This window comes from Cydia fagiglandana, chromosome 24 (assembly GCF_963556715.1).
Source record: "Cydia fagiglandana chromosome 24, ilCydFagi1.1, whole genome shotgun sequence".
NCBI lineage: Eukaryota > Metazoa > Arthropoda > Insecta > Lepidoptera > Tortricidae > Cydia > Cydia fagiglandana.
The window spans coordinates 2873511-2930696 of NC_085955.1; the positions used below are offsets into that span (position 1 = coordinate 2873511).

The window sequence follows — 57186 nt, forward strand, 5'->3', positions numbered from 1 at the left end:
ATTTGCGAACTTCTATTTTCGCGGTTATAGCCCAGTACTTACAGGACCGCCGCCGTATGCTGCAAATTAAATTGGACTTCTGAAATATGTGACACGTCTTGAAATAAATCATTAAAGCTGTATTCATTAGAATCTTTATATGTATTTTTTGAGAAAAGGGGTCATCCATTAATTACGTCACACGAATTTCTAGGTTTTTTGACCCCTCCCCCCCCCCCCTTGTCACACTTGGTCACATTTGTCAAACACATTTTTTTTCTACGAATCGCCAAATCGAATTAAGGAAGTACCTAAGTATTATTAATATTTTATCGAAATATTTTTGACGATATAAATATTAGTAATTTTATAACCCAAAACTGCTTAGGAAAAAAAATTAAATGAATAAAAACGATAATCGTTTTAAAAACTTGTTATTTAAATGTACAGCGAATAAAATAATTTAATTAATTTTTCGGTTACTGATGAAGTTAAAGTGACGTCACAAAGTTAGTGTCTCCCCCCTCCCCCATGTCACAATATGTCACAATTTCTTGACTCCCACCCTCCCCCTAAACGTGTGACGTAATTAATGGATGACCCCAAATCTTGTAGATTGATGCGGTATGTTGTGAATATTAATAAAATATATCATTCAAATCGACACCTACCTGGTAAGTTGTAGCTGTAGCGTTGCTGGTTGTCTTGGTGTTATGAGTAGGTCAGGCCGCGTAGCCAAGATGCCAATCGCTCACGCTCCGTAGCGATCGAAACGCAACTGTCACTGTCGCACTAATACGGAAGAGTGATAGAGAGACATAAAGCTTTTCGTTGTCGAAGCGATAGCGATTGTAACCTTGGCTAGGCCGGCTGTTCTTTCACGTCTTTCCCCTGATAACAGCAAAATAATATCTTCTTAAGGTAAGTAGCTACTATTTTTTATTTGCACCAGAAGTTTAATACTGGTTTAAACCAAGGCATCAATTTACTGAGTGTTTTTTTTATTAATAGGTACCAATTCACTTTATTTTAGCTACTAACTAACCGAAAAATATGTCCACGAAGCAAAGTTGTTACTACTTTCTGCTTTTTTCCGACGGAGTTGTCATTGTCAGACTGGATCGAAAACTATACCTATAAAAAAATTTAGATTTTGATTGTATTTCATCTATCCCTATGTTGAAATTAAAAATGTAGAGATGAAACTAGCCCAGCATCGATTTTAAGATTATTATTTTTAAACTTGTATTGAAATAATTTAATATTATGTGCTGGCAACTATTACCCACAGGGATACCAACTTAGAATGTTAGATGCTAAATTTGTAACTTTTTGCATCCCCAAAATACCCAAAACTTTAATTTTAGCAAATTCTTATTTGTACACTTTAGAATTTTAACACAAAAGATTTTAAAACAGGCACTTTTTTAAATTCCGGGCTAGCAACACTGACATACTACGTTTTGTTATTGCTGTGAATAAAATCATTACTACTCAAATCTTGTATTATTTTGCAGTCCAGAAATAATTTTAATAACACATTAAAATAAATTCGTAAACCTTACAATATAAATACTTAATTAAATATACTTGTATGAATTTATAACAGAAGTATTAGAACAAATTTACGCAAACAAAATAAATAAATTTTATATTCTGATGATAACAAAACGTATCGAGAGAAAGGTCAATGAAATCGGCATTTCGCATCGCAAAAACAAAATGGCCGTCTCTGATGGAGAAAGGTGTGTCGCTGTCGCGTAATACATATTTTGCGACTTGCAGCGAGGAATATCATTGAACTTCAGTGAAAAGTTTTGGTGTTTTATTACTACTGGTTCGTAACTTTGTATTGTGATTAATTAAGGTGGATTTATTATGTTTGATGTTCAGCAGCTTGGCTACAAGGAAATCAAGGAAAGGAAGCATACCAAGGAATCTGGAGGTGATCCTGCATCGCGTACGGCCTATACCGTGAGGCCTCGTCGCGAGCGCCCGGAGGCTGCATGTTTGCCTCACGTGGGCTTTATCGGTCCGCGTAGTTGCCTTTTTTCGCGAGGCATTCGCGTTCGTAACATCGCGCGCCGCTTGATAAGTATGTCGGTTGTCTTGCAGCGCCGCCGGCTGCCGTGCGACCGCCGCGTGGCAGGGCTTCGCCCTTCGCGTCGCGCGCGTTTGGAGCCCTCGCTCCTTCCGACCCTCGGTCGGAATCCTCAAGGTAAGCTCTTGAATCATTTAGAAGACAGATCAATAACTGGGCGGCCATCTTGTGAAAGTATATTTAGATTTTCTTGTAATTAGGGCATCTTAAGTAAATGTTGTACGCTTAAATGTTAATAGAAAGTCGGCTAAATGCCTCAGGTGTAATATTTTATCTGGATCATCTGATAAAAACATTGATTATTGTTGGAAAGTGTTGTTTGGTATAATATTGTATCATCATTGCTTTGTCCTTGGCCTCTAGATCTGTTTGTGTGACAGCATAATCCTGTTTTCTTATAACTAACACATTCCTACACATTTTCAACTTTAGATATTGTATTATTTACATAAAAACATAAATTTAATCCTTTATTTAGACCCTCTCTTTTTATACAAACATCACAGAGCTTATTTTATTAATATTCATGCAAGAATTTCCACTTTAATGCACCATATAACTCATTTTGGGATAACTATAATTTAAAGTAAATTATTATTCTACCATTAGTACAAACTTAAAAAGAACAATCTAGTAAAAATAAGTTCACATAATCATAATTAAATGAGAATACTTATTCTGCAATATTTTGAACATTAGTATGCAATTTTCACAAAAACTTGCTTGTTAGTAGTTTTGATGCAATTGTATTACCTATTTTTACAACTGATGACATTTAGACCTGTTTGTGTTGTCTGGGATTATTAAGAACTAGCGACCCACCACGGCTTCGCACAGGCTATTGATAGGTGAAAACTGCATGAAAATTCGTTCAGTAGTTTTTGGTGAACATTTGACAGTTTCCAACCCCAATTATTGTACTTTTCTCAGCAATTGTGATGTCATTGTCTTATAGAAACACAACACACCAATATCTAACTAATAAGTTTATTTATATGTAACACTTGATGGTGCCTAGCGGTGAGAGCGTGCGACTTGCAATCTGGAGGTCGCGGGTTCAAACCCCGGCTCGTACCAATGAGTTTTTCGGAACTTATGTACGAAATATCATTTGATATTTGCCAGTCGCTTTTCAGTGAAGGAAAACATCGTGAGGAAACCGGACTAATCCCAATAAGGCCTAGTTTACCCTCTGGGTTGGAAGGTCAGATGGCAGTCGCTTTTGTAAAAACTAGTGCCTACGTCAAATCATGGGATTAGTTGTCAAGCGGACCCCAGGCTCTCATGAGCCGTGGCGAAATGCCGGGATAACGCGAGGAAGAAGACTTGATGAATATACACGGTGTAACATGAGGAAACCGAATAATTTTAACCACGCATTTCTGAGGTCAAAAGAAGTAAAAAATGTAATATGAATTTAGGTCAATTTTGCCAAAAAAAAGTTTCTTTTTGTTTTGTTTTTTTCAATTTTTTGAATGTATTTGTACATAAAAAATAAATGTTATTGGTAAACTTGTCGCTAAAAATTGATTTTTACATATTTTTTTCGTAGAACCTACTTTTTGCAAAGTGTTACTTGTCACTTTTTGACATCTATCAATAAGGATATTTAGACTACGTCCCATAGCAGCAACATCACCATCAAAAAGGCCTTTAACACTATGTAACAATAAAAACTTGTTATAATATAAATAATATCACTGAAACTAGGCGAATTTCAAAAAAGTTTATAGGACATTTTTGTCTCTAAATATGATTAGGTATGACGCTGTTAAAATTATTCGGTTTACTCATGTTACACCGTGTCTAACACTGAATTCCCGTTGACTACCAATCACATAATTAATATTTTAACACAATTTGTCCGTGTGTCAGGATGTCGAGCTCCAGGCGCAACGGGTCGGTGTCCCGCGCCGCGGAGGCCGCCTCCAAGAACCGGCTTCACATGGATCGGAACCCGCAGCACTCCAGGATAACCGGTGAGCTTTGAAATAAGATGCGGAAGGGTAGAAAGTAACACCACTATAGTCGGGTAAATAATGAACGCTTTATTAAATTATTAGTAAACTGCAGGGGCCCATTTCTCGAACGGTATTAGTCTAATATTATTAGTGCGTTGCCATGGTAACCAATACGATTTGACAGTTCGTAGACTAATAATATTAGTCTAATACCGTTCGAGAAATGGGCCCCTGGCCTTATACAGGGTGGAAAAATCGAGTGCCACATGGATGGCAACTACCTTAAATATTGTAAATAGCACATTTTGTGTAAATGAGACTTTCCTTTGTTTTTAAAAACAATAAATTCTGCATTTAAGGATTTATGAAAAATTGCTTGCCTCAGTTGGGACTCGAACCGGTCAAATGTGACAAAAAATCTAATTTAAAAATTAATTGTTAGTTTTCATGGCCTGCCCTTATTCTGATTGTATTTGTTATTTAGAGAAAAATGAACCTTATCAGTAAACCTTTCAATCTTCATCATAAAATACGGCACGTTATTTTTTGTCACATTTCACCGGTTCGAGTCCCGACTGAGGCAAGCGATTTTTCATAAATCCTTAAATGCAGAATTTATTGTTTTTAAATACAAAGGAAAGTATCCTTTACACAAAATGTGCTATTTACAATATTTAAGGTAGTTGCCATCCATGTGGCACTCGATTTTTCAACACTGTATACTAGTTACATCCTTTGTCTGAGTTCAATCATGTGGAAAATCGCAATGAATCATAATAATATTAATTGTATTAAATTGTGTCGTCTCGAGTTACATTGGAATGCCAATTATTATTGAAGCGTGAAAAAGAATTATAGCGCAATGTCAGTTAGCCATGTAATCTTGTGCTCAAATCTTGTGTTCATCCCCAAATAAACTAGTGGCTCTGTGATCTGTAGACCTTGCGTTACGTGTTTTTACGTTTTACGAAAAGATGTGTCCCACTGAGTTTCTTGCCTGTCCAATATTGAGATCATCATCATCATCTCAGCCATAAGACGTCCACTGCTGAACATAGGCCTCCCCCTTAAGGGGGGTGAATGCCATAATCACCACGCTTGGCAGGCGGGTTGGCGATCGCAGTCGAGTACACCGAATTTGAGGGACGCTGCTGCCTGTCCACCGGTGGTCTTGGATGTGGTTTAAGGACATACCCGGGACATACCTCCAATTTAGAAGGTATTTAAATCGTCTCGGTTCAGAGGTGTAGGGTTAGAGCCGGCGTAGCTTTATTTGGCGTTCATAAGCGCCAAGATAAGAAAGGTCCAGATGAAAAAACGAATAAAATACGGCTATTGGCACGCTGGTTCAACAATATAATAAAAGTAGCGGGGCCCTCGATCTCGATTTACCTACCTATTTTATTAGATTTGAAATCTTGAGTCTGGCGTGTAAAGGTTGTAATTGGCTGAGACGAATTTCTTCATGTTTCCTTTATTTCTAAGCATTGTATCTTTTGCAGATGTTTCTGCATAAAACATTAAATTACGATTATTTCTCATTAAAATATTTTATCCAGATCCATCGAATCCGGCCGGACGCCGCAAGGAGATAGACAACGTGATGAAGAGAGCGCGCCAGGCGTCACCTGGCAGCTGGGACCGGAAGCTTCTACAGGTTGAAGAAAAGGACCCTAACAGGTACCGTGTCCATTAATATTTCGCTGGCCCAATATTACAGGGTTTTATACAGTGGCGGATTTGCCCTATGGCCAAGTAGGCCCGGGCCTAGGGCGGCAAGATATTAGGGGCGGCAAATTATGATTAAAAATTCGCTAATGATAACAAGAAATAACTCAATTTTTTTTTTACTCACAATGTAGTCAATATGCTGGGTGCTGAAAAAGGGGTCGCTATAGGGTCTAGGGTTATATATTTCATTATTATCAAACTGAAATTTAAACATTGTTACATTAAATCGATTTTCAACTATCCTAAAAATGTAACAGAACTTTGTAATATTGAGCCAGCGATTTGCATTAGGAAAATCATTAACTAATTTCATTGTTATGGCAATTTCGCGAGACTTGTATATCACGTCATTTTAAGTTTGACACTCTGAGCCTTACCAAGAGTTTGACACTGACATATTCGCTAGTGAGCGTAACTTACTTTCCATGCATCTCGCTTGTGCTGGCATCGCGCCGACCGATTCAAAATTCAAAAATTCAAAATTTTTTAATTATTTAACATGCACAGGGTATACAGGTGTGTCGAATCCTCCATTTAAGTTAATAACTTGTATTAGGAGGAATTCGCTCTTCCATACAAGGTTCCGACTTATAATTAGGTACTAAGTTATAATATATCATGCTTTACTTCAACTAATAAAACTAATAAAAGGGGGCCGATGTCAATAATGTTATTGTCGATTAGTTAATTATTAACTAACTTACAACTAAACAAACTGTACAGGTAATAGGGTTAAGACATGAGTAATTCTGTTTCCTCGTATGTTTTGCCTTTAAGCCAGTTAGTAATGATTCTTTTACAATCTCCTAAATTTTTTGTGTAGATATTTGTCTGCCTATTTACTTTATTATACAGATTAATAGATAGAACATAAAATTGTCTTCTAGCAAATGCAGTCCTACTGATTCTACTTTGTTTGATTACTACATTTTGATTACGCTTTTTTAATAAACTACTATCTACCTTAAGAGTTTTGTGGATTTTAAGAATACAATTTAGGATGAAGAGCTGTCTCACTGTTAATACATCTGAATCGCGGTACACATCAATAGTTTTATACCGCCTTGGTTTACCTAAAAGTACTTTGAGAACATATCTCTGCGGATTCCAAGCGGCACGATCAAAATGTATAGACTTGAATGAAACTGTTTTGGACGCTCGCTGCCCCAGTCCCCTCGCCTGGCGTCCAGTCCGCGGCTTTAAGGGGCCCACTGATTACCAGTTCGCCAGTTGTTCGGAACTGCCACCTTATGCGATTATAGTGCGTAGGTTTCTAATAGAGCCCGCTCGTGCCACGTGCCACAACCACCTGCATAAAAAATACATACTTCGGTTACTGAGTGCCGGCGAGTCGAACACTACAGAACCAGTCTAAAATGTGTCATCGAAATGCGTAACAAAGGCGCGTTATCGGAGAGCGCACCTACACTGGTTTATTGAGCGTTGGACTAGCCCGCGCTCCGGTGCCAAATAGAATAATTATGACCCTTTTTTGCAGGTAAGTAGCACGTGCGGTATTACTTAACAATAGACAATAGGATTAGCTGCCGGGCTCTATCACAAAGCTACGAACTATAACTGACAGGCTGATATCGTCCGCGAACTGGTAATCTGTGGACCCCTTACTGTCTTGTTTTATTGTGCTTTGCTTTTTTCACATTGCATCGTATTTTTACTTTTGCCATCAAATTCGGTTATTAATTTAATTACATATTTTAAGTTCAAAACATAATCAGACATTGACTTCCGTATGAATGTTTTTAATTAAGTAATTTCTTATATTAATCCCTTTGGTTTTTAAATACATTTGTAAGTATAAGAGTCAGACAAAAAAAAGAATGCAAAACTTTATTTCAGGAGACTAATGACCCATAGATATAATCCTTAAAACTAGCTTAAATGCTTTATGATAAAATAACACAAAGATAACTTATAGCTTAGGAAACTAACATCACACATTATTTACATTATAGTTCGTTCTTTTTTGCATTAGAAAGAACTTGCAAGAAGGTAAGCGATCTTGACATGTCTTTTAATTGAAAAACGCTTTTAAAAAATCAAAAACTATTACTTATGAAAGCAGAAGAATATAAAAGATCGTATTAGATTCATAATTGTTACATATTTGCCGTAACTTATTTTTAAAATGTGTTTTTTAATTTAAAGTGTTTACCTTATTTCTAATGCTAAAAAAAAACGAAGTATAGCTCGAGACATTATTTTATGACCTTAGTACGATATAGAACATAATTATTATTTGTATCTCCGTTACAAACTCTCGGGTTTATAAGCCCGGACATTTACAAAGCGTTATTATTATATTTAAGCTGTCCTGTCAGTCTAATATATAGGGAGAGTAAAAATACGGTGTGATGTGTAGCGAACACATTGATTTATAAATTAATCTTTCAACGCCGCGCCTATCGTGCGCGACCCGACATCACAGGCAAAACATCCTCCAGACTGAGCATAGTCGCGCTACCCCCTCTGCCACGCATACGGCAATTTTACTCCATGTTCGAGTCGAAAGTGTCTTTGTGTGACGTCCGTGTCTTTGAACGGACCAATCACGGCACGGGACTTCATTCACCTCGTCCCGCGCACCCCCGCATTTTTGGCATCATCGGTTGCATGAAATAATTGCTCTAAACTCGGCCTAGAGGATTCCTAGTCTATGTCCGACATCGTGACCCTTGATAAAGAACGAAAGTTGATATTGGGCTGTAGCGCGCGTTAGTCGACGTCTTCGGCGGTCAAAAGGTTAAATCTGTGAGGGGAAACTATGGGTTCCATAGGGTCATACATAGGGGGTATTACTGCAATGTTCGGCCGTCAGAGGGCACTGGCACTTAAATAGAGCAACTTATACAAACTTTGCCTTGAACTGTTGAGAATTTTTCACAGATAATAAAATATGGAGATCCTATCTCATCGCATAATAATTGATTGTCATAATGTAATGTTACGCATAAATATCTTTTCGCATATTTTTTCTCCAGCTGAAACAGAAAGTATTATCGAAAATATTTTGCATAGGTTGTGTAGAATAGGGTAGGTTAGGTTTGTGTTATAATTTTTTTAGAAATGTTAATATTTCCAGCACAATAACAATTATGCGAAATGAGTTTTATGCGTAACATTACATTAGGACAATCAATTATTATGCGACCCAATATGGACCCTAAAATATGACATTGATGCATCAAAGGCGGTTTGTTAACAAAGGGCCTACCGTGAAAATCGAAATTTAGCTATCCGCCTCTTTATCGCTCGAATATGCAAGAGTGATAGAGAGGTTTAGCTTTACCTAGACTGAGGGCTAAGTTGCGCGGAATATTCTGCAGATGGCGCCACACTGGCTACAAGCAGTTGTACTTGGACGGCTCGCGGTCGCCCTCCCCGCGCCGCTCCCGTTCCCCCGCCAGGCGCTCCAGGTACTGACACAGAATAAATAATAGTACTACCGTTTACAAGCGAAATATACCGAAGTTTGACAGCGGTTCAGGGTCGAATTATGCTGTCCATTTCTAATATATGGCACTATCCCTCTCGGCTATTTAGGGTTGTCAAAATTTTTCATTATCTTATCTGTGGTCGTGCACGCAAAGGGACGTCAAGTTGTGTCAACCATAAGAAATCAAGAAACATGTATTGTGATCTCAACACATGCGTGTTTAAGAATTAGTCATTTAGAAAATATGTAATTATCGTCTAAGGTCATAAAATAATAGACAGATGCAGAATTGTTGTACATATACAACTATATAGTTCGCCATTGCGAGTTAAACCACAATAAATAATAGTAATAGGTACAGAAAATTCTCTCTCTAACAAAACGCGTTCATTACGACAGATGTGACCGCCAGGTGACGTAAGCGCGAGAAGGCGTCCGTTCCGTAGCGGTGCGTGACAGCTACTATAGCTAGCAGTGGCGACGCGTCCATAAAAGCCGATTCCCACCGGCTTGCCTGTTTTTGGACGTTTGAGCGGAGTTGTAAAGGAAACATGTAAGCCAAATTAGCCCCGGCTTGCCTATGAATATGTTTGACGCGCCGCCACTGATAGCTAGACACCAAAATTGGTGTGGGCTGCATGTACTTGTAGCGACGCGACGAAATCGCGGAGTGAGCCACGCCTGGACCGCCTGGTTAAACAGACTCCGTACGGAGCCCGTTTCCCTCGCTGTGGTAGACGGGTACAAAGATTTGTGACGCCTCACGTTATTATTGCGCAGGTCGCCGCCGCCGCTGTCCCGGCGCTCGCGCAGCCCGCTGCGGCGCTCGCGCTCGCCGCCGCCGCGCCGCGCCGAACACGCGCGCTCGCCGCGCCGGAGCCCGAGGCGATCACCCAGGTTTGAAACATGTTATAAGCGTACCTGGCCCCGCCCTGGGGCTTCGGGTGCGAGAAAGCTCTACACTAGCCTAATAGTATTTTATGCAACCGTTGTTTAAGAGGGGTCAAAAAAGGCGAGTGGCATGAGTAACAATTTGAGGCGAAGCCGAAAATTGTTAATAAAGACGCCACGAGTATTGATGACTCAGTTAAACAACGTTGCATACAATACTTTTTCTACGATCAAGCACTTACTTTGAAATAAAATTGAAAATTTAACAAATATTTTTAATTCAAGAAGTAGCAAAAATGGAGGGTACGGGCCTTTCCTGCCTGAATGATTGAATGAAATTTAAAAAAAAACATGTCTATGGTTCACTTATTTGTCAGAGATGACATTTAAAATAAGGTTGGCAACACTGTATTTCATTCAATATTTTTTAAGTGGTCATTACACGAAGTATCGTAAAATCCCCAAAAAGATACTGCGTGTATGCACAAATTTTTTTTTGGGGAATTGACTAAAGACTTGTCTTGACAACTATAAGGTAGGGTTTTAAAGGTGTGTGTACGACCCTTTAAATGACAAAAATAAAAGTACGGGAGTAGAAAAAAATACGTAAAAACTGAAAATACATAAAACTAAATGAACATTTCAGACGCAGCCCGCTCCCGCTCGGCGGTCGCCGCCGCTCGCCGCGCCCGCGCTCCCCGCCGCCCCGCCCGCGTGACGCTCGCGACACCCGTGACGCACGCGACACCCGTGACGCACGTGACGCACGTGACACACGTGACGCGCGCGACAGACGCGACGCGGCGGACGTGCGGCGCGCGCGGCCGAGACCCGCGCCGCCGCCGGCTGCGAGGCCGCCGTCGCCGCCGGACCCTAGAAAGGTGGGCTTCAAATATCAAAAATCGACATTTATTCAGCAAATAGGCCGCAAGGGCAATAGGGACTTTTACACGTCAATATTGAATTTACATACAAGCAAAAATAATAACGATACATTCCATTGTATTGTATATATATACATACATACATCACTGGCTCAGTGACCCAAAGAGGATCTTGGCCTCTGAGAGCGCCACACAAGAGAGCGCCATTCTGCCCTATTCTGCGCCACTTCACGCCAGTTGGGTATTCCGAGGGCGGACAGGTCAGGACAGGTCCGTTGTATTGTAACCGCTTTTAAGTATAGCAAGCATAGCAAATGATTTAATTATCTTCAAATTCAACCATACAATCCCCAAGACCTCATTAACAGAGAAACCACACTGACCTAATTTTGTAAACTTTCCATCATTTTTTTAATTATACATACGTTTTTAAGTTCCAGAGAGGGAACTCGGAAACTTAACTAAAACCACCCTGGCACATATACTAAACATTATATTTTATTTAACAGTCGTCTGGCTCCGGATCATCCGGGAGCAGCTGTTCGGATGAGTCCTGCTCGGTGTGCTCGGCCAAGAACAAGAAACCGACCGGACCGCCGCCCGGACCTAAAGGGGCCAAGCCACCGTGAGTTTACTGTTTTTTCAACATTCTGGCTCCTGTTCGTCTGTGAGCAGCTGTTCGGACGAGTCCTGCTCAGTGTGCTCGGCCAAGAACAAGAAACCGGCCGGACCGCCGCCCGGACCTAAAGGTGCTAAGCCACCGTGAGTTTACTGTTTATTCAACATTCTGGCTCCTGTTCGTCTGTGAGCAGCTGTTCGGACGTGTCATGCTCGGTGTGCTTGGCCAAGAACAAGAAACCGGCCGGACCGCCGCCCGGACCTAAAGGTGCTAAGCCACCGTGAGTGTTTTACAAGTTTTCATTTAACTCGTAATGTTAATGTGTATGTATTTTCGAGTTAAATCCTGTAATCTAAATTAGACCCACTTCTCATTATTCAGACGGCTGTAGGAACTCTGTGATAAAACAACGCAACTTAATTGTGTTTGGGGTTTGAAAATTGTCTCGATGACAGGTGCCTCTTCAAAGGTACAGAAAGCGAGTTCGAGTAGAGACAACGAGGGGAAGCCTTTGCTCAGCAGTGGATCTGGGACACTGGCTAATAATAAAAATATATATATATTTTTTATAAAAATAACTGTACTTATTGTACTCAGGCCGGGTGCGCCTCCTGCCAAGCGTCCGCCGGCCTCGTCGGCGCGCGCCGTGCAGCCCACGCGGGAGCTGCTCAAGGCCCGCGAGGCCAGCAAACGCACCCGCGAGGAGAAGGTAATATGCACCGGATATTCGGTTACTAGTTCGTTTTTTTTAGCATTAGAAATAAGGTAAACAATCTTGATGTGTCTTTTAATTGAAAAACACATTTTAAAAATAAGTTACGGCAAATATGTAACAATTATGAATCTAATACGATCATTTATATTCTTCTGCTTTCATAAGTGATAGTTACTGATTTTTAAAAAGCGTTTTTCAATTAAAAGGCATGTCAAGATCGCTTACCTTCTTGCAAGTTCTTTCTAATGCTAAAAAAAACGAACTATAGCAGTGGCGACGCGTCTAGATTGTTCGTAGCTGAGTTGCCCTTCTTTTTCTTCATAAGTTTAAAGGGCCTTTCGGCCAAACTCGGCTCCGCTCGACTCAACATTGCTCCGAGCAATTATTAGGGTTGACACAACTTGACATCCCTTTGCGTACACGACCACAGATAAGTTAATGGCTTGAATTTTGACAACCCTAAATAGTTTAAAGAAAATAGCCCAAGAGCCTGAATATCAGACAAGCCGATGGGAGTCGTTCTATGGACGCTCTGCCACTGGTATCTAGCACAAAAGAGATAGGTACAGAAATCAATCTACATACAAAGCGCGCTCGAGCAACGCACACATAGACACTGCTCACGGACACGATATCTCGGACCAGTTGGGACCAGTGCGAGCGCGAGTGCCATCCGCTTGAGACACGCGTCTGTGAACTTTTTTGTGCAATAATGGAGAAACAAAACAAAAAGTTATTATAACTGTACAGTGGACGGTTGTTTAAATTCAACATTAACCGGTGAATTGTCGTTTTTTAAGCTACCAGTGGTTTCAGAGAGAATGAGTATGCGAATTTATTACATTGTACATGAGAATGCGAATTTATTACACTTTAAAATATAATAATCGTGCATTTCGCCAAACTCGAAATCATCGCAAGATATTTTCTGTGGCAAATCTGTAATATAACAATGACATTAAAATGAAAATAGCTATTTGAGTTATTAATGTCATTATTAATTTATATATATTTCCATTCTTCCCGTTTCATCCTCAACAATAAATCAAACAACTAGATACGAGATACGATACGATGGATACGAGTGCCACTACCACGATAGTTTTTTGTGCATAAGTCATAGTTCGCAACAATCGCAACCCTAGAGCGACCGCCGACCGTAGGTATGAAAAGTAAAGTACATACATGTGATTGACTTCTGTACTTATCTGTTTTGTGTATCTAGTATCCGGCCGGATACCGGATAGTAACTTTGCTTGAATTCGGAGTAAACAAATTGTCCGTCTATCTGTCCAGACCCTTTGAACGAGTGGAGGTATCGAGTTAAAATTAAAACCATATACTCAGGTCTACTCTTCACTCTTTGAAGCTGTGAAAATAACAAACTTCCAAGTTACCCTAAAAAAAAAGATACGGCTGTTTATGCCGTAAAAAACTTACATTTCGACACTCTTAAGGGAATCAAAATGTACGTACTTCCCGTAGACCTAGAACTATGACAGTAATATCGTCTTGCACTATAAGTACAGAGAAAAATCTGAAAAGTATAAATTTGTAAGAAATAAAATTAAAACTTAAATTTGTACGGAACCCTCGGCGGGCTAGTGCGACTCACACTTTGCCGGTTTTAAACCTAATTATGATTGTTCCCAGGTGTTAGAATGGCAGCGGTCTCAGATGGCCGTCAACCGCCCCCCCGCGGCCCCCATCCCCGCCACGCAGATCAAGCGCGAGGGAGAGAGACGGCGCGAGCCCCGCGACCCGCGCGAGGGAGAGAGGAGACGCGGCGTGTCGCCCGCGGCCATCGCCGCTGCTCTCAACGACAGTGACAGCGATAGCGAGTCTGATGCCAGCTCGGAGCAACCGCAGAGGTGAGTGCGAGGGAGACGGCGTGAGGGTGCGAGGGAGAGCGGAGACGCGGCGTGTCGCCCGCGGCCATCGCCGCTGCGCTCAACGACAGTGACAGCGATAGCGAGTCTGATGCCAGCTCGGAGCAGCCGCAGAGGTGAGTGCGAGGGAGACGGCGTGAGGGTGCGAGGGAGAGAGGAGACGCGGCGTGTTGCCCGCGGCCAACGCCGCTGCTCTCAACGACAGTGACAGCGATAGCGAGTCTGATGCCAGCTCGGAGCAGCCGCAGAGGTGAGTGCGAGGGAGACGGCGTGAGGGTGCGAGGGAGAGAGGAGACGCGGCGTGTCGCCCGCGGCCAACGCCGCTGCTCTCAACGACAGTGACAGCGATAGCGAGTCTGATGCCAGCTCGGAGCAACCGCAGAGGTGAGAGCGAGGGAGACGGCGTGAGGGTGCGAGGGTGAGGGGAGACGCGGCGTGTCGCCCGCGGCCATCGCCGCTGCTCTCAACGACAGTGACAGCGATAGCGAGTCTGATGCCAGCTCGGAGCAACCGCAGAGGTGAGTGCGAGGGAGACGGCGTGAGGGTTCGAGAGAGAGAGGAGACGCGGCCCTCAATGATAGCGACAGCGATGTAGGCGCGAAGAATCCTCCCTAAAAAAATTGAATTACGCGCCTTTTTCAACTAACAAAGTGACTTTGCCGGGCTATAGTCCCCACGCTAGCTCAATGCGGATTGGGGACTTCACATACACCTTTAAATTTCTTCGCAGATGTATGCAGGTTTCCTCGCGATGTTTTCGTACACCGAAAAGCTAGTGGTTAAATATCAAATGATATTTCGTGCATAAGTTCCGAATAACTCATTGGTACAAGCCGGAGTTTGAACCCGCGACCTCCGGATGGAAAGTCTGACGTCATATACACTCGGCCACCATCGCTTTGCTAAATAACACTTGCACAGTCTAGAACAGCGGTCGGCAACAGGCGGCCCGCGAACCTCCCTGGCTATTTTGTATGTAATATTGATAAACGACAATGTCTGATAAAGTCACAAATATTAACAAAGTGCGGCCCGCGTTAACTTCTATGTGGCCCTTGGCTGCTAAAAGGTTACCGACCGCTGGTCTGGCGCTATCCAAATCGCTGCTAACTTAGTTCGGTCTAACCCTAGTCTGATGTTATTATTTATTCCATAGGTTAACCCTGTCGGAGCGTTTCGGCAAGATGGCGCAATGGTCCGCCGACCGTAGCGCCCGTCTTGAGAACATGCGCATCACGCGCCGCGACAGCGCGCTGCACGTGCGCATAGAGCGGCCCGACGGAGCGCCCGAGCCGGCGGCGGAGCCCTACCCGTGAGTCGTGTTATAACACCTGAACATTGTGGCGTGGTGCATCCCGCCATGTGTACCGTTACTATTAACAAAGAGAATTTAGTATAGAGACATATTGTCATAGTAAATTTTGTAGTCGCAGTAAATTTACTGCCATCTTTTGCCACAGGATTAAAACTATTAGAACGCCATTTAACTTTGATCCTTGTTCTTTCACTGATATGTAAATATCAAACGGTGTCGCCATCTACACGAGTACAGGCCAAAGTTATGGCGCCATCTTTTCGAGCATAATTTTTTCTTGGTTTTTTGAGGCACGTTTTTTTTCTTACACTTTACTAGCGACCCGCCCCGGCTTCGCAAGGGTTAACAAATAATTTATACACCTAAACCTTCCTCAAGAATCACTCTATTGATAGATGAATACCGCATGAAAATCTGTTCAGTAGTTTTTGAGTTTATCGCGAACAAACAAACAGACAGACGCGGCGGGGGACATTGCTTTATAAGATGTAGCGATTTATCTTACACTTCATAGATCTTTGCTATTATGAATTCAAAATCAACGTACTAGTTGTAAATAGTTCTTATTCTTCTATAATTGTTACAGAGGCCTAGAAGCGGCCCCAGTCGGCAGCTACCCCGAGGAACTCCTGGCGGCGGCCCCCGGAGGCCTGCCGTCCTGGGACGACGTGCGAGTCCGCTACGACTACTACAAGAAACGAGGGTATCTGCGAGGTAGGCCTCCGCCCATGATTACCATGCATGATGCGTCTTATTCTCTTACATTATTTTACAGTACATCTAGACACGCGGCAGCGTGTCAAGCCAAGTTCAAGCAAAGGAACTGGCTAGCCAGCGCCAAGTGTAATATTACACGAACCACTTGGTGCCACTTTTGACCCTTCTATAACTCAAAACATCTTTAACGTAAACACATAAAACTACGTGTGTTTAATTATATCCATAAGGACATCTAGAAGCCCAAATTTCATGAAGCTAGCTCAAACGGTTATAAAGATATGAAGGTCAAAAAGTCGTAAATTTTAAGACTGACTGACATACCTATAGTACCTAAACCTAACCTACTTCCAGATGACCTAGAAGGATGAAATTTGGAATCCAGCTCAGTTATTGTGTGAAAGCGTAGGAAAAAATCTAAAAATTAAAAAAAGTTATAAAATAGGGGGGGTCCCCATACAAAAAAACCATTTTTTATTGTGACTGACATATAAGTACCTAAACCTAACCTACTTCCAGATGACCTAGAAGGATGAAATTTGGAATCCAGCTCGGTTATTGTGTGTAAGCGTAGGAAAAAATCTAAAAACAAAAAAAAGTTAATAAATAGGGGGGGTTCCCATACAAATTTCTTTTTTATTGTGACTGACATATAGTACCTAAACCTAACCTACTTCCAGATGACCTAGAAGGATGAAATTTGGAATCCAGCTCGGTAATTGTGTGTAAGCGTCGGAAAAAATCTAAAAATAAAAAAAGTTAAAAAATAGGGGGGGTCCCCATACAAAAAACCTGTAATACGCGCTAAACAACCGGCCAACGGTGTGTCGTTGGCGGCGCGCGGCACCACATAATTTCAAACCAAGTCAAATCTAACCTGCTTTAAGATCTCGCATTTTTTTTAAATAACAGCAATTGTTATAGGTATCCAATAAAGCAAAGAAATAGAGTTTAATACTTGTTTATAATGTTATTTTGTTCCTATAAATACATATTTGGATTTTGCATAGAACTTGGCACTCATTTAAATCTCCATTTTTTTTGCGGCGAACCCCACAGCCAAGCATAATTTTTGTATTGAACTTGGCTCTCCTTTTTTACATTTATGTTTTTGATGGGATATGGTTCTACTTTACCGCCCTATAGTTCGTTTTTTTTAGCATTAGAAAGAACTTGCAAGAAGGTAAGCGATCTTGACAAGTCTTTTAATTGAAAAACGCTTTCTAAAAATCAATAACTATTACTTATGAAAGCAGACGAATATAAATGATCGTATTAGATTCATAATTGTTACATATTTGCCATAACTTATTTTAAAAATGTGTTTTCAATTAAAAGACACGTCAAGATTGTTTACCTAATTTCTAATGCTAAAAAAAACGAAGTATAGGGCCGAATTGAGGACTAGAGGGTATTTTCCTACTAGTCAAATTAGTTACTTTTTTAAAACTGTCAAAATGGTTTGCTTATATGGAATTTATATGAAACATTACATCGTGACGTCACGGTCAACTCACCTACTTTTTATATTTCTATCCGATTTGTTAAATAGAACTTGTGTTTAAAAATAACTCCTATCTGTGTTTTTTGTAATAATTATCTGGTGCCTACCTATTTCATGCATGATGTTAAATCATTTACCTATTTTAACCCTTTAACCGCCAGAGTCTGATATATAAGACATTACATATCCAGCTCATTTCGCCACAGTCTGATAAATAAGACAAAGATCTGATTTGGTTTTTACAGCACATTTATAACTCCCATAACTATGCCAACCTTACTCTGCGTGGTACAATTACTGTCGGTGGCGACACGAGCACGCTCGATCAAAAATTGCTGGCGGTTAAAAGGTTAAATACAGTATAATACCCTATTGACTAATGTTTTATTTCCTGGCAGGACTGACGCTGAGCGACTACGTGAAGTGGGAGGAATGGTGGTACAAGTACCAGGAGTGGCTGAAGAGAGAGCGCGCCTACGAGCGCTGGGCCGAGGGCGAGGTGGGATCGGTAAGTCTAACATTATACCTTTGAACGAGCAATTGTTGTGTATATATATTTTTCTACTCCCATACTTTTATTTGTCATTTAAAGGGTCGTGCATACACCTTTAAAACCCTACCTTATAGTTGTCAACTCTTTAGTCTATTCCCCAAAAAAGAATTTGTGCATACACGTAGTATCTTTTTGGCGATTTTATGATACTTCGTGTAATGACCATTTAAAAAATATTGAATGAAATACAGTGTTGCCAACCTTATTTTAAATGTCATCTCTGACAAATGAACCATAGACATTTTTTTATATAATTTCATTCATTCATTCGTTTCCAGCCCGTACCCTCCATTTTTGCTACTTCTTGAATTCTAAAGATTTGTTAAACTTTTAAATTTTATTTCAAAGTAAGTGCTTGGTCGTAGAAAAAGTATTGTATGCAACGTTGTGTAACTGAGTCAAAAAATACTCGTGGCGTCTTTATTAACAATTTTCGGCTTCACCTCAAATTGTTACTCACGCTACTCGCCTTTTTTTACCTCTCTTAAGGTGGTTCTCCTTGCTCGATTTTCATACAACTTTCTTGGCACCCTAGCTCCTATTATATAGGGTTTCTTCACTTGTATATGTAATGTTTGGGTAGTATATATATTTCTGTCTTCGCAGAACGTAAAAAAATACTAGATTTTGATTAAAATTATTAAGAAAAAAGCCTTTGAATATTGGTAAAATTTTGCCTCATTGCTTGTTTGTGTGAGTGATGCTTATAGTATCGGTGTAATTCTAACATGGCGACTTCATTTGACAAGCAATCATTTTTAATTTGTCAAAGCTGTAACAGATGGCACTTTAAAACCGCAACACAGATTACCTGTGTATTTTGTTTTATTTTCACTCAATAGAGGGAGGTATATTTAATGCACAAAGCATGTTACGAGTATACCTACTCATTTAAGAATCTCCTTTCTGATATAATTTCATTCCCAGATTTAATATAACTTAATAATTATTATGATTATTACACAATAAAATACATTTACATATTTATAGAAAGGTCAGTCCAAACAATCATTCGCGTTTACAGTCGTCCACCGAAAACCCTTGTGAATTCTGCTTTCGTTTCGGTAGAAATATAAATGTTCTCTGGAAAAGCCTATATTTATTGTAACAATGATTTTTAAACTAAAATACCTGGCTATATTTTTCTCAAAAATATATAGGTACCTATGTGGAGAAAAATGTCATCTTCTTGTAAATAAACAAGATTCTATAATATCTTCTGCTTGTGCATAACAATAACATTAGTAGATGATATTTTTAGGGTTCCGTACCCAAAGGGTAAAACGGGACCCTATTACTAAGGCTTCGCTGTCCGTCCGTCTGTCCGTCTGTCTGTCACCAGGCTGTATCTCACGAACCGTGATAGCTAGACAGTTGAAATTTTCACAGATGATGTATTTCTGTTGCCGCTATAACAACAAATACTAAAAACAGAATAAAATAAAGATTTAAATGGGGCTCCCATACAACAAACGTGATTTTTGACCAAAGTTAAGCAACGTCGGGAGTGGTCAGTACTTGGATGGGTGACCGTTTTTTTTTTGCTTTTTTTTTGTTTTTTTTTTGCATTATGGTACGGAACCCTTCGTGCGCGAGTCCGACTCGCACTTGCCTGGTTTTTTTTCCAAAAATGCTGCTTTTCACCCGAGTTAAAACACTCTACTTTTCATTTCGCATACGAGGAAAGTAAAACGCATGTGTTTTTTTAAATACATTTTTATAGTAGGTATTTTTGAGAGTAGGTATTTTCAATTAACAATTTGGCCAAAAGTATCGTTATTTATGGAATGGGGAGTCAAATATCAGAATGGAAATTGTATAACAAATCCATTTATACCCAAATTTCAATTGCTTATTGTAAAAAGAATAATAAAATCGTACTTGGAATTGGAACCTAAACTGCTCTAGTGCAGTAACGTATCATTTCTTGCACACCTTTTACAACAACAATGACCCTCTTTCATATATTCGGCCAAATTGTGCTTTTTGAAAAACTAATTACAAGCCTTTTATGAATGTAGAATGATACCTTAGGGTATGGTGCTTTACGCACACTAGCGTCCCTTCCCCTCCCCCTGACGCAACCCCCCCTTTTTGCATGAAATATGTCCCGGTTCACAGTTTTTTACATTTTTTGAGGAAAGTATATATTTTAGGAAAAAAGTGTCAATGAAAGAAATAATCCTTAATAAATTCTTAATAAAAAAGGTCATATTCATTTTTTTTATATGATGCACCTAATTCATGTATTAGCTTGTCAAAATTCGAAATAACATAGTTTTTACTTAGGGTTCGAAACTCATTTATTATACACGGTGTAACATGAGGAAACCGAATAATTTTAACAGCGTATTCCTGATCACGTTTAGAGACAAAAATGTCCTATAAACTTTTTGAAATTCGCCTAGTTTCAGAGTTAACACCAATTAAAAAAAAAACATGTTTCTCTTGTTACATAGTTCAAAACGCCTTTTTGATGGCGATGTTGCTACTATGGGATTTAGTCTAAATATCCTTATTGATATGTCAAAAAGTGACAAGTAACACTTTGAAAAAACTAAGTTTTACGAAAAAAAACCATTTTAAGTGACAAGTTTACCAATAGCATTTAATTTTTATGTACAAATTCATTCATAAAATTAAAAAAAAAAACCAAACAAAATTTTTTTTTTGGCGAAATTAACCTAAACACATATTACATCTTTTCCTTTTTTGACCTCATGTATACATTTTACGATAAAAGTGTCAATGAAAGAAATAGTTCCTTATTAAATTCTTAGTAAAAAAGGTTATATTCATTTTATAACACTTATTATACAAGGTGTCCTCAAGAAATGCGAAAGATTTTATTTCTGAGGTCAAAAGAAGGAAAAAATGTATGTATGAGTTTAGGTCAATTTCGCCGAAAACAATTTTTTTTATTGTTTTTAGGGTTCCGTACCTCAAAAGGAAAAAACGGAACCCTTATAGGATCACTCGTGCGTCTGTCTGTCTGTCCGTCTGTCACAGCCGATTTTCTCCGGAACTACTGGACCAATCAAGTTGAAATCTGATACACATATGTAAGTTTGTAAACAAATGAATTTTAAACATGGGGGCCACTTTTGGGGGGTAAATGAAAAAATTCAAAAATAAAAATTTTCAAACTATATCATGTTACATATCAAATGAAAGAGCTTATTGTAAGGATCTCAAATATATAATTTTTGAATAAACAGTTTAGAAGTTATTCAAGAAAATAGGCAAAAATGACTATCCCCCCCCCCCTTTATCTCCGAAACTACAAGGTTTAAAATTTTGAAAAAATACATAAAATAGGTCTATACCTATAGATGACAGGAAAACCTATTAGAAATGTACAGTCAAGCGTGAGTCGGACTTAATTACAGTTTTTGATCCGACTCCTACGGATTTTTTAAAGATTTCACTCACGTTTCGCATAAATAATGTTTAGTTTTAAGTTTATAAAATACATATGTATGTTAGTCTGTAAGGTATTTGTAATATGTGCCTTTTTCCCTGAATTAAATATCTAAATAAATAAATAAAAAATAAAAAAATACATTGTTAAAAATTGTGTAATATACGGAACCCTTGGAACGCGAGTCCGACTCGCACTTGGCCGCTTTTTTTTAATTTTTTGAATATATATATTATATATGTATGTACATAAAAAGTAAATGTTATTGGTAAACTTGTCAGTTAACATGGATTTTTACTTTTTTTTCGTAAAACATAGTTTTTGCAACGTGTTACTTAATTGTCACTTTTTGACATATCAATAGGGATATTTAGACTAAATCCAAACAACAACATCGCCATCAAAAAGGCGTTTTGAACTATGTAACAATAGAAACTTGTTTTTTTTTTAAATTGGTATTAACTCTGAAACTAGCCGCATTTCAAAAAAGTTTATAGGACATTTTTGTATCTAAATATGATCAGGAATACGCTGTCAAAATTATTCGGGTTCCTCGTGTTACACTGTGTATAATAAATGAGTTTCGAATCCTAAGTAAAAACTATGTTATTTCGAATTTTGACAAGCTAATACATGAATTAGGTGCATCATATAAAAAAATGAATAAGACCTTTTTTATTAAGAATTTATTAAGGATTATTTCTTTCATTGACACTTTTTTCCTAAAATATATACTTTCCTCAAAAAATGTAAAAAACTGTGAACCGGGACATATTTCATGCAAAAAGGGGGGGTTGCGTCAGGGGGAGGGGAAGGGACGCTAGTGTGCGTAAAGCACCATACCCTAAGGTATCATACTACATTCATAAAAGGCTGGCTATAATTAGTTTGTCTTCCCCATACATTAGAACACAATTTAACCGAATCATATTTCTTGTTCTTGTCTCTCGATAATTTAATCAATTTGCAACATAAGTAGAAGAATCCTCATATATCCATAAATATCAAAATATAAAAGGACATACATTTTCAGAAGATTTCCCCGCGTGCGACGTTGCCAAATGGTTTAAAGTACAACATGCTCGCAACGTTGGATGTCAATAAGTCGACAATGAAAAATTATATTTCAAATCAATTCAAACTTGATATTTTTGACAGTAATGGGTTACTTAAATAAGAAGGCATTTTTCGCCCGGGTCTACTATGGTCAAATGGTCTAGTGGCTTTTAGCTATTGAGTATAAGTCTAACAAGTTGAACAGCATGACAGGGTTCAAACCACGAACAAAGACTCATTTCTTTTTGTATTTATTTTATTTCATCTTTTTGGTAATTTTATATGCCTTATTTTAAAAGTTATTTTAAGTAAATGTGTTGTATTTGATTATTTCATGTAGGTATATCATTTCAATAAAATTTTGGAAACTTTTATTTTATACCTGGTCAAGCAAATCTTGTCAGTAAAAAAAGGCGCGAAATCCAAATGTTCTATTTTTTTGCAGATGACGTCTCTCTCCTTTTTGATTTTAAAAATAATGAAAATTTTAATTTAAAACTGACACAAACCTTAAATCATATCAATCTGTGGATGCGCGACCATAATCTAGCAATAAATTCAAACAAAACCAAATTGATTCAATTTTATCCTTACCAAAGAACTCCATTACAATTAAAATTATCGCTTAATAACACAGAAATTGAAGAAGTAGATAATTTCAAACTCTTAGGTATTACTCTCGATAACCATATGAACTGGAAAACACATATATTAAACACTAAAACCAAGATATCACAGTTTTTGTATGGACTCTTTACGCTTCGCAAAACCACTAACTTCAGTACTGCACTAGCCGCTTACTATGCCTTCGCTAATTCATGGTTCAGATATGGAATTTTAACATGGGGAAACAGCACAGATGTGCATGACTTGTTTGTCATGCAAAAAAAATGCGTTCGTGTGCTAGTCGGAATCCGAAATTGGGATAGCTGCAAACCTTATTTCATCAAACACGGCATACTCACTCTTCCATGCCTTTACATCTTAGAGTTATGTATATATGTAAGAAAAAACATACATTTGTTCAAAGAGATACAGAATAAAAGACAAAAATACAAACTTGAATTACCCCAGCCAAACTTAGAAATATACCGCAAAAGCCCTCATTATGCGACAGTAAAATATTATAATCACCTCCCAAATTATTTAAAATCAGTGGAAAGTGACACTTCGTATACAAAGAAGTTGAAATCGTTCCTTGCTGAAAAAGCATAATATTCAGTAACCGATTTTCTCACTGACAGTTTTGTTAAATAAGTTAGTTTATAGTAAATAAGTTTTGATCTCCTAAACTTATAAAGCTAGTTTGTAGTATTTTTTCTTAATATGTACCTACTTATATTAAGGAAATGTTTGCCATACCCTATTAGGGTCCATGAGATACTATTATTTTGTAACAACTTGTTTTTTACCATGGTGCAATAAACGATATTCTATTCTATTCTATTCTATTCTATGAACGATATCCCTTCGCGCCTACATTTTTCAAATTTGCCGCCTTTTTCTACTGACAAGATCTGCTTGACCAGCTATACTTCGTCGATAGTTGACTTCTTATGTACCTATTCTGCGATCCTAATTAGCCTCATGCATGACTTTTTTTAAATTATTTTAATCATTATTTATATCCTTTGAAAACCGGAAAATAAAAATACTTTTATATATCTTCCCATAATATTATTAAAAAATAATCAAATTACTGAAAATGTTTTACTCACGTAAGTTTAGTTTCGAAGAATAACATACGCTTAAAATAATTCAAAAGAGAATGTTAAAATTATAAAATAAAAAAAAATTGGCATTGTCGGGGTTTGAACCATGTATCTTAGCTACAATCTGATTTTTTTTCAAAATAGAGGCTACGGGTGCCACGAGCACATGACAGTTGATGGTCGAAAACATTAGTTGCTTCTGAATGCCTTGTAATTCTTAATCGTTGCTCAAACAAGAATTTATTATTTAATTTCCAATCTTTTTTCAACAATAAACATTTCATCCGCTGCGCCCTCTAGGTTACTTTACTGTAACATTACGAATCTGCTGACATTTGACACTGACTTTAAGGTGACTTTAAGTACGTAAGTGTGCGTGAATGCAAGAAATTGCAATATTTTGCAGTTGGATTCCGGTAATAACGAAATGAGACAATGTTGAGTTGAACATGTCTCGATTTGGATGTAGTATTTTTTATAGTTTTCGCACATATCAACACATCTTATGAAACTTTGTATTTTGGGAGAAATAGTGAAAATCCACAATTCGTGCACAGTGACGCCATCTTTTGGCTGATAATCGGCATCCCATCCCTAGACATCCACCTTAAACAACGGTTGCATAAAATACTATTATATATTTCGGGAATTTAGATGAAATGTGCTTTGTGAGGGTTTTCGGGGGTGAAAATTTTTTAGAATCATTTATTTATTATTTTTGGGGTCGTAAACATTTTTGTTCTCTGTAATATATCTTGCGACGTACAATGATCTTTAGTTACGAGTACCTGGCGCTTGCGTAGATGTAGGCATAATGCTTGTTGTAGTGTGTGTGACCACACCCGCGCGGCCTGGCGACGCGGATGTAGGATTCTACGTCCGATATCGAATCGGACATTGTGAAAACGCTCTTGGCCGGGCATATTCTCTAGCTGCACAGACAAGACATCCTCCAGACTGAGCATAGTAGCGCTATCCGCTCTGCCACAAATATACAGTAGTTTTACTCCATTCTCGAGTCAAAGTGTCTTTGTGTGACGCTCGTGTCTTTGAACGGACCAATCACGGCACGGGAACCTCGCTCACCTCGTCCCCCGCACCCCAGTATTTTTGGCAGCATCGGTTTCATGAAATAATTGTCCTAAACTCCGTTTAGAGGATTCCTAGTCTATGGGCCAGTTGCACCAACCACATTTGACAGACTGATCAACGTCAGCCGGCGCGCCACTATGAAACTATCAATACATAAAAAATTTGCGAACTCTTTAACAATACGAACAGTTTGGTGCAACCGACCCCTATGTCTAGCGGTTAATCTCCGGTTTAGCCCCTCTGTCCTTGTCTAACAGTCGGTTCCTCCCACAGGTGCGACGCGAGCGTCGCCGTCGAGGCGGGCGGCACCGGCGCAGCTGAGGGCGCGCCGCCCCCGCGGCGGTCCTGGCCGTGGACCTGGCCGCGGGGGCGGCGCCCGACCTGTAGGCGCCACCACCGTGCGGGCCGGCTGTGAGTATACACGAGTACCTGAACTCACTCACTGAACCTTACGGCGAGGCCACGACTTCGCGACTGGCGACAGCGGCCAAGGCAACCATAGGTTGGAGCGACACCCAGCGATCGGACCTTTCGTTCTCGCCTATAGTCGCCGTCGCCGGTCGCGCAAAGCCGTGGCCGGACCGTTAAACCGCAGAACTCCACTATAACAGCCCTACAGCGAAACACAAAAACGTCAAGTTGAACGCAACATACTAAAATTCGACACTAGTGAACTAATACTTTTATTTCTACTGGTCGACTGTAATTCTTGAATTAAAATTTCGTATACCAAACTACAATTAGGTATTTTTAATGTATGGACTCCCAACTCGACTATAATATTCATTTCGATACGGTTTAGTCAACTATAATGAAACTGACCAATCACAGCTCGCCGCGATCAAGAGGACGAAACAAAACATTTATTTTAGGTTGTATAGTAGAAACAACTTCATAAGTCAAAAACGCGCATGTGACACCCTTAATATAGCAACAACCACAAACTACGAAAACCACTTAGCGGTTAGTTCTCCATAGGCTACGGTGGCTAAAATCGAGAAAACAACTGTCTAAAAATTGAACTTAGCGCGGAGCAAGTACCAGGGCCTCATGAGTTACGAGAAGGTGTCGTTAGTCAACGCGCGGGAGCGCGGCCGGGGAGGGTACGAGTATGAAGGTATCGCGGTTGCTCGCGTATCTTAGCTGTATACTTTTGATTTGTTTACCTTGATTCTATCTATTTAAAGTATTATTTTTGTTGACTCGTAGATAAAGTATTGTATACAATAGTGATATAATCAACTATAATTTTTTGTCAACAGGCAATCCTGCGATGCAGTGGTTGATCTCTAAACCAGCCGTCACCCAAACACAAGAAAAAGACTATTCAGTGCTAGTGTTTATTAACCTACTGTGCGTACTAACTTAGTTATAATATAATAAATATAGTCTGTCAAGCAAAGTATGTCAGTAGCAATGTACAGCAAAGTGAAGTAGGACAGTCAAAGAGCAGTATTGCGCTAAGAAAAGCAGCAATGTACATCGAACCAAAACATGTAATTGTCATAACCTCAAATTTTACAAATATTTCAACGACCATGATTGTACATTGTAGGCACCTTGACTTTGCTTAAGTTCATGCGCAATCTTATTTAATATATTGGTATTTAATGGTGACAGCAGAAATTTCTCTTGAAATAGCAACGATTCAGAATGTAAACAAACAAGATGGCTGTCATTCACGAGCCACATTCCGCAGATAAAACACAGATGACACGCGATTTCGGAATTATTCGAAAACAGAGTTGCTAACCCGCGATTTTTCAAATTTGCTGCATTTTGCTACTGACAAGATTTGCTTGACCAAGTATAATAAATGTATGTAGTAGTGTATTTATCCTTACGTGTCTTATCATGTAAGCAAACGTGACGTCAAAGTGTCATTCCCACAATACGATTCATAGACAATCTAGACATCGTAATGTCATGTTTTTGAGGTGATTCATTCGTTACTGCGATTATTGATGAAAATCTTATTAGAAATTATATTTTTCAGTTATTTAGTTAATTTCAATACTTTGTGAGTTTCTTTAAGTATACGACAACATTTTAAGGTATCGTCTTGGGTCGTCCCATTCGTTTTTCGTTAAGTTCTTAAATTAGTCCTATTCTGTTTTCGTCACTCATTCTACATTGAAAGCCACCGACAATTGGAACGAATGTAGATGATGTCTTCGAGAAGTGTTTATTTACAATGTTTACATGATAGGACAAGTAAGGATGTATACACTTTAAGTACTACCAGTTAACACCATGAGCTAATTAGACACCATACGACTATTTTACTAAAAAAGTGTCTTCAATGTGTCATGAATATGGTAGTACTGTCAAAGGTTAACAGTTTAATTGAAGCTTTCGAACTTGTGAAAATTACAATTTTATTGTTATTGTGACAAGGTTGAAAATGTACTTTGGAAGCTATAGCGATAATGTGCTATTCCAATCGACCGGCTGGAGTCGGGCCGCGTCGGAACGCATTTTTAATGTGTCTATACCTTAGAGGATATAACCAATGGAGACGCCATGTCTATAATTTTCGGTACAAAATAGTCTGCCGTTTTTTGCGGGGGAGGGGCACATCAAATGTATACGTAAAGGTCAACATAGCCATGTCAGATAAACGTCAGTCCACACATGTGTTTGACATCTGGTTGACCATTGGCGGCCTTTTTTCGACAGAGGGGAACGCCTGTTAATGACCACTCCGTTGGTTATATTCTCTAAGGCCTATACATTATGTATAGCAGAAGCGATGGCGTCCGTCGGAGCCGTCCGCGTCCGCGAGCAGCCGACCGGCTCGTGTGAAATGCGCGTCGACTCCGCCCGTTTGGTGGGAATTGTAAACAAATTAGTTGCTTAGGGCACCACGAAAAATTTTAATATGGCAATGCATGTAAAATAAGCAAATTTTACTTTGACAAATTGACAGCAAAAGCAGGCCTGACCTGAAGCACTAAACTGTATAAAAACGTTTAAGAGTTTGACCATGCCAAGTTTTCCTGCGAAGTGCTACGTCAAGTATTAAGGCCAGTGCACACCGACTGCGTGTGCGTGACGTGCGCGTGCAGTGTTGTAATATACAGATAATTATGAGAGATGGCACACCGCTTGCGTGACGTGTGCGGCTCCAACATTTTAGCGCACGTCACGCACACGCAAGCCGGTGTGCACAGGCCTTGATACGGAATATGTATGCGTTGTTACTGCCAATTTAGTGCAAAGTTAGCGTGGTCGGAGACTACGGAACAGCGGCAGCGTGCAAGCTTTACTTTTTATTTTGACAAAAAATATATTTGTATGTCGCTAGTCACATCTGTGTCTAAATGTGACGTCCCACGGGTAAAGGTACCTTATGGCGGTTGGCGCTTACGCTATTATTAACGCCGCTCCAATATTATTGCGGCGCTATGCGACGTGAGCGCCAGCCGCCATAAGGTACCTTTTGCCGTGGAACGTCACAAATTTATTTAGTATAAAACGGAAATCCATATTGGCTCTAGAATATTATAGAACATTAACATTGGTTCATTGTTCTTTCAATTTCCATCGGATACATCGGAGCGAACAAGGTGTTCAATAGTATCTGAGCATGCACTATCTTTGACAATAGAACCGTGTGCGGATATTTTTGATTACCTTATCCGCTTAATTATGTAAAAAAGCGTGCGCCGCTGTGGGATCTACATTTAAATGTAGTAACTATAATTTTGTAATAGTATTTAGATATAAATTATTATCTTAGATATTTTTTGTTTTACTATTACGATATTGAAAGTAATTTAAATATGTAGGTATAGATGTATGCAATTGTCTATTTAATTTACATATTTTAGAAAACACCTACCAATGGTTGGCACCTTCAAACTGAATTCAAAGCAGCTATAGTGACAGCCCTACAAAACAGATGCCAATGACTGGTACTTTTCAGTGTCAATCATTGGGTAGTTGACCTTAAATTTTGATGTCCATGACACCTTAACACATTCACTGCCAAGAACACGTATGTGTGTTCATTTTGTACTAGAAACGGGGCGCCTGGCACCGAAAGTGTTAACTATATTACGTGATTGATACCTTGACCATAGAATAGATAATAGTACTATCGTACAGAAAGGGAACTTCCTACAAAACTGAAGTTTGACAGCGGTTCAGGGTCGAATCATGCTGCCCAAGGCCCCTACCTTTATTGTTCTATTTGACGGCGCAGCAACTAGTATCATTTCTCTCTCCTCGCTCTTTTAAAATGCCATTTGTCAGAAAAGGACAACTATACTGTTGACAAGATGGACTTCAAATCCAAGTGGCCCCTTTTTAGGCGACCCGGGTTGTGCATGTGTGCGTAAAAACGTATATGTGTGCTCTTTTAGGGATGTGAAAAGTCGATTTTAATCATGTTATATATCGATAAACGCTACACAGCGGAACGAAATGGCGATTAATTGAAGCTCCAATACCCCATATAACCATTCCAGTCGCAGAATCATCAAAGTGGTAACTAAATGTCAGATGTGTCGTAACAGAGTCCACACAATGTGTCTAGAATTGTTTCGAAACAAAGTGTCGTCGCCGTGTGTACACTTTTCCGTAACAAGGTGTCGACACATTTGTGTGCACTTTGCGTGCGGTTTGCGACTAAATCTGACAGCAAATTTGTGACAGCAAATGTCAATATAAAATACCTCTTGAAAACCAAGGTTTGTCAAACTACTATTAGTGTCTCGTGTGCTCGTAAGTAATTCTAGTAAGTCATCATGGGCGATGCAAATGATAATAATCGACCAAAACCATATAAACACCCAACACCCGTCAACCTTTTACAGAAAAGTTTTTAAAGAAATGCAATAAGCTACTTAGGTCAGCCAACGAATGCTCAAAAAAGTTGTAGAGGGAAATGCTCGGAACACAATTTTTGACTCTGTAACTTGGTTTGGACAAGTTAGGAGGTGAACATATCAAAAGTCCCCGGCCGTAGCCCTTGAGCGGGGGGAAGAGAGGGGGCTTTGAATGTCCCATTTTCCGGTTTTTCGATTATATCTCGGAAACTATGCATCTTAGCGACATGGCCACTTATACAAAATGAAAGTTAATTTAATTTGTTACAAGTTTATTCAGTAAATTTTTTCGATATGTTGAATAGTTTTTGAGATATCCGCTCTTGAAAGTTTATTTAGGGCTCTCAATTTTATCTTGATATATCTACATCAGTGAAGGTGCTAGGCCGTGTATGGTATCGTTTTCGTATAAATCTGGGTTGCTGAATCCATTTAACATGGAAACCATTCCACAAAATTAAAAAAATCTTTTTAGGGTTCCGTACCTCAAAAGCATAAAACGGAATCCTTATAGGATCACTCGTGCGTCTGTATGTCTGTCTGTCTGAATACACAAAATAGTTCTTTACCTATAGATGACAGGAAAACCTATTAGAAATGTGCAGTCAAGCGCGAGTCGGACTTAATGTACGGAACCCTTAATACGCGAGTCCGACTCGCACTTGGTCGGTTTTTTTTAAACTCCTCTTGACGCTTAACCGCTGAACCGATTTCGTTGAAATTTGGTATAGAAATAGTTTGCATCCCGGAACAGGACATAGGATAGATCTTATAACCAAAATCATCTTTTGAAGGTGTGAAAAGTGGCGTGGAAATTTGTACGGGAAATCAATAACCGCTGAACCGATTTATATTAAATTTGGGAAGGTCTACATCTTTGATTTAGTTAAAAATGATAAAAAAAAACATGACTTCAAACCTAAACTTAAACAGTATTAACTTCAAGAAGTCAATTCTGAATTCCCCCCTACACCTCATTTCACACCTTTGAAGGATGATTTTTGAGATAACTTATTATGTCCTGTCTCGGGACTCAAAATATATGTGTACTAAATTTAAATTAAAACTGTTCAGCAGTTTAAGCGTGAAGAGGAGTTTAAGAGAAAGTAAGTTTATATGTTTTTACTTTGGAATGGTGTCAATGTGATACCATAACTAAATTTGGTACTGCGAATTTATACGAAAACGATACCAAACATGGCCTCGTAGCTTTACTGTTGTAGAAGTCAAAATAAAATTGAGAGCCCTAAATTCTTATTACTTGACCAAACTTGTGTAGAAGGAAAAGGAAAAATAAAAGTCTTCGGTAGGATTATAAGACACAAATATAATTTTTTTTTGCGTTACTATTTCAATTATCAAATATAAACATACCTTGATTATATTATTCTAGTGAGATCCTCACAGATAAACAAAACCATTTACTTAAAAAATTACAAGGTCGAAATGTCACGGAACTTGTGAGAGTAATACGTGAAAAATAAAAACTTTTATGACAAATAAATCTGGACACAATTTAAGAAGCATCCAATTGCGTCGAGGAATCATCTGTATGTTTGCTTGTTTCATTACCTCCTCGCTTCTTTTTTTGTCCTTTGTATTCTGTAGCAATTTGTTAGATCTGAAAATAAAGATAACTTGCGTCGTCACGGATGTCGATTTATAGGTTTTAGGGAGTGCAGAATTCGAAAACGATGATCATTTTATAATCCAAGATGGCCGCTACGTATTTTGTCAGAAAAGTCGTCATGAATATCGTTTTATAGGTTTTAGGAAGTGCCGATTTCGAAAATGATGACCAGTTTGGAATCCAAGATGTGTGCCGTGCACTTTGTCATAAAAGTCGTCATGGATATCGTTTTATAGGTTTTAGGGAGTGCAGAATTCGAAAATGATGACCATTTTGGATTCCAAGATGTCTGCCGTGCACTTTGTCATATAAGCCGTCATAGATGTTGATTTATAGGTGTTAGGAAGAGCAGATTTTGATAATGATGACCATGACAAACAAAACGACATCCATGTCGACTTTTAACATAGTTCATGGCCGCCATCTTCGATTCCCAAATAGTTATTATTTTCGAAATCTGCGCTCCCTAAAACCTATAAAACGACAGCCATGACGACTTTAATGACATACTGCATGGCCGCCATTTTGGATTCCAAAATGGTCATCGTTTTCGTAATCTGCGCCCCCTAAAACCTATAAAACGACACCCATGACGACTTTTATGACATAGTGCATGGCCACCATTTTGGAATCGAAAATGGTCATCATTTTCTAAATCTGCGCCCCCCAAAACCTATAAAACGACATCCATGACGACTTTTATGACATAGTGCATGGCCGCCATTTTGGATTTCAAAATGGTCATCATTTTCTAAATCGGGGCCCCCTAAAACCCATAAAACGACATCCATGACGACTTTTATGACATAGTGCATGGCCGCCATTTTGGAATCGAAAATGGTTATCGTTTTCGAAATCTGCGCCCCCCAAAACCTATAAAACGACACCCATGACGACTTTTATGACATAGTGCATGGCCGCCATTCTGGATTCCAAAATGGTCATCATTTTCGAAAGCGGGGCCCCCTAAAACCAATAAAACGACATCCATGACGACTTTTATGACATAGTGCATGGCCGCCATCTTGGAATCCAAATTGGTCATCGTTTTCGAAATCTGCGCCCCTTAAAACCTATAAAACGACACCCATGACGACTTTTATGACATAGTGCATGGCCGCCATTTTGGATTTCAAAATGGTCATCATTTTCTAAATCGGGGCCCCGTAAAACCTATAAAACGACATCCATGACGACTTTTATGACATAGTGCATGGCCGCCATCTTGGAATCCAAAATGGTCATCATTTTTGAAATCTGCGCCTCCTAAAACCTATAAAACGAGACCCCTGACGACTTTTATGGCATAGTGCATGGCCGCCATTTTGGATTCCAAAATGGTCATCATTTTCAAAATTGGGGCCCCCTAAAACGTATAAAACGACATCCATGACGACTTTTATGACACAGTGCATGGCCGCCATTTTGGATTCCAAAATGGTCATCATTTTCGAAATCGGCACTCCCTAAAACCTATAAATAGACACCCATCTCGACTTTTATGACAAAGTGTTTGGCTACCATCTGCATGCAAGACATTTCTATTATTTTTACGTACAAAAATGGCCCCCTGTCAACTTCCAACCGAGATTTAATCGATAATTTATTCGATTAATGTTCAGATTAATTCAATTTCAATCTATGTTAGGTCGACTAAACTAATCGTGATTAAAATTTGAGGATTAACTTTTTTTATTCCATTAATTAGTCGAATAAACAGTTAATCTATTAAGTCCCATCTCTGACCACGTCATTTTTACACTTTGAGAATATCTGAAAACAAATGAACACAAGGAGCCATTTTGCAAATCCAGTAACTTTGTTATTACTTTTGACAGCGCGTGTCATGTGTCTACACAGAGTCGACACAAAGTCGAAACATTTGCGACTACTTTGTGACTGCAATATTTCTCAGCCTTAAACCATATTTATACATCATAATTAACAAGTTTCGTAGTATGTAAAGCGTTATTTCTGTTATTTAAGTATAGTATACGCATCGAAGTACTAAAAATGCATCAAATAATATATTTATGAACACAAGCACTGAGAAGTAAACAATTTCCTTTCCGGCTAAACTAAAACAATGTGGTGGCGCGTTGATTATATTACACTTAGTTTATCAAATCACTCGAGCAGTTTAATTCCCCATAATAATTTAAGTCCTATTGTAATATAAATGCAAACAATATATAATTACGTCTTGTAATCCGTTTTAGAGATGGCGTATTAATGTCACTTATTTTTTTTAACTATTTTTCCATCTGACAGTTTCCATTTGACAGGAACAAAATGAACGAATGAACGAATGATTTTGGCATAAAGTAGTCGCAAACCCGAAACAATGTGTGCACACGGCGACCACACTTTATGTCACTTTGTGTCATGTGTCGACCCTTCCCCATTTCTGGTAACTGTGTCGACACGGCGACGACTCTGCGACTGGAATTGTGACCGAAACAGACGGTGTCGACACAAGATGTGTCTACACCGTGTCGTAACGGCGACTGGAAATGGTTGTATGGGACCTTCGTTAAACATAAACATAATTGAAATGCTAATGGATAATGAATATATTATAATGTAATAAAATAATTCAATTATTGAGGACCACCTATTTTAATAGGTATTTATGTATTTTAATTAAATATCTGAACTTTCCCTTGGTTCTCTCCTGGGGCGTGACTACAAAATTGTGATCTGATAACCACAATAAAGAAAAAAAGCGTTTTTGTTCATTTTAGGTATAGTTAAACCTTTGAAGTAAAATTAAAATTGCAAGAAATGTCGGTAGTTTATCGATATGACTTTATCGACATGGCTACAGCAAAGTGGGTCGCTTTGTTAATCGTACACTAAACAAAAAGTGGTCCCACTGACAGCTCGCTTGGAAGGCATCTGTATATATTCTTATATCTATGATGCTGCCCCTTTCTAATATATGGCACTATCCCTTTCGGCTATTTAGGGTTGTCAAAACTCAAGCCATTATCTTTGGCCGTGCACGCAAAGGGACATCAAGTTGTGTCAACCGTAATTATTGCTCGGAGCAATGCTGAGCCGAGCGGAGCCGAGTTTGCCCGAAGGGAGGAGTTTCACCCTTGCCTATAAATTATTCTGAAGATACATCTTGGTATACCAAGAAAGATATTAGAATTCGTTTCTAACAATATCTAAATTACATAGACAATTATTTTAAGTAATGACGAAGAGAATAGAGTGTATAGAGAATTAATGTCATGGTAAATGATGTAGCCACGGTACATTTACTGCCATCTTTCGATAGAAGATTAAAACTGTTAGAACGCCATTTGATTTTGATCCTTATTCTTTCACTGATAAGCGTTTTTTTGTTAAATATTGAAATTAACGCCATCTACTCGACAGCGGACCAAAGGTTATGGCGCCATCGCTCCAAAAGATTGCACCATACCTTTGGCCTATAGTCGAGTAGATGGCGTTAATCTCAATATTTAACAAATCAACGCTTATCAGTGAAAGAATAAGGATCAAAGTCGTATGGCGTTCTAACAGTTTTAATCTTCTATCGAAAGATGGCAATAAATTTACTGTGACTACATAATTTACTTTGGCAATCCGCCTCTATTTCGAATTCTCTTTGGTAATGATCAAAACGGTACATTAGTACACCTGTATATACAAATTAATAATCTCATATATTATGTCCTTTAATTATAAAAAAGTGAGCTTTTTGGCGCGTGTACATAGCTTGTATGCGGTCAATAGACGAGATATTTAACCTCCTAAGACCCAGCTATACAAATGAAAAATCCAATATTTGCTACTGAAATTTGAACCTATAATGCAGGGAATAGAGTTGATTTTGTTTTGTTTGAAAATTAAACGATACAAAACAATTGCAACTCTATTACTATTGTAATATGGTTTAAATTTCATCGAAATAATTAAGTACCATAGGTAGGACCTTGGGCCTTAGGAGGTAGTAATAATAAACTACGTGGCTTTGTCATTCGCCCAATTAAATATTACCACAGATCCAAAAAGGTTTTCATCATCATCTCAGCCATAAGACGTCCACTGCTGAACATAGGCCTCCCCCTTGGACCTCCATACGTGCCGGTTGGAAGTGACCCGCATCCAGCGTCTCCGTAAAAAGGTTTTACGATTTGTTAAATCTATAGTTTTTTTTAATATTTATGGTACTATCCTATTGGCCAAATGACGGAGTCACGCGGGTTAGTTTTATACAGACGTAATGCATAATTATTTTCCATCGTATTTTCACGGAAACGTACGAACGTGTCTTGCTATTTCAGTCAGTCTCGGTACAAAAAGTACTGAAGTTGACTGAACTAGCATGACAAATACGAACGTTTCCGATAAAATACGATGGAAAACAATTATGCACTACATCTCTAACAGGTTTTTACCCCTGAACAATGTAATATTTATGAAAAAACTAAAAAAATAGCTTATAGTTCGTAAAATAACTACATAATTCTAGATTAAGATTTATAAACTCATTAAAACCAATTTTCAAACTAAAAATCTCTGAATAACTTATCTGTTGGACATCTAAGTTACTCATATACTGATATCTTTAGGTATTTTAATAAAAGTAAACAAAATCTACCCTCAAATGGCTCCTTAAGTCAGTTAATGGTAGATGAAAACGTTACATGATCAAATAATGTAGGTGAAAGTCAGGTCGTTCAGTGACTGATCCAGGCGGTATTGTATTTGGTTGGTTAACCAGTAAATGTTATAACTACCCGAAAATGTACAAATTGTTTGTTTACTTTTATTTAAATACTTAAAGATACAGAGTATAAGTGTAATTGTAATATTTTTAGTCGACCTTATTTTATTGTTTTTATGTCTCAGAATAAAAAAGCGGTGGTGGCCGAGTGGATATGACGCCCGACTTTCAATCCGGAGGTCGCGGGTTCAAATCCTGGCTCGTACCAATGAGTTTTTCGGAACTTATGTACGAAATATCATTTGATATTTACCACTAGCTTTTCGGTGAAGGAAAACATCGTGAGGAAACCTGCACACATCTGCGAAGAAATTCAAAGGTGTATGTGAAGTCCCCAACCCGCATTGGGCTAGCGTGGGGACTATAGCCCAAACCCTCTCGTGCTTGAGAGGAGGCCTGTGCCCAGCAGTGGGACATATATAGGCTGAATTATTATAAGTCACAGATGCTAAAATGACAGTAGTTAACCAATTGTCAATCTAGTAGTCACCATCCGATATATCGGAACGGTAAAAGTGCTCACAAACATCCGAGCACACCTCTATTGTCTCGTTAGTGCGTGTTCAGATATTTTGAAGCACCTAAGCCGCTCCGATAAATCTGACGGTGACTGTAGAAATATAAATTGGGCTAATCGAACCCTTATTTTAGTATCTATGATAAAAAAAACTTCACCTACAAAAGAATTTGACTATGATAAGGCCCTTGAAGGGTGAACTAAAGTACCCACCAACGATTGGCACTCATTTAGGTGTCATTGGGGTTGGCAACTGACAAAGGTTTGCATAGATGGCGCCATAATAGATTGCCTATTTTGCTATGAGATTTGGATGAAAGAGCTGGCATCCAGGGCATACAATTCCATAAAAAAAAAAACTAAAATTTGACAGTTCTATAGATTGATAGAGAAGCTATGCTGGCGCCATCTGCTTAAAACTTCGAAACGCCAACTCCATTATTGGGTGGTTTTATCCTAGTTTAGTTATATATTATATTCCCATGGTAGCACAAAATGTTGCTTTTTAAGTTAATCATGTAGTAGATGTTATTAATTAATGAGAATAAAATATTTATAGAAAAAGTATTAAGGTTTTATTATTTCTCTTCATATTGACATGGCCATTATTAAGAATATAATATTATTTGCCCATGGGCAATTGGGCGTGTATTGTATGTGAAGTCTCCATGGAGACTTCACATACAATACACGTTGGAATTTTTTCGTTCATGTATGCGGTCCTTCACCAAAAAGCGAATTTGCTTTATGACGAATTTGTGGTCGGAGAAAATATTTTATTCACCACACCAGCTCGGAAAGGCTTACTTTGCACTTCAAAAACGGATAGCAAAGTTGCACTTTGCTATCAGTAATTCACATGTGAGGAAAAGGCATTTGATTAAATGCAAATTTTGAGTTGTATTCTTACGTTTGCTGGTAGAATTGGGTAGGTAAAGTTTTTTGAAGATAGGCAAATAATATTTTTTCCCGATAGTATTCATTATAGCGATCACGGAAATGCAGCTCTTTTATTTTTATATCATTTTATTGATTAAATATAATTTTTTAAATTATCGATATGACGTTTGTGAGGTGAAATGGCAGACTCGAGTAATTAATTCCTTGGCGCGTAGTAAATGGGACGAGATAGAAAAAAAATCGATGTCAACTGTCAGTGTCATTCTTGGAAAATAACTTGCAAATAATTGGAAAATAATGGTCGGACGAAACATTTGTGTTTTCTTGTAATTGGATGTCGGTGTGATTTCTAGAATAAGTATTTTTAACGTCCCTAGCACGATCAACACGGATATTTTGATAATGATAACGATTGCTTTCGACTACTTGGCACTGCTTCTTGGAGAACATTTTCATTAACACCTCCACCACGACTCTTGGACTGCTACACGAGTCATTTTGGATCTCAGTATCAACACAATAGATGGAGACGATCCCGGAAACGTTCGAATGGAAATAGAATATTACAGAGATGAACTCAAAGTGCGTCGTACCGTCTTGTAGGAAGTACAGACGTTACTTTCCAAATTCAGCGTATTTGAGCACACCAAAGTCTTTAACAGCGATTCGGTGCCAAGCTTTGAAGATATATTGGCCAAAATGGTAACTTATACGTTTGTGAGGACTATATAAACGTGATTGTTGTATTATACATACATAATGATTAAGATTGTAATAGTGTTAATAACTAGGTCGTTATTGGCTATTATATATGGGCTCGGCAAGGTGTTCACAATATCTGAACATGCACGCACGCCCTGATAATAGAGGCGTGTTCAGATATTTATGAGCACCCTAGCTGCACCAATATATCTGATGGCGACTGTACTTTAGAAAACTTATAATATAAATCCAAAATAATATAATATAAATCCAGTAAATTTCGTTTCGTTTTATTTTAAAATCCACAAATTATTATCCTTAAGCATTAACATTACAACAGTATATAGAATCACGCTGTGTGGCGTGCCCTTGAAGAGAGTTGAGAGGTTCAAATATGGTCAATATGGATAAGTATGTCTGTAGGGTAAATGTGCTTCACGTTGGGGCCTGTTTACATATTGATTAGTGTTGATTGCGGGTTTAATACATTTGCCACTATACACAAGTAGCAAGTGTATCAACTCGCAAAAATACTACATTTTTGCTTCCATTGAGGTATACATAGTAAGCACTATTCTCAAATTATGTGAGGAAATAAAACAAATTCAATTTAGTAAAGCGTATTTAATAGGGGTAAAGTGACGCGAATACAATTAAAAAAACAACGCATATTCTTAGTTTATATTAAATGTAGATGGCTTTTTAGTTTTCACTTGGTCACAGAAATACGCTAAAAACCACTTTCAGAGTAGGTGTTTCTTGCGTTTTGGCTGTCCTTCTTGTGTCCTTCCACAGCATGAGCATGTCGTAAGTCCTGTTGTATTTGTCCCAGGACTTAGCAGGAAGCTAGTTATTCATTATTAAGTTTGCTTCTGCTTTAAAATGAGGCGGTGTGCCGTCTATTCCAGGTCGTTTTCGTCACTTGAACTCATTTTGTTTATTACGAGTATTAAAATAACAAGCGGTAACTTATTGAGTATTGCACAACGAATAAACTTTGCCGCCTTTTATTTGCATATTTTTTAAAATTATATTACAATAGATACAAAGCATATACGGTACGCGCATGCGTCAATCCGCGCGCACCGCGCAGCGCCCTTTCGCGGTGCTAAAGCGGTATCCAGACGGGACTGATCAAATCGGTCGATTTGATCAGAAATGAAATTGGCGTCAATCTCCAATTTTAGATTTATGGTGATATTAGACCCATTTAAATTGAAAAAATGCCCCATAACGAAAATACTAGCCTCACAAATTGGTGTTCTTGTGTCCGCACCTCATTTTATCGGTCATTATCGGCGGTTGAATTCGGCGAGCCAAATTGGCGTTTGCGTCCGTACGTCCCGATTCGATCGGGCAATTTAATCAGATTGGCGAAAAATTGACTAATCTGGATACGCCTTAAGCAACATCGAGTTCACGATAATTTGACATATAATAATAAATAATAGATTTTTAGCATAAGTTGCATTTCATAAAACTTAACCCAAATCATTTGTACATTTTCAAGTCAAAGATAAAGACATGTTGGTTTTAAAATTTTAATAAGTATAGACCATAACATTGTCATGATCTTGTAACATTGTTAAAATAAGAGAGTCTCCCATTTTCATTTTATTGCATTTTTTATAAAATGTCTTTAGATTCTCGGGATATCTTGGTCCTAATTCGATTGCTCTTTTTTATGGAAATAATTATATCCTTCAGATTCACAGGATGCTCGAGGCTTAGCCGAATAACACTGCAAGGAAGTATGTCATGGCTCAATGGTTCTAATTAGCCATCAGTATAATACCGCCAATGAATGTTTACATCCACCTGAAAATAAGAACAACATTCATAAAATGAGGATAACCACACAAAACTAACAGATGGTTGAAATTGTTAGAAAAAATTAGACCGATTTCTTGTTTACGAACTTAACAGCTCATGGCAATTTAATAATAAAAATCAAAACACAAGTGAAGAAAGTTTTCTGTACCTATGTATTTCACGGATACGTACTCCTGTACGGCCATTGCTCCTCTAATTCAACGGCATTGTGCTTATCACTGTTATGATAATAATTTCAAATTTGTAGAATCTGCTCGCAATCTCATATGAACTCGCTTATTTTTCTTGCAAAACTCTGTCCAAGGGTCAGCGTAGGGGCCGTCGTGTAGGGGTGGGGAAGAAAACGTTGTCCAATAATTTATGCAGTGCCAAGTTATCGAAAGTAAATTCAATCTTTGTCCAAATACGCGCAGATGTCGTGGGGAATCAGAAGTCCGTGGGTCGTGCTGAGGTCGCCGAAAATCTCAATGATAACATTAATAGCAATTCGCAAGGTAACATGAGGCTTGTCCGTTATTTTTCGGGAATGAGAGCTAAGTGACACTGACAGTTGACATAGATTTTTTTTCTATCTCGTCCCATTTACTACGCGCCAAGGAATTAATTACTCGAGTCTGCCATTTCACCTCACAAACGTCATATCGATCATTTAAAAAATTATATTTAATCAATAAAATGATATAAAAATAAAAGAGCTGCATTTCCGTGATCGCTATAATGAATACTATCGGGAAAAAATATAATTTGCCTATCTTCAAAAAACTTTACCTACCCAATTTTTAGATGATAAATATTAAATAACATTCATTTGATTTTGTTTGATATTTAATATTTATTTACTTCGGGTTGATGTGGTGAAAAATTGTGTTTCACTCGGGGGCAAATTTTGTTTAACCCTCGTGCTTTGAAACCCTCGCAACGCTCAACATTCCATTTTTCGAACCACTCGCTACGCTCGCATTTTGGAATCTTTCGCTTGCTCGGGCATCAAAATTAGCAAGAGCGGTTAAACAACAACTTTGCCCCCTTGTAAAACAAATAAGCCCCCATTCGCACGGCAGCTTTTTCAACGCGCGTTAAAAAAGCGTTTGAAAGACACAAATGGATAACCATGTATCAGCCATGTATGTATTCACACGACGACGTGGCGCTTTTTATCAAGCGTTGTTGGATTTTCGACTTTAAGCCTTGGTCATTAAGTCGAATTTAGAGTGCGGACAGATTCAAGCGCTTTTTTAACGCGCGTTGAAAAAGCTGTCGTGCGAATGGGGGCTAACTATTAAAGAATTACATAGAGTTGGATATTTCACAAATGAACGGCCGCGCGTGGTCCAGACAGTCGATGTCCACTAGCGTGCTGACGTCGGCGGCGAGGCTCCCGCAGCGCTCCTCGTTCCAGTCGTTGGGTTCGCCAGGGGCCCAAACTTCGTAGCCGGCCTCAGCCAGCGTTTCACCTGAGTTTTGAAAATACACAAATCACTAATAAGTGCCTGTAATAGTTGAACAGTTGGCGATGCATATTAAATGCCTCGCACGCTCCGGCTTACGAAGCGCTGGTGGCCTAGCGGTAAGAGCGTGCGACTTGCAATCCGGAGGTCGCGGGTTCAAACACCGGCTCGTACCAATGAGTTTTTAGGAACTTAAGTACGAAATATCATTTGATATTTTCCATTTTCGGTGAAGGAAAACATCGTGAGGAAACCGGACTAATCCCAATAAGGCCTAGTTTACTCTCTGGGTTGGAAGGTCAGATGGCAGTCACTTTCGTTAACACCAGTGCCTACGCCAATTCTCGGGATTAGTTGTCAAGCGGACCCCAGGGTCCCATGAGCCGTGGCAAAAATGCCAGGATAACGCGTGTAGCGATGCTACATACTTGCCTATGATAGATACATACTTTTCCATACAGGATAACCTGTACAACATGATTGTCGCATTTCCAACAGAATAACATACACCAGAGTATGACACCTAGGTAAAACCGTAACGTACCTTCTCAGCTGTAGGTTGATTAGCATATACTGCCTCCTGGCTAACTGGTTTCGAAGAAACAAGCCCAAAGTGCATGCCACTCGAACGGAACTTGTCACCCAGATTGTGCAGAGGTTGTTGAACCAAACCTGGCTTCACGTATATCAAAATGATCCTCGTGATATATCCTAACTGCCCAAGTAGGTCACATCCTAATTTAATTTGTATTTTAGAATCATTTTCGGAATTTTTATGAAACATAAATTGCGATTTCGACGGTGTCAATGAGTTGAGATTTTTGACAGGTGAACTGTCAGAAAATAAGTTACGCGTTTAGTTACCGCATCGGAAGGAAGATATTCTGAATGAAACAATGTAGAAAACAGTAATAAAAAATATAATTATTAGTAATTATTATTAACCAATTAAAATATTACGAGTATTAACGAGCATTGATATTTTTCGAGAATCATTTGATTTAGAAAAGATTTAAGTTGGTTTGACGTTTAATGTGTTGATGTGAATCGAAACGCGACGTGACAGGGAGGATTTTATTTGAGACTGTCACTTCACTTACACTTGGAATGGGAATACGCTAGCATGTGGATGGCTCCTAATTAAAGGTTGAGAGGAGTCGACTCGTCTCCTTCCGCCGCCTGGTCCGGCTGGTGGGAGACCGATTTGTAAAAAGCGTATATCGCTGTGCGTGAATTGTGCGCGTTATTTACTTAGTGCGTCCCGTGTCGCCGATGGACATGAGCACGGTTGGTGATCGTGTTCCCTGGCGCGCTGTTGCGCGTCCCCGATTTTGCTGAGCGTCATGCTGACGCTGCTTCTACGCCGTAGGACGCGGCCTTGACCTGCAGGCCGTGTGTCGGATGGCTATGCTGCCGTCCGACGACTCCAAGGTGTCTTCACGCGGGTCCTTCCCGTGAAACTCCGAGCGCCGCGGGTTGTTCTCGCCTTAGCTTGTCACAGCTGGGGCTCGATGAACGCCCGCCGCTGATCTACGTCGATCTGTCTGCTACGCTAAGTTCCAGGATGAAAGCTACACCCGGTATCCGTGAGTGCACTAGACTTTCGTTTTAGGTTTTGGCCAAAACTCCGCGTTTCGCCCGTCTCGCGTCTCGTAGGTTAAGAATGGCCATAGTGTCACCCCACAGCCGCCAACGGCTTATGGAAACAAATTGTATTTTGAGTAGCGCCCGCCCCGAAGCGGTGTGCCTTGTATTGATTTAGTAGGGAATATTAAATTGCATGTCATATATTTGGTTTTATCTTTTCAATATCCTACCAAGTTCCCATTAACCAGGTTAGAATAACAAGAGGACCCTTGTACTCCAATAGTCCAATGTTTTACTGCGGATCTTATCCGAGGCATCACTCCCATTAATTATTTAAACATTTAAAACATTATTATTTTTTATTCACGACAATGCTATTTTTATATACGACAATGGCGCCCGAACAAAGCTTAAATTCAATATATAGCCTGGTTACTGTGAGCTTGGGAGAGCGATAACATCAATTTATAAAATTTTTGGTCATTTAAAAAACTTTATTTTTAAAAAATTTAGTGAAATTATTTGTTTAAAAAATATAAAATTAATTAATTTGTAAGTTTACTTGTGACAGGGTAGCAAATTCATCAATTATTACAATTATTATTAGGCTACACTATGAATAATTAGCATAGCGCTCAGCCACATATTATTTTTTCACCATGCTCCATTTGAGAGGTAGGTAATTTATTTTAACACTTCCTGTATAAAGTGAAGTGTTACCAATTTATTATACTTTATCACTTACCCTGACACAAGCAAACCATTTTTTTTCTACCGACATGCCGGACGGGGAAGGAGAGGAATTTTATGAAGTAGGAGGGGGGGGATACCTTATCTACTCACCCCTACCCATGCCTAATGCCTCATTGTTTAATACGCGACCATGGGGTGCCGCGTTAGACAACCACCCGCCCGACCCACCCATTTCAAAAGTATTAAAATATTTATTCATTTTTATTTCTCAAACCAACTCAAACTTTTCATTCCGGTGACTTAGTATGATAGACGAGACACTCTAAATTTCTTTGTTTTTGACTTATTCAGTTCTAAATAGAACTATTTTATAGAACTTAAATGTTCATATTATTTGTTTTTGTTTTTTTTTTTTGAAATTTGAGGAAATTGGTCTTAGAATCAACCTCAATTTCAGCTATCTTAGCATAGCATTTTTTAAAGTTCTGCTGAAACATGCACCATTTGTATTCGCTAAAGGTAGGGACATGTTGTTGAACGGCATGCTGCATTCCATTTGGAGTAGTATTCCTGATTCGTCACACAACCTCCGAATTTCCGACTGCTAGAGCAAACCGCTTTGTAGTTAAGGTAATCTGAAAAAAATCAGTTACCATTTAATTTTAAAGCATTGGTTCAGTGACATTATGCTCAATGTTATATTTTACAAGGTGTATTTTCAAGTTAGTAACTTATTTTTTATTTGGGTGAACTCAGGTAACAACCCATTTTTTTTGAGTACGCGTACCTCCTTGACTAATTTGGTCAAGATTTTTTTTGAAGCGTTTCCAGGGAAACCAAATTTTTTTGTGACTACACACCCCAAGGGTCCAGGGTGATGTAATTATATTGGATATAATTCACTGACTTAGACATGAAAAAGGAAACTAAGTTTTATTTCACTTAGTGTAAGCCCGCTGGCTACACATTGGGATTTGACTTGAGTGTGAGCTACAAGTTAGCCTCCACTATTATTGATATTATTTGTAGATATAAATTAGCAACTAGTTACCACATTACATTAAGGTACTAGTAATTTAATTTTGTAGTCATAGGCATGCACATAGTAGGGCATGCCATATTAAAACTTAATTCTTAGTATTCCATTAGGTATATGACTACTTGTAATATACTAAATAGTAAGAATTTATAAATATAGTTGAAAATACTTAATATTTAAATTGGATTTAAATACTTTAGTGAATCTTAGAATAGGGAGTTAGCTTATTATTATTTATGTTGAATAGTGGCTAGACCAGTCAATATAGGATTACTTGAATTGAAAAAATATTTTTTAGTTAGGTTGCAGAAACCACAGTGTAGTGGCCATGCACTGTGATTTCTAATAGAGTTAAAATTTAGAAATAAAATTTACAGTCCCAGAGATGGACATAGGTAAATTAAGTTTTAATGACGGTTAGCATGCTCAGTAAATACGGTTCTAAGCTTAATGTTAAACGAATATGTATAATTAACATCCTAATGGATTTGTTGATTAGGTATCCGGTTAATTTATTTTTCTCCGGTTACCCCGGCTGCCTCGGTTAACCGGTGCTTAACCTCTTTGCCGAGAGAGGGGATATTGTAGCGATGCTACATACTTGCCTATGATAGATACATACTTTTCCATACAGGATAACCTGTACAACATGATTGTCGCATTTCCAACAGAATAACATACACCAGAGTATGACACCTAGGTAAAACCGTAACGTACCTTCTCAGCTGTAGGTTGATTAGCATATACTGCCTCCTGGCTAACTGGTTTCGAAGAAACAAGCCCAAAGTGCATGCCACTCGAACGGAACTTGTCACCCAGATTGTGCAGAGGTTGTTGAACCAAACCTGGCTTCACGTATATCAAAATGATCCTCGTGATATATCCTAACTGCCCAAGTAGGTCACATCCTAATTTAATTTGTATTTTAGAATCATTTTCGGAATTTTTATGAAACATAAATTGCGATTTCGACGGTGTCAATGAGTTGAGATTTTTGACAGGTGAACTGTCAGAAAATAAGTTACGCGTTTAGTTACCGCATCGGAAGGAAGATATTCTGAATGAAACAATGTAGAAAACAGTAATAAAAAATATAATTATTAGTAATTATTATTAACCAATTAAAATATTACGAGTATTAACGAGCATTGATATTTTTCGAGAATCATTTGATTTAGAAAAGATTTAAGTTGGTTTGACGTTTAATGTGTTGATGTGAATCGAAACGCGACGTGACAGGGAGGATTTTATTTGAGACTGTCACTTCACTTACACTTGGAATGGGAATACGCTAGCATGTGGATGGCTCCTAATTAAAGGTTGAGAGGAGTCGACTCGTCTCCTTCCGCCGCCTGGTCCGGCTGGTGGGAGACCGATTTGTAAAAAGCGTATATCGCTGTGCGTGAATTGTGCGCGTTATTTACTTAGTGCGTCCCGTGTCGCCGATGGACATGAGCACGGTTGGTGATCGTGTTCCCTGGCGCGCTGTTGCGCGTCCCCGATTTTGCTGAGCGTCATGCTGACGCTGCTTCTACGCCGTAGGACGCGGCCTTGACCTGCAGGCCGTGTGTCGGATGGCTATGCTGCCGTCCGACGACTCCAAGGTGTCTTCACGCGGGTCCTTCCCGTGAAACTCCGAGCGCCGCGGGTTGTTCTCGCATTAGCTTGTCACAGCTGGGGCTCGATGAACGCCCGCCGCTGATCTACGTCGATCTGTCTGCTACGCTAAGTTCCAGGATGAAAGCTACACCCGGTATCCGTGAGTGCACTAGACTTTCGTTTTAGGTTTTGGCCAAAACTCCGCGTTTCGCCCGTCTCGCGTCTCGTAGGTTAAGAATGGCCATAGTGTCACCCCACAGCCGCCAACGGCTTATGGAAACAAATTGTATTTTGAGTAGCGCCCGCCCCGAAGCGGTGTGCCTTGTATTGATTTAGTAGGGAATATTAAATTGCATGTCATATATTTGGTTTTATCTTTTCAATATCCTACCAAGTTCCCATTAACCAGGTTAGAATAACAAGAGGACCCTTGTACTCCAATAGTCCAATGTTTTACTGCGGATCTTATCCGAGGCATCACTCCCATTAATTATTTAAACATTTAAAACATTATTATTTTTTATTCACGACACGCGAGGAAAATGATGAATAATTTATGATCAAAATCAGAACACCTACCGTGAACTGTCACCCACAAGTCCTTCCTCCAGTAACTGAATCCGATGTGAGCCCAGATCCAATCGGACTTGATCAGCCGGGCCAGGGTCTTGGCCTCGTACTCGCTGTTCACGACCGCCAGGTGCCCGCCCTCGGTGGCGCACGTGGCGTACGCCACTTGCCAGGATACGAATTGGGGGTGGATCTTATGACAGGTCTTAGTGACTTTGTCGTAGGCGTATTCTGCAAAACAGATTAAATAGACATAATATTATCTGTTTTACAAGGGGGCAAATTTGTTATTTAACCGCTCATGCTAATATTGATACCCGAGCAAGCGAAAGTCCGAAAGGTTCCAAACTTTTACCGAAAATATTCGAAAAATGGAATCTTGAGCGTTCCGAGGGTTTCAAAGCACGGTTTCAATTTGCATTTGACTACTTTGCCTCACATGTGAATAAAATGCAACTTTGCTATCATTTTTTGAACAATCAAGAGAGCCTTTACCAGTTGGTGTAGTGAAAGTATCTCCTAAAGGTCCTTCTTTGTCGGGCAGTCAGGTCAGTCAAGTCAGATTGCGCCGTCCTGCTTACATGGCGCCGCTGGTGTGTCTTGGAGTCCGGCCAAAGGTCGGTGGCATCTAAATGCTTCGCGCGCTACACACTAAAAGTTTGGGCGAAGCCCGACATTCGGGGCGCGCTTCGTGCGCTCCTAGTTTGCAGGGTGGCTATGGCCGGACTGACACCTGGGCGCGTAGCCAACGTGCCAATCGTTAACGCTCCGTAGAATATCGTAGTCATGCGACAATGACTTGCGTTTCGTTCGCTACGGAGCATTAACGATTGCACGTTGGCTACGCACCCTGGGCTGACAACTTAAGCCACTCGTGTGCGAATCGCGACGCGAAGCCAAAAGCGGGCTTTACCTGTATCCTTAGTCCCGCAGAGACTCAGCTGGCTGGGGGGCTGTCTCTTGTAGCAGATGTAAGGGTACACGTCATCGCACTTGCTGTCCAGGAGCGGGCCGCTGCGCTGCATGATCAGACAGTTGCCGAAGTGGTTCACGTTGTCTGGCTCCCGTGGTGACCAGGTCGCTGCCATCTTTTTCAACGGGATGCCTATGTACAATCACAGAATAAATAATAGTACTGGCGTACAGAAAGAACACTTCCTACAAAACCGAAGTTCGATAGCGATTCAGGCCGCGTAGCCAAGATGCCAATCGCTTACGCTCCGTAGCGATCGAAACGCAACTGTCACTGTCGCACTAATCTGGAAGAGTGATAGAGAGACATATAGCTTTTCGTTGTTGAAGCGATAGCGATTGTAACCTTGGCTAGGCCGGCTGGGACGATGGAACTAATCATGTTGTCCCTTCCCTTTCTAATGTATTAATTACTTGGACTGTGTGACTCATCTCTCACACAGCCCATCACTTTTTCCTCGGCTTTCATATAAATATGAAACGAATAGAAGTGAATCGATAATTCACCGAGCGCCGATAATTGGCAGGAAACGGCGCAGGATCGGGAAATGTGGCATGCTCTCGTTTTGGATCTCCTTTTTGGATCTCTCTGAGTCATAATATTAGTAGGTAAGTAGTATAGAAGTTAATGATGAGATAACGGGCGAGAGAGAGGTATGGGAGAAAAATGCTGCGCCGACCCCAACTGAACGGGATAAGGGCACAGAATAAATAATAGTACTATAGGTACAGAAGACTCACCCTCTAACAAAACGCGTCTGTCACGATCAACACAGATATGGCCGCTAGGTGGCGACAGCGCCACGCGCGGCTTATGGCAAACCCCAAAATTGAGGTCGAAACGGATGTACTTTTAGCTACCTGTAGCAAAGCGACGAAATCGCGGAGTGAGACACGCCTGATTAGGGCAAGCGAATGATGATGATTGACTTTGCTTATAGGTACTTAATATTACCTTTCAGAGAAGTGAAGAAGCCTTTGGAATACAAGTCGTTTATGCCTGTGAACACGTGTAGCAGTGGCTGCCTGCTCGTCAGCAGTACTCTGCTCATGGTCGCCAATAAGGCGTGGTTCTCTGGGGAAGCCAGCTCCGCACCTGGGGCAAAATATGTCAATATTAGCTTTTGCCCGTCTTCGCATGCGTCGTGGAATTCGTATTAGCATTAGAGTAAGTATAGCGCCTGGATAAAATCGAATGGCAATTTGATTTGAGCATAATATACTTAATTGCTTACCTACACCCACAGACAAAACATCCTCCAGACTGAGCATAGTCGCGCTACCCCCTCTGCCACGCATACGGTAATTTTACTCCATGATCGAGTCGAAAGTGTCTTTGTGTGACGTCCGTGTCTTTGAACGGACCAATCACGGCACGGGATTTCGCTCACCTCGTCCCGCGCACCCCCGCATTTTTGGCATCATCGGTTGCATAAAATGATTGCTCTAAACTCGGTCTAGAGGATTCCTAGTCTATGCCTACACCAATTAACAGGCAATTCATTAATCTTCTCGGTGGTGTTTTGGTATAAATTGTACATATTCCACGATCTATTCTTAACTTTTAACTAGATTAGGTCCACTTATTGCACCATCCCACTAACCGGTAACACATAAGCGGTTAAACCGTTTTTAACCCAGTGTCAAATTGTACTGATAACAATCGAAACTCCAGGTTTAATCGGTTAACCCTAGGTTAGTGGAATGGTGCAAGTAGGCCTTAAGGTTTAAACTTCAAAATCAGGAGGTAATGGCCCACCTTCATCAAAGCACTTCAGTCGAGCTTCGCTCCAGGCGGCAGGGGTGTGGTGCAACTTCATGGATCCGTTCGCCGCTTCATAGTAGATGTAGTCTAGACCTGGAGTCAGGTTCAGCGGCAGAGGTTCTGGCGAGCTCTCTGTAAATACAAAGAGATATAAATTATATAATTATACAACAAACTTAATACAAAGTACCTTATAAAATAAATTAACTAAAACTAAACCTAACAAAAAAAAACCCTAAAACCTACCTTCTAAGCCTGGGCAATACGGACCCGCTTGGTAAGCGGTTAAGGGAGGCAACAGGGGACTCTCGCGTCATCGCTATACAGCGCGGGAATGCTGCCTGTGCGATGGGCACCTTGCCAAGGGGCCCAGGCTTAGAAGGTAGGTTTTAGGGTTTTTTTTGTTAGGTTTAGTTTTATTTAATTTATTTTATAAGGTACTTTGTATTAAGTATGTTGTATAAGGGTCCATATTGGGTCGCATAATAATTGATTGTCCTAATGTAATGTTACGCATAAAACTCATTTCGCATAATTGTTATTGTGTTGGAAATATTAATATTTCTGAAAAATTATAACACAAACCTAACTTAACCTAAATACCCTATTCTACACACCCTATGCAAAGTATTTTCGAAAATACTTTCTGTTTCAGCTGGAGAAAAAATATGCGAAAAGAGATTTATGCGTAACATTACATTATGACAATCAATTATTATGCGATGAGATAGGATCCCTTACCAAGCTCCTTAAGGAGTCCACGCGCTCCTACCCCATGGTCCGAGTGTCTCGACGCCAAAGGCTACGAACGAACTCGTAGTTGGCGCCGAGACAGCTGTATTTGTAGGCCTTAGCGATATAAGGATCACTCACGGGGTCCCTTTGTTTCCCATAAAATTTTAAGTCATAATGTATTGTTTGTCATATTACGCTACGTCTTACGTAGGCGAACAACGCGCGAACGCGGCGCGGCGCGGCGCGGCGAAATCAATCCTTTGATGCCCATAGAAGTGTCCTACGTAAGCGATCTCGTTGCGAACGCGGTGCGGCGCGATTTGCACGCGAATGTCAGGCGCCGCGCCGCGTTCGCGCGTTGTTCGCCTACGTAAGACGTAGCGTTAGTCAGTTAACATTTCACCTAGTATTGCATAGATGAGCTATACGCGTGCCTCCGTGAGAAAACAATCTACGTAATTCGGTCGGGTTATTTGTTGCCCACCATAAACCATACTAAATTTTTGGTGGGGGAGAAACAAAAAGTGAGACTGTGACAAGGACAAGCAATAATACGGCTTTCTCTGCTACTCCTACTGAAATTTCCATAAGTGCATCTCGTTCGGTCGTTTGGCCCCTCCCCCGTGTCATCTCTATATTATTGTACCTCTATGGTTTCCCATAAAGTTTAAGTCATGTCATAATGTATTTGTTTGTCATACTATCGTTAGTCATTAAAATGAATCTTTTTCAGGATTTTCTTAAGGTTATTCTATAATATATTAGGTTTGTTTTATGGCAATAATGAAAAGTTACGCGTTTCTGAGAGAAACCAATTATGACTAACGAAAATTCGGACAAACAATACATTATGACTTAAAAAAAAACTATTTGGGAAACAATTAGAGACCCATGACTCAAACTAGAACGGCGCGGGTCCGGGCCGGTTCCGATACTGCGTTTTCTGTACAAAACGGCTTACAATGTATTATAGTACTTATTTATAGTATTTAATTTATCCATAACGTACAATATACCTACACACTATGGTATAAGGTATTGTAACTATATGAGGTTATGTCAGTGGGGAGACACTCAGCATTATCGGCTCCGTTCGGCTCAGCATTGCTCCGAGCAATTATTAGGGTTGGCACAACTTGACGTCCCTTTGCGTGCACACAGATAAAATAATAACTTGAATTTCGACAACCCTAAATAGCTGAAAGGGATAGTGCCATAAATTAGAATGGGATAGCATGATTTCGTCCCTGAACCGCTGTCAAACTTTGGTTTTGTAGGAAGTGTCCTATGTACGGTAGTACTATTATATTCTATGACGCCGGACCGGCCCGGCCCCAGCCCGGTCTAGCGTGAGGCAACCTTAATGTTTCTCCATACCTCCATTTCCCACCAGCAGACCTACGTTTCCCGTGGACTCCTTTAGGCCTCTCTCCGGGGCTCTGATAACTCTCTTCAGTGCTACAGGCTTCTCAAAGGCTAGTTTTTGTTCTCGTGGTATCACCTGGTCTATAGAAACAGAAAAAAATCGGTCAAGTGCGAGTAAGACTCGCGCACGAAGGGTTCCGTATCATTACGCAAAAAAATAAACATGTTTGTTATACAGGGTTACTTTTTTACCAGTACAATAAATCAACATACGTAATTGTTGCCAAAAATAAAAAATACCAGCATTCTTTGTTACTACTATTTGGGAACAAAAAAACAAAAATACCAATGCCCGAACTTATCCGCTAAAGTACTAGAAAATGTGGATGCCTTACGCATCAATTAGCAAACGCACGAACTGGCAACTGTTTGTTTACGTCATCGCGCGCGATTTCATACCGTTGACACTTTGTAATTAGTGCAACCAGAAGTTACTAAATTGGTGAAGGATAAATTAATTGATGCAAAATAAAAAAAATATTTTTTTTATTTGTGCAATGTGATCTATTATCGATATCAATGATGTGGTAAAATTTATTGTACCGGTAAAAAAGTAACCCTGTATATGGGAGCCACACTTAAATATTTTTTTTATTAGTATTGGTTGTTATAGCGGCAACAGAAATACATCATTGTGATAATTGGAACTGTCTAGCCATCACGGTTCATGAGATACAGCCTGGTGACAGACAGACGGACAGAGGAGTCTTAGTAATAGAGTCCCGTGTTTACCCTTTGGGTACGTCTAAAAATAGTATTTTGTTTCGTAAACATAAACAAGTATAATAAATTATATACAGTATGATATGAGCTCTATATAGCGACACTCAAGGGACCGGAAACTTTCTGACGATAGAGATCGTTCAATAGAGAGAATTATTGTCGATGGCGCTTACACCGCACAGCGTCGCGCGGCATTGTATTAATATCGAAGCATCGTTAATAATGGCGTAAGCGCCATCTACAATAAGATCCTTTTTCATAGATAACGTCACAATTAATGAAAGTAAACCAACTATACTGCAAAACGTAATTCAAGACCAAAAAAAGTGAGACAATGTTGCCATTGCAATAATTTGTTTGTAAAATAGTAAATTCCTTTTGATAAATAATCACGCTAAGATAATTTATCCATTAGTAATTTTACTCCTACCATTTTAAAAAGTACTTTTATTTACTTATTTGTACATAAATACAAGACGCGCTAGTAAAAAAGTGGCAAGATTTCTTACTTTTTTTGGTCTTGAATTACGTTTTGCAGTATAGAGCCAAAAATGTCGACGTTATGGAGTGAAACGTTATATCGAGTGACGTTATATGGAGTTTCTGTAGTTGAGATTGTTTTCAGACTTTTCCTGTTATTGGAATTCTTGCTCATGTCGAATTTGTAGGTAATAAGGATAAAATATACTTACCTAAGGTCAGATAGGGTTAGACAAACACTGATACCTACTAACTTAATGTACATACGTACATATGTTACACCCCGCTAGGTAATTTAATTATGCTCCAACATAATAAACGTGAAGGAAAACATCGTGAGGAAACCTGCATACATCTGCGAAGAAATTCAAAAGGTGTATGTGAAGTCCCCAATCCGCATTGGGCTAGCGTGGGGACTATAGCCCAAGCCCTCTCGCGCATGAGAGGAGGCCTGTGCCCAGCAGTGGGACGTATATAGGCTGAGTGGTGGTGGATGGTATAATATGTGACGTCCCACGGGTACAGGTACCTTATGGCCGGCGCTTACGCTATTATTAACGCCGCTCCAATATTATTGCGGCGCTATGCGACGTAAGCGCCAGCCGCCATAAGGTACCTTTTGCCGTGGAACGCGCGTCACATACAAGTGATGATCTACTTTAAAGGCCGAGCCACACCGGCTTGCGTGTGCGTGACTTGCGCGTGTGCGTGCGCTAAAATGTTGGAGCCGCACGCGCACACGTCACGCAAGCGGTGTGCCGTCTCTCATAAGGATCTGTATACTACAACGCCGCACGCGCACGTGCACGTCATGCACACGCAGCCGGTGTGCACAGGCCTTTAATCGCATTCTACGCAGCATCTACGGCACCTTGCCGAGGGGTGATTTTATAATGTACCTAGTTTAAGTTTAGGGATGTGTATATGTTGTGTTTATGTGTAATTCTTGTATATTTATTGTTTTGTATATATCTATGTGCGTTCATGTAATGTATTCCATAATAAATAAATCATATCATATAGGTACCTATACAGTCTGTGGCCTGTAATACGAGCAAAAAATTTTACTGTAGGCTGTACTCCTCATACTGACAAACATTTGTTCAGCAACTTTTAAAAATAACATACTTCATAATTCTGATCAAAAGTGTCATCGTTTGAGAAGTACAATCTATGTTTTAATTATTTGCTCGTGTTACAGGTCACACCCGGTATACATACAGTAAGTTTAAATATCTAAAAAAAAAATATCAGCATTTAAAGGTATATAAGTAGATAACACAATATAATAAATTAAAAAAATAGAGATTTTTCAGTAAAGTTACATATTAAGGGCCACCCCACATCTAGCGTCTTTCGAGCGTCGGCATCTGGTCAGCGCTATGGAAAATGACGTCGCTGCGCAGTTGCGTCGACGTTGCGTCCAGCAGCGGCCATAGAGTTGTAAACGCCGACGCTAGAAAGACGCTAGATGTGGGGTGGCCCTAAGGTTTCCTAGTAGACTGTGGAACTCTAGTCAGTAAAAACAAAAATTCTGGGAATTTACTAATTGCGAAATTTTCGTTACTGAGTCAGTTTAGATAAGTCAGTTTTGTTATGTGTTAATTTTTTGTACAATTCACTCATAAAAAAACATGATAATAAAATACACAACATACCTTCTTTTAAGCTAAAAACACATGTCACACACAAAACGAGCACGAAACACACAAACACGGTCATGTTTGTAAATAAATTATATTTAACTGTTCAATATAATTTAGGTATATATACGCCTTTCGCTCGCAAATATGAAACACGTCGCACAGTGAATCGAGCAAGACAAGCAAATCGGACAAAAATAGTTATTAAAACAACTAAAAACTAATAATGTTACGTCATTACCTACTAATGCCTATACGTTAACTCATACGAGTTATTTTTCACCGTTATTTAGTAATCATCAGATTTCTAATAAAACAAGTGCTAATTTGAACAACTGATTTAAATCTGAAGTAAAATATTAAACGTACATATATACTTACAATACAATATTAGTCATTAGCTGAACCAGAATCAACTAACTGGTATTACACTTTTGAATGACAGAAATTATTATGAATGCCCAACGTAAAGGATAACTCACTTTAGACCGGGTCGGAGCTTCCGGTGCTTACTTTTCTATGACATGACAGGCGATCACGTGATCTTTCCATTGAAAACTATACGCCGGAAGCTCCGGCCTGGACACGGTCCGGTCTAACGTGAGTCATCCTTAACAAGTGTATCGACCCAACGCAACAAAATATTATAGGTATTATTTATCAGTCTATCAATACTATCATATTTTCCCCCTACTCCCTCGAAGTAAAAACAAACAACACAAACCAAATAAAATAAACTATTTGTTTATTGACCATAAATAATAAGCATATATGATCAACTACATTTTTTTTGCCCAATAATAATAAGCACATATGACTGATATGACCAAAAACCGAAAAAAATGTTTTTGACCAATTTGTTTATTATTTACTCTATTTGTTTCCACTGTGCGGCGTCTGACAAACAAACAGGTTTTTTCTCGACTGGTCTTACCATAGACTTATAATATATAGAGACGGTGTCTCAGCGAGCTGTCACTGTTGCCACTTTTGTTTAGTGTACGATTAACAATGAGGCCCACGTTGCTGTAGCCATGTCGATAAAGTCATATCGATAAACTATCGACATTTCTTGCAATTTTAATTTTACTTCAAAGGCTTAACGATACCTAAAATGACCAAAAACGCTTTTATTCTTTATTGTGGTTATCAGATCACAATTTTATAGTCACGCCCAAAATACATAAATACCTCCTAAAATAGGTGTTCCGCAATAATTGAATTATATTATTATATTATAATATATTCATTATCCATTAGCATTTCAATGTTTATGTTTAACGAAGATATTGAAGCTTCACTTAATCGCTATTTCGTTCCGCTGTGTAGCGTTTATCGATATATAACATGATTAAAATCGACTTTTCACATCCCTAAAAGAGCACACATACACGCTATTACGCACACATACACAGCCTGGGCGCATCAAGAAAGGCAACATTTGATTTGAAGTCCACCTTGTCAACAGTATGGTTGTCCTTTTTTGTCAAACGGCATTTTAAAAGAGCGAGGAGAGAGAAATGATACTAGTTGCTGCGTCGTGAAAGAGAACAGGCCGCGTAGCCAAGATGTCAATCGCTTACGCTTCGTAGCGATCGAAACGCAATTGTCACTGTCACACTAATATGGAAGAGTGATAGAGAGACATAACGCTTTTCGTTGTCGAAGCGATAGCGATTGTAACGTTGGCTAGGCCGCCAGATAAGGTTGGGCCCTTGGGTCTTACTGTTGAACATCGCAAATTATTATAGCACCACA

At 39.2% G+C, this 57186-nt stretch overlaps 2 protein-coding genes and 1 long non-coding RNA gene across 3 annotated transcripts; 2 read left to right on the top strand and 1 right to left on the bottom strand.

Moving 5' to 3' along the window:
- The first annotated feature begins 1682 nt into the window (after positions 1-1682).
- On the top strand, positions 1683-28313 carry LOC134676313 (serine/arginine repetitive matrix protein 1). The gene is made up of 15 exons (XM_063534689.1): positions 1683-1816; positions 2095-2197; positions 3956-4059; positions 5601-5721; positions 9117-9206; positions 10007-10123; positions 10764-10998; positions 11511-11626; positions 12218-12329; positions 13989-14206; positions 15381-15536; positions 16126-16253; positions 18159-18268; positions 25868-26005; positions 26857-28313. The coding sequence occupies exons 3-14, from the start codon at positions 3957-3959 to the stop codon at positions 25913-25915; spliced, it is 1554 nt and encodes a 517-aa protein (XP_063390759.1). The 5' UTR covers positions 1683-1816; positions 2095-2197; position 3956; the 3' UTR covers positions 25916-26005; positions 26857-28313.
- A 5151-nt stretch (positions 28314-33464) lies between these two features.
- On the top strand, positions 33465-37881 carry LOC134676332 (uncharacterized). Its single transcript, XR_010099907.1, has 2 exons — positions 33465-36082; positions 36195-37881. It is a non-coding gene; the product is annotated as an uncharacterized LOC134676332 (long non-coding RNA).
- Positions 37882-42036: 4155 nt separating this feature from the next.
- On the bottom strand, positions 42037-50894 carry LOC134676590 (macrophage mannose receptor 1-like). Its single transcript, XM_063534983.1, has 6 exons — positions 50864-50894; positions 50417-50554; positions 49613-49753; positions 48599-48790; positions 47695-47916; positions 42037-42203 (listed from the first exon to the last, which is right to left on the bottom strand). The coding sequence occupies exons 1-6, from the start codon at positions 50892-50894 to the stop codon at positions 42037-42039; spliced, it is 891 nt and encodes a 296-aa protein (XP_063391053.1).
- Positions 50895-57186: the final 6292 nt, after the last annotated feature.

What these genes read in the sequence shown, in the direction of transcription:
- LOC134676313 (XM_063534689.1), top strand. Translation starts at nt 3,957, where the DNA reads ATGTCGAGCTCCAGGCGCAACGGGTCGGTGTCCCGCGCCGCGGAGGCC. An exon ending in CGCCGCCGGACCCTAGAAAG is followed by an intron (nt 10,999 to 11,510) that starts GTGGGCTTCAAA and finishes TTTATTTAACAG; the next exon opens with TCGTCTGGCTCCGGATCATC. An exon ending in CCTAAAGGGGCCAAGCCACC is followed by an intron (nt 11,627 to 12,217) that starts GTGAGTTTACTG and finishes TATTGTACTCAG; the next exon opens with GCCGGGTGCGCCTCCTGCCA.
- LOC134676590 (XM_063534983.1), bottom strand. Translation starts at nt 50,894, where the DNA reads ATGGACCCTTATACAACATACTTAATACAAA. An exon ending in ACTGAAGTGCTTTGATGAAG is followed by an intron (nt 49,754 to 50,416) that starts GTGGGCCATTAC and finishes ATTTTGCCCCAG; the next exon opens with GTGCGGAGCTGGCTTCCCCA. An exon ending in CTTGTGGGTGACAGTTCACG is followed by an intron (nt 42,204 to 47,694) that starts GTAGGTGTTCTG and finishes TTCAAAACTCAG; the next exon opens with GTGAAACGCTGGCTGAGGCC.